The following is a 72,089-nucleotide window of genomic DNA, read 5'->3' as shown; positions in this document are numbered from 1 at the left end:
ATGGCTCTGGGCTGATTCTATACAATAGCAAGATATATATAACTTAGAGCTAATCACAGGAATAATTATGGGGTATATACAGTTGAATGGGTAATATTGGAATGGATGTTATATTAACAGATAGTGATTTATGTAATGCATTACAAATTAAAGGGAACAAATCATAGTATAATAAAAGATAAATTGATCGATCGATCTGTATTCAAGCACCTCGATTCTGAAGAAGAATATATATTTTAAAAAGGGGAAAGTAATTAACAGCAAAGGCAGACCTGGTTGCCAGATCATTACTGCTAAATCTCAAATTTCCCAGAGGAATGTGACACACATTTTTTTTTGAAAAATGATCAGCTAGTAACAAAACACAAAACTGACAACCATTCAATTTGATCATCTAATTATACAGGGTATGTCATTTAAAACCCCAAATCTGCAAGGTAAGATTTACATATGCAGAATGGTTTTGTCTCTGGGAGGATCAATTCTTTTGCAATGGCTAACACATGCCTTGGATGAGAAGGGCTGAATGAATATCTACAGAAGATTCTTGGGATTTCTAATTACTTGTTGTTTACACGGAATAACGATATTCAGGTTAAAATGGTAACACTAAACTCGAAATATGAACAGAAGAATGGATCTCATCTCTTCAATCGTTAAAAAATGTGAAGATTACTCAAGAACAACTTCTTACATTGCAAGGATTACTGTCAACTAGGATCATATCACCATCTGGATCACAAGTGACAACAACAACATTCTAATGGGGCACACTAGCCAAAACGTCTTTCTGCAGTGGCTTGTGCATCAACAGAGATGACATAACTAATTGCATAATCTTTCTTTGCAAAGCGTCCTGGGAGAACGACTACTTGAACAAGTCGGGCCCTTGCAGGGATAGTAGTCTCAGCACCCAGGGTTGTCTGAGGTTTCTCTGAAACCCAAGGTAACTTACACTATCCTGCGTGCAAGATGTTGCGACTGGATTCCAGACAGGGTGACAGTCTTACTAGTGCCTGACTGCTCGGGTATGCTAATAGTAATTCACAGATCTATAAAACATAATCTGAACTTCACATTCCGCAGTACTGTAACACGTCTCAGATACAGGCTAGCAACAAACACATTGTCTAAGAGCTAATATTGTCTCTCAGTCAGTAATGGGATATTGTGACTGTGGAGAATCATATTCCATGAGCTGGCATGATATATTAAGTGAGCAATCAAAAGTAACTGGGACATCTTCTCAGGAACTTACACAAGGACATAAGAGCAAAAGGATAAGAGAATATATGGCACAATAAACTTAAATGGGAGAAAATACTTGTATTTTGATAAGTAAAGAAAAATGACAAGTACATTGAAAGAGCAAGGAAAACTCATGGGGAAAAACCCACTCAACTGAAAAGGCAACACTGATAATCAAGAGAAATTGTACTTTACTTAGATCAAATTTTACTCAAATTTACTTTAATTTGAATTAATGGCCAGGAGTTGTCTTTACTCAATTCAATAAGAAATTCAGCAGTAAATGATGAATCAATCAAAAATATAAAATGGAATCAATAAATCTTGTGCAAAATTAAAATAGACTGAAAGCAATTCTCTAAAAAATGATGACACACAAAGAATGAAATATTATGCACGGAACACAAGAAAATTGTAAAACTGAAATCACAGAATATTACACTGAAATAAACTGTAGCATATTCAAATAACAATAACTAATCAAAAATTACTGCACAACACAACACAACACTACATAAAAAAATCTGAAAGAAAAAAAATTAATGGCAGCACAACATTGCACAAGAGTCATTGCAAAATGAATCAATACTGCAATAATAAAATAGCACACAAGAAAATGCTGTTTACAAGAAGAACAAAATTATCAGGAATAAACTAATTGAACACTGTAACTCTTAATTGCAACTTAGGAAAACACTGAAACAGAGCAAAAGAATGCTTTACTTTAAAAAAAGACGATTAAAACTGCACTAAGAGTGAATTGCTCATTGAAATATGAATAATATGAATGAAAATAAAGGACATAAAATACAAAACAGAGACAGGTTAACACTTACAATAGTGCAGGAACACAAACATCAATATGTACAATACTTAGCACACTGAGTGTACGTGGTTCTGTCCCAGTATACGTGGAAATAATAGGCATGAATCTTTACACCTACTCACTGTTCACCTAGCAGCAAGTAGGTACCTGTGTGGAGTCGCACCCTGGGGACAAGTTTGAGACCCCAATGGGTGGCTAACCTTCAGGATAAAAATCCAAGGAGGAAGCCTTCATAACTACAGGGAAAGAAAGTTAAGAGAGACTTAATGAAGCCTCAGTTGAGCACAGAACTGGACCCTCTGTGCGGAGATTCTGCAGCCAGGCTGTCGGGAATAACACGAAGTCTCTGGACCCTGAAGAGTTTTGCGGCGATCATCTCCTCGCGGTCAGTCTGTGACCAGGCTCGTGGTGAATCAGAGTCTGATCAACCGGGCTGTTGGCCTGATCAACAAGGCTGTTACTTTTGGCGCACCTATCAATCAGGCTGATACTGTTAACCGACCGCAAACCGATGTACGAACCACAGCTTGGCTGGTCAGGTACTGAAATTAGGTGTCGCCCCCGCCTTCTTGAAGACGCCGGTCTGTTTGAATCCCGATTATGTACTGGGAAGCAGTTGAAAAGTCTTGGGCCTGGCACTTCTGTTTTTTCTCAGCATTCCGTGGGGCCCCCCCATTGGGGGGGGATGTTGCATCTCCCGCCCATCTTTTGCTTTCTAGAATGATTTTCGTTTTCAAATTTGGGACTAGTCCCTCTAGTTCTCAAGTGTTTTTAGCATGTGTCTTTCTCGCCCGCTCCAGGAATACAAAGCAAAGGGGGGTTTAACCATTTTTGATAAGAATAATCTGCCTTACCCCCGGTAGACACTGGGAACATCACTCATTATTCTCCTGTTAACCTGGGTCTTGCCCCTCTATATAATCAACCCCTCCCTTTACGATTTTTTCCCAATTTCCCTTTCCAATCATAGATCCCCCGGGAATCAAGGGGAAAACAAACACCTCTTCCCCACCCCGCATCACCGGGACGCAGTTATGAATCAGGAATAACGCCCGTAATCTTCCCGGGATACAAAAAAAACCTCCCACCATCAATACGACATTTATCTTTGCATACATCGGTTAAAACTATTTAAAAGGTTACAATCTTTAATGGGCAGGTAAAAAAAGGCAACAAGGAAGGTTGGCCCGTATTTCAAAGGGGCGTTCTTTTTTGGAACTACTAAAAACTTCAAATGTGTAGTTGAAGTTTGGCGTAAGACCAAAACCAAAACCTTGTCATTGTGGATGTATATAAGCCTCCCGATGCACCAAACAATTCCATGAGCCCTTTCGTAAAAAATTTCCCCTTTTGGAAAATCTAAGCCCTGCCCCAAACATCTTGCTGCTGGTTGATTTCCTCCACTGAAAGCAAAGCTGGGCAGGAGATGCAACATCCCAGTGAAAAGCAGGGGGGCCCGGGACGCTAGAACAGCACAATAAGTGTCAGGGCCCCTCCATAAGAATATTACCGATAGACCCTGGATGTCTTGAAGCGCTGGACGGCCCCATAAAGCCAAAACCCGATCAGCCGTTGAGGTTAATAAGATAAAATTTTCTTGTTTTTAACCCAGGAGGGGTTTGCCACCCCGGATAACCCAAGAAAGTCTGCGTCATCGAGGACTGTCGCTTATTTTCCCTTGGGGGCCTCAATCTTGTCTCCCGGGATGCGACCCCAGTCGACTAACACCCAGTTACCTATTTTCTGCTAGGTGAACGCAAAGGTGTGAGAGCCCAAATGTTTCCACCCCCGGGAAACGGCCCCCGGGCCCCCGGGGGTGAAGCAGGCTTTGGCCAGGCCCCCGGGGAAATGTCCTCTGGGGGCAGCCACAGTAACAAACCCGGTAGATCAGACCCCGATAGACCAGGAGGCCCGGTCGGGGCAGGAGTTAGGGGTTTATCTGTCCCTCCTAGGGGTTTCTCCCGGTAAGTCCCGTTTACCCCCCGGGCCCCCTAAAACAACCCTGCCGTGTGACCCGTATGGGGGAAAATCTGCCCCGTGTGACCCCCGGGCCCCCACACAACATACCCTATTGGACCACCCATCCACTACACAACATACATTCTCAGTGTGACCCCGGGCACTCAACTACACGCCCAGTGTGACCACCCCTCCACCACAACATACACGCCCAGTGTACCCAGTCCCCTACCCAACATACATTAAAAATGTTACCCAGTCCTCTACACAACATACATAAAATGTGACCCATTACACACTCACGAGTTGACCACCCGTCCACCCAACATAAAGCCCGTTACCACCCCGTCCCCTACCAACAAAACCCCCCGTGTCCCCGTCCCCCCAAAAAACCCGCCCAGTGGACCATCCGGTCCACTACACAACCACGACCAGTGGACCACATCACTAAAAAAAACCGCCCAGTGTGACCCGGTCCTACACCATACCGCCCATTTTTACAATCAGGTCACCTCCCACGCCCCTGTGATCCCCGGGCACTATCAACATAAAGCCCCGTGTGACCCCCTTAAACTACCAACATACGCCCCAGTGTGACCCCAGGTCCCCTAAAAACCCAAAACCCCTGACCCCAGTCCACACAACATAAAGCCCAGGTACCGTCCACCATACAACAACACGCGGGGCCCCTCCCCCACAACATACGCCAAGGGGACCATCCCTCCCTACCTCCGCCCAGTGTGAATCCGTTACTAAAAACATACACGCGGTGTTCCCCGGGCACTAAAAACCTCCGCCGGGGTTCGGTTTCCTCACGCCCAGTGTGACCCCGTCCACACACATACACGCCCAGTGTTACCCGTCCCCTACCAAACAAAGCCAAATGATCCCCGGGCAATATACAACATAAAGCCCGTGTGACCCCCGTCCACTCCAAAACCCCGGTGAACACCCCGGGCCCCCACAACAAAACGCCCAGTGTGACCCGATCAACTACCCCAAAAGCCCGTGTGACCATCCGTCACTATACAAAGCACGCCCAGTGTGACCACCCCCACTCCACTAAACGCCCCGTGGACCCCCGGGCCTCACACAACATATACGCCAAGGTTACCATTCCTACAACATAAAGCCCGTGTAACCTCGTCCACTACACAAAACACTCCAGTGTCACCATCCGTCAACCAAACCTCCCCCAGTGGAAACGTCCTACAACATACACGCCCGGTGGGGCCACCCCCTCCCCCTACACAACATGCCCCCAGTGTGACCGCCAGGTCCCCTACAAACCTTCGCCCGGTACCATGGTCCCCAACACGCCCAGTGTGACCTCCGTCACTACACAACATAAAGCCCCGTGTGACCATCCTCACTCACAACATACCGCCCCCTGTGCTATCCATCCACTTCCAAAAATACCCCGGGTGAATCCCTCACCCACAACATAAAGCCCAATGTGACCACCCCTCCCTACACAACATACCGCCCAGTGTGACCATCAGTCCCCTACAAAACATTCACCCCCGTGGATCCGTCCACCCCATTCCCCCCGTGGCCATCGGGACTCCAACATACGCCCGTTGACCACCGGTCCTCAAAAAATTCACGCCCAGTGGGAACCCCTCCACTCCAAATCACCCCAGTGTGACCATCCGTCCACAACACAACAAAACGCCCCGTGTGACCTGGGCCCCTACACAACATTCACGCCCGGTGACCTCCCTCCCCTACCAAAGCCCAGTGAGATCACGGTCCGCTTCCATTCACGCCCCTGTAACCCCGGGCCTACTAACTCACACCCGGGGCACCCCGGCCCTCAAAATAAAGCCCAGTGTGGTCGGGCCCTTACCCCAAAATTCACGCCCATTGGACCATCAGTCCACTACACAACATACCGCCCAGTGTGACCATCGTCCCCTACCAACATTCCCCCCCAGTGTGACCATCGGGCACTAAAAAATAAACGCCCCGTGTGATCAACCGGTCCCTATACAACATACACCCCCGTGTGCCATCGTTACACAACATACACGATATGAAACCCGTCCCTACAACCCCGCCCAGTGTGACCTCCGTCCCCCTACGCACGTTTCCATCCGGTCCCCTACAACTAGCCCGTGTGACCCTCCGTCCCAAAAAACCTTTCCCCCCAGTGTGACCCCGGTCCCCCAACATTCACGCCCGGTGACCTCCCTCCACTACCCCATTCCGCTCAGTTGGGCCACCCCGGGCCACTACACAACAAAACGGTGTGACCCCCGTCCACCACCATACACCCCCCGTGTGACCACCAGGTCCCCTACACAACAAAACGCGCAGTGTGACCCCCTTCAACTACCAAAGCCCCCCCCGTGTGACCATCCCATCCCCAACCAACCACGCCCCTGTGACCTCGTCCCCTACCCCATTTAGATGTGACCTCCGGGCCACTACCAAAATACACGCCCATTACAACCGTCCCTACACACCGCCCGTGGACCACCCCCTCACTACCCAACATAAAATGCGACCCCCGGTCCTAAAATACCGCCCCTGTGGTCGGGCCCATAACATTCACGCCATTTGCCATCGTCCACTCACCAACCCCCCGTGTGACCTGTCCCCCCCTTTACGCCGTGTGAATCCGTCCCCTCACAACATAAACGCCCCGTGGTCCGGGGCCCCTATACAACATACCCGCCCCGTGTGGGCCCTCCCTCCCTACACAACATACGCCCGTTGACCATCGTCCCCTAACAACATACCCCCGTGTGTCCATCACTCCCCCGCCGATGACCTCCGGTCACTAAACCCTCCGCCGGTGTCCGTCCCTCACAACCCACGCCCAGGGGCCCCGTCCCTCAACATTTACGCCCAGTGTGACCATCCGTCCCCTACCAACATTCACGCTCAGTGTGACCACCCCTCCACTACACAACATACCGCCCCGTGTGACCACCCCTCCCCACACCATACACCCCCCGTGTGACCACCGGGTCCACTACACAACAAAACGCCAGTGGCCACCCCTTCAACTACACAACATAAAGCCCCGGGGATCATCCGGGCACTAAAACAACAAAGCCCAGTGTCCATCGTCCCCACCTCCCCCCCGTGTGACCATCGTCCCCACCAACATACACCCCTGTGGACCCGGTCCCTACCAACACGCCCAGTGTGACCACCTGGTCCCCTACACAACAACACGCCCGGTGCCCTCACCTCCCCTACACCAAAACGCCGGTGTCATCCGGGCCCCTACACAACATACCGCCCAGTGTGACCACCCGTCCCCTACACAACTTAAAGCCCCGTGTGACCACCCGATCCACACCCCCGCCCAGTATGAACCCCGGGCACCACAACATACACGCCCGTGTGACCATCCCCTCCCCTGCCCAAAAATACGCCCAGTGTGACCATCCCGGGCCCCTAAAAACATAACGCCCGGTGACCACCCGTTCCACTACACAACATACCCCAGTGTGACCCCAATCACCACAATTCCGCCCGGTTTATCATCCGTCCACTACAACATACACGCCCAGTGGACCACGTCCACTACACAACATACACGCCCCGTGTGACCACCCGTCCACTACAACATACACGCCCAGTGTGACCACCCCTCCCTAAAAATATCCGCCCGTGTGACCACCCGGGCCCCTACACAACATACCGGTGGCCATTCGGGCCCTAAACCATACACGCCCAGTGTGGCCCGTCCCCCTACACAACATACCGCCCCGGAATCCCGGGCACTACACAACAACCCCATTACCACCCCTCCCCTCAACATACACGCCCCGTGTGACCCCCCGTCCACTACAATATACGCCCAGTGGACCCCCGATCCCCCCAACATACCCCAGTGGCCTTGGTCCCCTACAAAATACCGGGGGCCCCCGTATAACCCTCGCCTTTTGGCCTCGGTCCCCTAAAAAATACACGCCCTGGGGCCCTCCGGTCACTACCCAAAATCCGCCCAGTTTGACCATCCGTCCCCTAAAAACATACCGCCAGTGTGACCACCCGGTCCCCTACCCATACCCCCCAGGGGACCATCGGGCCCCACACAACATACACGCCCGTTGACCACCCGGGCCCCTACCACTTACACGCCGGTGAAACCGGTCCCCACACCAAAACCCCCCAGTGTGATCATCCGTCCACTACACAACCCAAAAGCCCAGTGTGACCATCAGTCCCCTACACAACAACCGCCCAGTGTACCCCGGTCACTAAAAAACCCCCAGTGTGACCCGTACTACACAACATACACGCCAAGTGTGACCACCCCGGGCCCCACACCGACGCCTGGGATCATCCCTCCCCTACACAACATACACGCCCGGGGGACCATCCGGTCCCTACTCAACATACACGCCCAGTGTGGCCCCCGATCCACTACACCACGCCCAGTGTGACCACCGGGCCACTCACAACATACACGCCCCGTGTGACCACCCGGTCCACTACACAACAAAACGCCCGTGGATCATCCGGGCCCCTACACAACATACACGCCCAGTGTGACCATCGTCCCCCTCCCAAAATACACGCCCAGTGTGACCATCCCGTCCACACACAACTCCCCGCCCCGTGTGAACCCGGTCAATACACAAATACCCCCCCAGTTGATCATCGTCCACCACAACCGCCCAGTGTAATCGTCACCCCAACATACACGCCCAGTGGGCCCCATCCAGTCACTACCCAACGCCCGGTGACCATCCGTCCCCACCAACGATTTTGACCATCCGGTCCCTCCAACATACACGCCCAGTGTGACCATCCGTCCCCTACAGCATACCCCCCAGTGTGACCATCCGTCCCCTACACAACATACACGCCCAGTGTGACCTTCCGTCCACTACCAACATAAAGCCCCGTGGTCCGTCCCCTACCCAACATACACGCCCAGTGTGACCATCCCTCCACTACCACATACACGCCCAGTGTGACCTCCCTCCACTAAAAACCCTTAAAGCCCGGTGACCCCCGGGCCTCACAATACCCCCAGTGTGACCCGGTCCCCTACACAACATAAAGCCCAGTGTAACCACGGTCCCCTAAAAACATACTCGCCCAGTGTGACCCTCCCTACTACACAACATCCGCCAGTGTGACCACCCGGGCCACTCACAACATACACGCCCAATGCGGCCACCGGGTCCCTACAAACATAAAGAGTGTGACCGGTCCTAAAAACATACGCCCCGTGGACCCCGGGTCCCTCACCTTGGTGTGACCCCTCCATAAAAAACCCTACACGCCCCGTGTGACCACGTCCACAACCCGCCCAGTGTTCCCCGGTCCACTACCAAAATATCCCTGTGCCCCCGGTCCGCACAACATACACGCCCAGTGGCCATCGTCCCCCAACATACACGCCCCCTGGACCATCGTCCACTACCTCAGCCCATGGACCTCCGTCCACTACACAACATACCCCCAGTGTGACCATCCGGGCCCCTACCAAAAATACACGCCCCGGTGCCCCAGTCCCCTACCAAACATACACGCCCAGTGTGCCCGGTCCCAAAAACGCCCAGTGTACCACCGGTCCCTAAAACATACACGCCCGGGGGACCCCCGTCCACTACACAACATACCGCCCCTGTGACCCCGGGTCCCCTACCAACAAAACCCCCGTGTGACCACCGGGTCCCTCCCAAAAACCCCCCATGTTTACCTGCATCCCCACACAACATACACCCCAGTGTGACCACCGGTCCCCCACCAAAAACACGCCCAGTTGCCCCCTTATACCAAAATTTCCCCCCAGTGTGACCAAGGTCCCTACAAAATACCCCCCTGTGACCACCAGGTCCCCTACACAAAATACACGCCCAGGGAAACCGGTCACTACCAACATACACGCCCAGTGTGACCATGCGGGCACTACACAACATCCGCCCCGTGTGACCATCGTCCCCTCAACACGCCATGGACCCTCCGTCCCCTCCCAAAAACAGCCCGGGGTACATTGAATGAACTATTTCATGTTTTATCAGGTGGTTGTAAAGGTTTTTATGCGTTGGATCTGCAAATTTATCAAATGAAAATTTGGCATAGGTCTTTTACGTGTTTTTAATATTGTTTCAACTCTTTTACTGGGGGGCAGAATAAACATGGAATTTAAATTTGAAAGGGGAGTGGGTGTGGGCGGTGTTTGGGGGTTGACGGGTTTTTGCTATATAAAGATGGTTGTTGTTCTGTTTCATGGATTCCCCCCTTTGGGCCACCCCGGAAATCTCTTTCCCCTGGGACCCTTCCCCGTGTGCAGGCCCCCCCGGGCCCCCTCACCGCCTGGGAAACATTCCGGTGGGGCCCACCTTGGAAACCCCCTTTTACCGTTTTAAACATCCAGTTAAAGGAAACCCCCTGGTTATTCCCGGGATCCCCTAGTGATACTAAAAATTCTTTTTAAAAAAATCAATTAATGCATCAACAAATTTCTATTTTTAAAAAAAATTTAAATTTTGCATTTTTGTTTTAAAACTTTATAAGTGAAATCCACTTTAAAAAATAATCTTCTTCCCAGATAAAAGAATTCCCATAATGTCCCCCCGTTTTTTTACTATTTCAACCCGTTATAAAAAGTTTTATCTAATGAAATTTTTAATAAAGCTTTGTCATTATTCATCATTATGAACACATCCTCCTGATTATTTTCATTTCGGGTAATCTGACAGTGTGTCTAAATCTGAAGTGTCTTTTCCTTTCTCCTCTTAATTTTCAGCTCTAAATTTAAAATTATATATATATATATATATTTTATATATATATATATATATATATATATATATATATTTTTTATATATATATATTTTAACATTTTGTAGTGTGGAATGTGGGGACATTGTGGTATATTTAAGGGAAAAGGGTTTCAGGGAGGGGTTGTTTGGGAGAGCCCTTTTACAAGGGGGGGTGCTTTTAAAGGGAAATAGGAAGCTGAGGTGGGGATCCTTGGGTTGGGGTATCAGGCAGGGTTTCCCCTGTCTCAATTGTTTGCTTGTCCGCCATTCTATGAGCGGTGGGGTGTGTGTGGGGTGGAAAGGCATGGACAAAAACCTAAATGTCCTGACCAACCGGCTGTGGCTCGTACGTTGGATTGTCGGCGTCACCTGGTTGATCAGGCTCTGATCCCCCCATGAAGCCTGCCAGACAGGGCCGCGGGGACGTTGGCCCTTTTGGAAAATCCGGTTTTGGTTTTTCCGGAAGTTTCCCCAGCTTGAAATAAGTCACCCAGCAATGAAATAAGTCCACCCAGCAATGAAATAAGTCCACCTGCTATGAAATAAGTCCACCGCAATGAAACAAAAATCCCCCTTGAAATAATTCCCCAGCTTGAAAAAATTCACCCGAGATAAATAATCACCCGTTGAAATGTCCCTACTTAAAAAAGTCCCTAGCTATGAAATAATCCCCTGCTTAAATAATCCACTAGCTTTAAATAAGTCCACTATGAAAAATCCCCCTAGCTTAAAAAAAGTCCACTATAAAATAATTTTTTATTTAAAAAAAAGTCCACTGCTTTAAAAAAAGTATACCCAGTAATGAAATAAGTTCACTAGCTATGAAAAAGTCCACCAGCTTGAAATAAATCACATATCTTGAAATAACCCCCCCTATCTTTAAATAATTCCCCCCTAGCTATCAAAAAAAGTCCCTGCTTGAAATAATCCACCTAGCTATGAAATAAGTCCCAAACTATGAAATAATTCCACTATTTGAAATAATTTAGCTATGAAATAAGTCCCCATAGCTATGAAATAAATCCACCAGCTATGAAATAATTCCCCTAGCTATGAAATAAGTCCCCCTGCAGAAAAATACCCAGCAGGTAAATCCACCCAGCTATGAAAAAATTCCACCTTCTATGAAAAAAGTCCCATAGCTTTAAAAAATCCCTATATGAAATAAATCCCCTGCTATAAAAATTTCCCCTTAGCTTTAAATAAGTCCACCTAGCATGAAATAATCAACCCAGCAAAAAATAAGTCCACTTAGCTTAAAATAAATCCACCTAGCTATGAAATAATTCCCCCTGCAGAAATAAGTCCCCCCTAGCTTAAAAAAAGTCCCCCTAGTAGAAATAAGTCCACTAGCTTTAAAAAAATTACCCAGGGTAAAATAAGTCCTTTTAGATCTGAAATAACTTTACGTGTCCTTTGCTCGGGTTGGAGCTCCACCATCAGTGTACGTGCTCAGCTCACACCCAGCATGTGTTAGCTCACACCATCAGCTCGTGTTCAGCTCCCCCATCAGCGTACGTGTTCAGCTCCCCCATCAGCGTACGTGTTAGCTCCCCCATCAGCGTCGTGCTCATACACCATCCTTTCGTGCTCAGCTCCCCCATCAGTGCCCTGCTCGTCACACCATCAGTGTACGTGCTCAGCTCCCCCATAAGTGCGTGCTCAGCTCACACCTAGTGGTTTCCAACTAACATCATCAGTGTACGGGTCAGCCCCCATCAGTTTAAGTGTCCTCCCCCATCGTGTATGTGCTCAGCTCACACCATCATTATCGTGATCGTAAACCAACGTGTGTGTCGCTCAAACCCTCGGCGTGCTCGCTCCCCATCGTGTAGGTGCCACCCGTCATTATCGGATCAGTCCCCAAAATGTACGTGCTCAGCTCCCCCATCGTGTTCTGCTCCTCACCCGGGGACGTACCAGCTCACGCCAGGGTGTCGTGCTCGCTCCCCCATCAGGTACCTGCTGCTCCCCCATCAGTGTACGTGCTAAACTCACCCATCGAGGGCTGCTCAGCTACACCATCAGTGAAATCCAGCTAAAACCCATCATTACTGCCAGCTCCCCCATCCCGTGTGTGCTCAGCTCAAACCATCCCCGTGTACGTGTTCAGCTACACCATCAGTGTACGTACCAGCTCACACCGTGTACGTGCTCAGCTCACCATCAGTGACGTGTCAGCTCGATAAGTGTCGTGCTCGCTCACGCATCGTGTCGTGCTCAGCCCCACCAAAATCAGTGTACGTGCTCAGCTCACACCATCAGTGTACGTGCTCAGCTACACCATCAGGTACCCGGGTCCACCATCAGTGTATTTCTCGCTCACACCATCAGGGACGGCTCAGTCCCCCATCAACCCCGTGCTCAGCTCACACCATCAGTGTATGCTAAACTCACACCATCAGTGTATGCTCAGCTCACAAAATCAGTGTAAGTGCTCGCTCCCCCTTGGGGACGTGCTCAGCTCACACCTAGGAGTGCTCAGCTCCACCATCAGTGTGGTGTGCCAACGCATCAGTGGCGTGCTGGGCCCCACCTGGTGTACATGCTCAGCTCCCCAATCAGTGTACGTGCTAAACTCACACCATGAGTGCTGCTCATCCCCACCATCAGTGTACGTGCTCCCCTCACCATGAGTGTATCGCTCAGCTCCACGATCGTGTATGTGTTTAGCTCACACCATCAGTGTCGTGCTCAGCTCACAAATCCGTGTACGTCTCCCGCTCCCCATCATCACTGTCGTTAAGATCACACCATCAGTGTTCGTGCTCAGCTCACACCATCAGTGTACGTGCTCAGCTCACAAAATCAGTGTACGTGCTCAGCTCCAAGTGTAGTGCTCAGCTCCCCCATTAGTGTACGTGCTCAGCTCACACCTCGGTACGGTCAGCTCACACCATCAGTGTACGTGCTCATCACACCTTCGGGGTACGCTCAACTCACACCCTCGTGTGTCTGATCCCCATCGTGTACGTGTTCCTCACACAGTTCGTGTTCAGCTCACCTAGGTCGTGCTCAGCTCCCCATCCCGTGTCGTCTACTCAAAATCGTTCGTGCCGCTCACCAGTGTACGGCTCAGCTCCACCTCGTGTCGTGCTCGGTCACCCGTATTTTCTGCTCAGCTCACACCATCGGGTGTGCTCACTCCCCCCAGTGTACGTGCTCGCTCACACCATCGTCGTGCCACCCCCATGGTGTATGTCTCAGCTCCCCCTGGTGTGTGCTCCCCCAAAATCGGGGTACGTGCTCAGCTCACCCAGGTGTACGTGCTCCCCTCACACCATGATGCGGCTCCCCACCCTCAGTGTCGTGCTAATCTCCCATCGTGCACGGCTCCTCCCCCTAGTGCGTGCTCAATCACCCTCGGTCTCTCAGCTCACCTCGTGTGTGCCAGCTCACCCGAGTCTCGTGCTCGCTCCCCCATCCCGTGTACGTGCCAGTTCCACCAACTTTCGTCTCACCCCCTCTCACGTGCTCATCACACCATGGTGTTTTGCTCGCTCACACCATGGTGTACGTGCTCCGCTCAAACCATAGTGTCGTGCTCGCTCCCCCATCGTGCGTGCTCGCTAACACCATCACTGTACGTGCTCGCCACACAACAGTGCACGTGCTCAGCTCACACCCTGGTTACTGCCAAAATCCCCCCATCGGTGTGCGCTAACCGCATCGTGTATTCGCTCACCCCTAGTGTATTTCTCACCCACCATAAATGTGGCTCAGCTCCACCCTCGTGGACGTGCTCGGTTATCCGGGTGTGCTGATCTTACACCATCGTGTACGTGCAGCTCCCCCGGTTCCTTCTCAGCTAACAAACGGACGTGTTCGCTCCCCCATCAGTGTCCATGCTCCAGCTCCCCCATCGGGGTGCTCTGCTCCACCTGGTGTAGGGGCTCAGCTCTGATCGTGTATGTGTTCGTCACACCATCGTGGGTTTTACTCCCCAATCAGTGCGTCCTCAGCTCACACATCATGTAGGGACTAAGATCCACCATCGTTTCGTGCTCAGTTCACCGATCAGTGTACGTGCTCAGCTCCAAAAACGGTGGTGCCAAACCCCCTTGTGTCGTACTCGCTCACACCATTGTGTCGTGCCGCTCCCCACCATGGTGTCTTATACACCATCGGGGGGCGTGCTCAGCTCCCCTTTTGGGGTCGACTCGCTCACACCTTCAGTGTACGTGCCCTCCACCATCGTGTCGTGCTAAGGGCCACCATCCGTGTCGTGTTCAGCTCACGATTAGTGTTCGCTCACACCGAGTGTACGTGCTCGCTCACCATCGTGTCGTGCTCAGCTCACAATCGTGTCGGGTCGCTCACAAGTGATGCTCAGCTCACCCTCGTGCGTGCTCAGCTCCGATCGTGCTGTTCACTCACACCACCCGGGGCGTGCCAGCCACACCATCTTTCCCGGCTCCACCATCATTGTACGTGCTCAGCTCACACCATCATTGTACGTGCTCAGCTCCCCCCATCGTGACATCTCAGCTCACCATCAGTGTACGTGATCAGCTACGCAATCACGTCCTCAACTGCACCATCAGTGTACGTGCTCGCTCACGTCGTGACGTGCCAGCTCCCCCATCCGTCGTGCTCAGCTCCCGTCAGGTAGGGTCAGCTCCCCCATCAGTGTAGGTGTCTGATCACACCATCTGTGTACGTGCTCGTAACATCACCCCGTTACGTGCTCTGCTCCACCATCAATGTACGTGCTCAGCTCCACCATCTGTGTACGGGTCAGCTCACAATCGGTGAGTGCTCGCCACCCATCAGTGGACCCGCTGGGTCCCCATCGTGGACGGGTCGTTCACCCTGAGTTTATGTGCTCGCTCACACCACCAGTGTACGTGCTCAGCTACCCATCAGTGACGTGCTCAGCTCACACCACGGCACGGGTCAGCTCACACCATCGTGAACGGGCCCGCTCACCATGTGTATTTATACACCATCAGTGTACGTGCTCAGCTCCACCATCAGTGTACGTCCTCAGCTCCCACCTTCGTGTCGTGTCAACTCCACCATCGGGGTACGTGCTAAACTCACCCCCTGTGTACGGGTTTAGCTCACACCATGAGTGTACGTGCTCAGCTCCCCCAGTGTCTTCGCTCACACAATTGTGTCATGCTCGCTCACACGGCGTGCTCGCTCACACCATCGTGCGTGCTCAGCTCCACCATCAGTGTACGTGTTGCTCACCCATGAGTGAGTGCCGCCCCACCATCTGTGATTCTCGGCTCACACCATCAGTGTACGTGCTCGCTCACCCATCATTCCGTGCTCCTACACCATCAGTGTACTGCTCAGCTCACCCAAAAAGGGGTCGTGATCGCTCACACCATCGTGTACGTCCCAACTCGCACCATCGTGTACGTGCTCGCTCACACGATCAGTGTCGGCCAGCTCACACCATCAAGTAGTGCTCAGCTCACCTCATAGAGTGCTCAGCTCACACCATCAGTGTACGTGCTCCCGCTCCCCCTTTTGTGTCGTCTCGTCACACCATCTGTGTACGTGCTCAGCTCACCATCAGTGTACGGGCCCGCTCACACCAATGTACGTGCTCAGCTACACCATCTGTGTACGTGCTCGCTCTCACCATCAGTGTACGGCTCAGCTCACACCATGATACGTGCTCATCACCCATCAGTGCGTGCTCATCTCACACCATCAGTGGACGTGCTCGCTCCACCCCCTCATTACGTGCTCGCTTACACCATCAGTTTTCGTCCAGCTCACACCATCGTATACGTGCTCAGCTCACCATCAGGTCGTGCTCAACTCACACCATCAGTATGGGGCTCAGCTCACACCATCAGCGGACGTGTCATTACACCATGAGGTACGTGCTCAGCTACACCATCAGTGTACGTGTCAGCTTACACCATCAGTGTCGTGCTCAGCTCACACCATCAGTGCACGTGCTCAGCTACCCAGTGAGGGGCACTCCCCCAGTGTACGTGCTCAGCTACACCATCGTGTCGTGCTCAGCTCAAAACCCTCATGTACGTGCTCACTTCCACCATTGCTGTCAGCTCCCCCATCATGCCGTGCCAGCCCCACCATCGTGTACGTGCCAGCTCACCATGGTGTCGTGCTCCTCACCATCAGGGACGGGAAACTCACACCATCGTGTACGTGTCACTCACACCAGAGTGTACGTGCTCAGCTAACCACAGTGCGTGCTCAGCTCACACCATCAGTGCGTGCTCAGCTCACACCCTGGGTGTGCTCGCTCACACCATCAGTGACGTGCTCAGTTCACACCATGAGTGTAGTGCTCAGCTCCCCCTCATGCCCTGCTCAGCTCACACCATCAGGGCGTGCTCAGCTCACACCATAGTGTCGTGCTCAGCTCAAACCATCAGTGACGTGCTCAGCTCCCCCATCAGTGCGTGCTGAGCTAACACCATCATGTACGTGCTCGCTCACCAACCCGGACGTGCTCGCCCCACCATGGTGTACGTGCCAGCTCACACCATCGGGGTCGTGCTCAGCTCAAACCCTCGTGTACGTGCTCGCTCACACCAGTGTGTGCTCAGCTCACCATCAGTGAGTGTCACTCCCCCCAGTGTACGTGCTAGCTCCACAATCAGTGTTAGTTTAGTTTAATATGTTTTTATCCCCCTTTCCCATCCCTTTGGGGGGTAGTGTTACAGAGTACATAATTGGTCCGGGATGGACCCGTTTTGATAGCTGAGCAAAAAACAGATGTTTAACTGTAATTTACAAGGTAATGAACCCATGTATGTGTTTTTTCTTAGCAAGTTACAAAGGGATTTACAGATTACAGAGGTCTTGGGTCCAGCGACTGGGCCCAAAGTTTGATAGCTGAACTAGGTACAAAAGTAATGAACTCCCTGTTGCAAGGTAATGAATTTTGTAAGAATGGTTATTAATTTTAAACATGGGTAAATCATGAAAAAATTTCCCAGAGTAATGAGCAATTCCCCTTCCACACCGGTCACAACTGTAGGAGTTTTTGGGTGCAAATGTTGATTGTTGAGTCACACACACACACCCCACACTCACACACACACACACCCCACACACACACACACACACACACACACACACACACACACACACACACACACACATTATATAACCCCCCCACACCCCCCAAACCCCACACACACACACACACTCATACACATACACCCCACACACACAAAACACACACACACACACACACTCATAACATCCTCACACACAAAAACACACTGTCATGCCCCTATGTTAACCTTTTTTTAAATTTTAATTGCGTCTTTTCCCTTTAATAGCAAAATTTGGGAAATGAACTCCTTTTTTAAATGTTAATTCTTATTAACAATTAAAATTTTTGTAAATGGCCATGATAATTTTAAATTGGGCATAGAACCTGCCTGCCGCCCGGGGGCCGGTGTGTGAACCGTGATTTTTGATGGTTATACCCCCTTCCCCCTTTATGTTCCTACTCTACTGGTGTTGGTGAGTCACGCCCGTGACCCCTTTACCTGTAGCCAAGGTTGAGGGACGGAGCAGTAAAGGGTAGCAAACAGAACACTCCTGTGTCCTGGAAATGGCCAAGATTTAAGGGCCCCCTGGACATATTCTGTTTTATTCGCTGTTTCAATTGGGAAACAAGACTTTAATGTAAAAAGAAATTTCCCCATTTATATATATTTATATCTGGGATACCCTCCTAATCCTCTTCTTGAAAGCCTTATGATATTTGGATACTACAGAAAAAACATGTATTCTTAACTTATATACGATAACGTATTTATAACGGCTTTTGTTATATTATGAATATATTTAAATTTAAAAATTTGGGGCATTCGGAGGATCATTATTATTCCCCTACCTCTGACCAAAATTGTTATTCAAAAAGGAAATAGTTGTTCTTTTGGGAGGTAACAAGTGGGGGTTGTCCGGGATCATAACCTAAATTTTCCCTTTTAAAATGAATGTAAAAATGGCAGAGGGGTTTTGAAGATATAAAAAGGAGAAATTAAAAAATTTTAAGCTTCAATTTTGTTGGAATTAGCACGAAGCGGGTAAAATACGGGGCTTTTCCCTGCCCAGACACGATGTATGATACAAATGCCCTTTTTTCCAGATGAGCAGGATCGAGACTGAGAAGGGAAAGAGATATTCCTTTTTTGAATTCTTTTTACAGACCCCCGAGGCCAAACTACGACGCTAAAAACCCCCCTACTGGAAGCGGACATGAACTTCTGATACTGGAAAACCCTACGCTGCACAACGACCCCAATTCCATCTCCAAGGACTATAGGGGGAACAGAACCCATCAGGCTAAAAAAACGGATCCAGGAAAACCCATTTACAGATATTTTTGAAACAAACAAAAAGCCCTTTTTGGGATGATGAACACCCACCTCAAATCTCTTTGTTTTTGCTACTATTCAACCCTGGAAAATTTTAACGTCGAATTTTATTGCTTCAACCTTTTTAAAAGCCCAGAAAATTTAAAAAAGGGAGAATTTTGAACGTGAATTTTTGCTTTATGCGGAAACTAAGGAAGAAAAAGTCGTAATATGTATCAACCCCTTCTTTTTGACCAAAAAAGCAGCCTCTTTGATGCCTAAATTTCAGGAAAATTTTGATTCATTTTTAAACATTCGAAAATCAGGCAAGGTGATGCAATGGCCCCCTAAATTTTGGGGCCTTTAATACATTCATTTTTAATAAAAAAGCCCAAACCAAACTGCCAACTTCCCTTTTTGAACAAATTTTTGATTATCTGGGAAAAAATTGTCTTCTGAAACATGATTTTTATGTCAGTTATTTGAAGATGTTTAGAACTCTGAAAAATATCCTCAGCAGTCTTGGGTCTTTGCCGGGAAAACCCTCTGCTTTCGAGCGTTGGCGTAGGGCCCGGGGGACCGCCTCGTAGTCACTTTCCCCCAGTTTTTTTTTGAGGTTCTATTTTTTGACATTTCCCACTATAACTTGTTGATACTGCTGCCCACGCAATCACTTTAAAATTTTCCCCAGAACCAAGAAATGTCAAAGGCCCCCGGGAAAAAAATCACCCAAGCTTTTAGTTCAAGATTGACGGCTGGGAAACCCAGCGCGAACCCGAAGGTTATTCAGACAAAAAACAGGTGAAAAGGGTTTTCCCCCAGACACCCAAAGATAAATTCCCTTCCCTTTTTTTGAAAAAGGGGGTTTATAACAGCCCCCAGTGTTGGCAAAAACGGGGAAGAAAAAACCCAACCAAGAGGATATCCCCCAGGTAATAAATTCCCCCCGGGAAGTATGAAACTCTGATGATGAATCTCTACCTTTCGGGCCCTCCCTGGCAGACCCTAATAGATGACTTTACCACGCGTGCTTAAAGAAAGGCCCGGGAGTAGCTTGGAACCCCTACTTTTCCCGGGAAGTTCGGACCTGTAAAGGGGGGTTAGTAAATACGCCCTTTTCGGATACTGGCAGCTATCTCTTTTTTTAAAGATCAAACCGGGAAAGTTACCTTTAGTGAACGATGTATTATTAGGGCTTGGGGGCACAAAAAAAAGGTCCCATTATAAGGTTTATGTAGAACTGCCTGGATTGTAGGCGGGATCAATGTGGGTTTTCAGATAAACCTTTTTCCCATTCCCCGGGGGATCTTTCGGAACAAATTGATCATGGGAGACCCCGAGGCCTCTGGTTTTAGATAATCCTTGTGATGAAAATTATGCCGAGCCTCTGAGGCAGGGGGGGGTTATTTCCCATGTGGTCCCCAGGCCAGGCTAAGAATCAACAATTTGGATATTAAACATTTTGAAATGTCGGGGTTTTTGGTTTAAACTTCCTGTTTAGCGAAGAAATTCAGTCGAGACCCACAGGTGAAAAAATTTTTACCAGTCCTGCGGACCTGCTGAAAATGAAAAAAGAAAAAAATTTCTTTTCTCTAAAGGACGATAAAAATTTAACCAATAAGGATAAAAAGGAAGGTTACCTTTTGATGATGCGGTTTTTTTTTAAGAGAAATAATAATGATTTGAGTTCAAAAAGGGAAAATTGTTATTATCGCCCCCGTAAAAGGTATTTGAACCCATGATAATCCACTGGGAAGTCATTTAGGATCTCAAAAAACAGAAAAAAGATAAAAATATTTTTTTTGGGCCCCAGATGAGGGCTTATATTGCTGCAAACTGCGGAAATGCCACGTTTGCCAAAAGGCAAAACGGCCACAATCCCGCGTCTGCCCCCTTTTTTCCCAAAAAAATGTCCTGAAAAACCTTTTAAAAATTAGTTATTGATTTGTAGGGCCGTTGCCCCCAAAAAAGGGCCAGTATATCTTCACTATCATGATGGCAACTCAAACCCGATGCTATCCCCATGTCAAAATTAATTCCAGAAATATGTAAATTTAATACGCTTCTTTTCTCAAGTAGGATAATAAATTCAATCTGACCAAGGTTCTAATTTTTTTCGTCTAATTTTTAAAGGCTATGTCTCGATTAGGGTAAGACAGATCCTCTCTCACATATCATCCCCAGTCCAAAGTGCTAGAAAGTCCCCCCAAACCCTTAAATCTACTTTCGTGCTTTTTGAGCAATATTCTCGTGAATGGGACGAATTTGCCCCTTTCTTCTCTTCGCCCCGTGGCTGAACAAAAAAGTACTAAAAACCTCCATTTGACTTGATTTTTGGACTCAGGTGCAGGACCCCAGCCTATTACGAGATTTTGGATGGGAAGGAGGACCTCTTCATCCCGTCCTCTACTTTGGAAAGCCTCTCCCCAAAAAAAAAAGCAGCTGCCGGGAAACTGTCAAAGCTCAAGCCAAAAAAAAAATCTTTTGACCAAAAGGAAATTGATTCTCTCCGAATGAATTAGTGTTGTTAAAAAATTAATTCCCGGACATTTTAAAACCTAGATATTTGGGGGTAGAAATAGTAGACAAAAAAATGACGTGAATTATTGGTCCGGGAAACCAGGACGACGTAAGAAAATTAGGGTATCCCTAGATAACAAAGAAATACGAGTCAGCCTTCTCCCCACTATTATTACCCCTATTCAACCCATCCACTGAAATAAAAGGGAAAGACACTGTAAGGGAAATAAAGAATTTGATACATAATTTGAAATTTTAAAAGAACTAAACCATTTCGGATTCTTCCCATCCCAAAATCTCAAATCAAAGAGTTAATCACTAAAATAACTCCATCTTCAAAGATATCCCTACCCTTGTACATTGGGTTTCACGATATTGAATTGTTGAAAATAGTCCCAAAAAAGCAATCCCCCTTTCCGGGGCTCTCCTCTAACAAGAATTAATTCAACAAAAATAAATACTACAATATAATTTGATAGAACCCAGTTAATTTTTGGGGCCCCCTGTTTATTGGTCCCAAACCCCATGGCCGACGCCTTTAGGATTACCGTAAAGAAATTCAGTCACCCAAAACCCGATGGGTTTCATTCAAGGTTGATGATTTAATAGATGCTGTAGGTGCCCTTTTTACCAGATTGACTTGCGGGGGGGTATTCCCGGGGCCGTTTAAATCCAGGGCCAAAGTTTGGGGGTTGAGTTAGAACGGACTATTTACGTATAAGGTTATGCCTTTTGGCTTGTGTAACGCCGCCTCCTCTTTCCGAAATTATGAACTTTTTGTCAACCCTTAGAAGGTGTAGAATCTTAGACGACCTGGTGGTTTTTAGTATATGGCAGTCTCATTTAGAAAAATTAAAAGCCTCTGAAAAACATTGCAGAAATAAATTTTACTGTAAATTTACAAAAATTTACTTTGGTGGGGCCCGATTAAAATTCTGTTTAAAATAGGGAAGGCTAGTAGCCCCCCCCCAATTAAAGGTCCCAAATTTTTTTAAATTTCCGTCCTCGAAAAAAACCCCCCAACGATTTTGGGGGTGGTCTTTTGGAGCTTTTGCCCAAACCCGTTTCCTCCCTGACTAGTTGACCAGTCCAAATATAAATTTAATTGGGACGAAATTGTGAACAAGCTTTTAAACGTTTAAAACGTTTCCCTTTTTCTCCCCAGTTTCGTGCAATTTCCCAAAATTCCCTTTTACCCTCCCTGTTGATGCCCGTGATGCAGCTATAGGTGCTGTCTTATTCCCAAACCTTCCAAAAAGTAAAATTCTCATCAATATTTATTTTTTTCCCATAAATTAAAAAAATATCAAAAATTTATTCAACTATAAAAAAAAATGCAGTGTTGTCCTTGAACACTTTGACTATACCTCGGGTTTTACCCTCATTGATAAATATTTACTCAGACCAAAACCTCTCTCATAAATTTATAAAACAAAAAAAGTTAGAATTTACTGGGCTTTTGGTCCCAATTTCCGGATCCATTTTTTCCAAAAAGGGGTTTGAGCAAAGTGTTAGCCCATGCCTTCTCGCTCCAAAACCCAACTACGGAAATTCTTTGCACAAGCATTTCTGGACCAGTTTACTGGATGACAACCTTGGAATGATTTCCTCCATCCCTATACCAGCTGGTTGGTTTCTTCTACTCCATCAGCATCTTAAACCCGAGATATTTGCTTGTGGGGGGGGTTATGCCCCCATGGGTTTAAACCCTTCCAAATTAATTGCGGTCATTTCCTTTTAAAATAAAGGGGGAAAAGAACTCCTTTTATTATTAAGATTAAATTTTAAAAAACAATTATAATTTTGTAAATGGCCATGATAAGTTTAATTGGACATATAACCTGCCTCCCGGTGTGCCGGTTTTAGAGTAGGATGGTTATACCCCCCTTTCCCCCTTTTGTTCAACACTTCGGTGTTTGGGGAGTCCCTCACGGACCCCCCACCTGTATGCTCAAGGTTGAGGACGGAGGGAAATAGCAAAACAAACACTCCTGCTGTCTCTGGAACTAAAAATTTATTAGCGGCCTGGAAAATTCTGTTTTATTCTGACTGCTTCCAATTGAAAAAAGACTTTTTATAAGTAATCTCCCTTTATATATATTTATATCTAGGGTATCCTCCTAATCCCCTGTCTTGAAACCTTATGTATATGTTGGATCAAGAAAAACATATTCTTAACATATCGATAATTGTATATTATAACTTTCTTTTTTTATATTATAATATTTTAATTAAAAATTTGGATTCGGAGGATCAATTTTTACCCTAACCCTCTGACCAAAATTTTTATGCTCTAAAAGGAAATAGTTTTACAATCGAGTGAACACACAATACACACACAAACACACACACACACACACACTCTTACACCAACCCAAAAACAAAAAACCCACAAACACAAACACACACACACACACACACACACACACACACACCACACACACACATTACACACCCCACACACACACCCCAAAAATACACATACCTCACACACACAAACACACACACCCCTCATAAAATACACTCACACACAAACACACACACACAACACACACACACACCACACACACACACCATACACACAACATCACACACACAAACACACACACACACACACCCCCAACCACAACACACACACAAATATATAAACCCCCACACACACACCCACACACACACACACACACACTCTACAAAACCTCACACAAAAACACACACACACACACACACACACACACACACACACACACACACACACACACTCTCCCAACTCACACACACAAACACACACACACAAAAAACACATACATAAACACACCACACACACAAAAACACCACACAAAAATTACACACACACACAAACACACACACTCTCATACATACACACACAAAAAAAAAAACCACACACTAACACACACCCCCAAACCACACACACAACACACACACAAACACACACACACACACCCACAGGAGTTTGGGACTAAACCCTGCAATATCAACTAGGGAGTGCACACACATACCCCAACACCCCCAACACACACACCCCCGCACACACACACACGCACACATGTTTTTGCTTTTTTTACAGCTAGCAAAGTCGGGGTATTTCTCCAGAATGGTCTTTTCCACTGGGATAAAATACTTTCCCATTTTTGAACACTTCTGAGTGAGTTGTTTAAATTCATTAATTTTTCGCACTCCGTAAAAATGCCGGGGCAATAATCCATCTGAAAAGTTTACATTTCGTTTGGTCCATCTTTGGGGGTGATTTAACCTGCCAAATATACTTGTAACCCAGACGGAGCCGGGCAGTAGTGACATCCATGATTCTGCTTATTTTGTAGGATGCACAATATCAGTGTACGTGCTCATCACACCATCAGTGTACGTGCCCCGCTCACACCATCAGTGGACGTGCTCAGCTCACACCATGAGTGTAAGTGCTCAGCTCACACCATCAGTGTACGTGCTCAACACACCATCTGTGTACGTGTTCAGCTACACCATCACTGTACGTTCTCAACACACACCATCTGTGTACGTGTTCAGCTCACACCATCGGTGTACGTGCTCAGCTCACACCATCAGTGTTGTGCTCAGCTCCACCATCAGTGTACGTGCTCAGCTCACGCCATCAGTGTGCGTGCTCAGCTCACACCATCAGTGTACGTGCTCAACAAAACCATCTGTGTACGTGTTCAGCTCACACCATCACTGTACGTTCTCACACACACCATCTGTGTACGTGTTCAGCTCACACCATCAGTGTACTGCTCAGCTCACACCATCAGTGTAGGGCTCAGCTCACACCATCAGTGTACGTGCTCAGCTCAGCCATCTGTGTGCGTGCTCAGCTCACACCATCAATGTACGTGCTCGACCCCAAAATCTGTGTACGTGTTCAGCTCACACCATCAGTGTATGTGCTCAGCTCACACCATCAGTGTATGTGCTCAGCCACACCATCAGTGCACGTGCTCAGCTCACCATCAGTGAACGTGCTCAGATCACACCATCAGTGCATGTGCCAGCTCACACCATCAGTGTACGTGCTCAGCTCACACCATCAGTGTACGTGCTCAGCTCACACCTTCAGTGTACGTGCCCCAACTCACACCATCAGGTGTACGTGCTAAGCTCACACCATCTGTGTACGTGTTCAGCTCACACCATGAGTGTACGTGCTCAGCTCTCACCAGTGACGTGCTCAGCTCACACAATTGGTGTACATGCTCAGCTCACACTATCAGTGTACGTGCTCACCCTCACACCATCAGTGTACGTGTTCGATCACACCATGAGTGTACGTGCTCACCCAACACCATCAGTGTACGTTCTCGGCTCACACCATCAGTGTACGTGCTCAGCTCACCCCATCACCTGCACGTGCTCAGCTCACACCATCAGTGTCATGCTCAGCTCCACCAACAGTGTACGTGATCAGCTCCACCATCAGTGTACGTCCTCAACTCGCACCCATCGGGTGTACGTGCTCAGCCCCAACGATCAGTGACGTGCTGGCTACACCATCAGAGTACGTGCTCAGCTCACACCGTCGAGTACGTGCTCAGCTCACACCATCAATGTACGTCCCTCACCCTGCACTATTAGTGTACGTGCTCAGCTCACACCATCTGTGTCGTGCTCAGCCACACCATCAGTGTCGTGCTCAGCTCACACCCAATGTACGTGCTCAGCTCACACCATCTGTGACGTGCTCAGCCCCACCATCAGTGTACGTGCTCAGCTCACACCATCAGTATACGTGCTCAGCTCACACCATCAGTGCACGTGCTCTTCCACACCATCAGTGGACGTGCTCAGCTACACCATCAGTGCACGTGCTCAGCTACACCATCAGTGAACGTGCTCAAATCACACCATCAGTGTATGTGCTCAGCTCACACCATCAGTGTACGTGCTCAGCTCACACATCAGTGTACGTGCTCAGCTCACACCTTCAGTGTACGTGCTCAACTCACACCATCAGTGTACGTGCTAAGCTCACACCATCTGTGTACGTGTTCAGCTCACACCATGATGTCGTGCTCAGCTCACACCAGTGTACGTGCTCAGCTCACAAAATAGCGTACATGCTCAGCTCACACTATCAGTGTCGTGCTCAGCTCACACCATCAGTGCGTGCTCACCACACCATCAGTGTACGTGTTCAGCTCACACCATGAGTGTACGTGCTCAGCACACACCATCAGTGTCGTTCTCGGCTCACACCATCAGTGAAAGTGCTAAGCTCACACACCACTGCACGTGCTCAGCTCCACCATCAGTGTACATGCTCAGCTCACACCAACGGTGTAGTGATCAGCCACACCATCAGTGTACGTCCTCAACTCGCACCATCGGTGTACGTGCTCAGCCCACGATCAGTGTACGTGCTCCCCTCACACCATCAGAGTACGTGCTCAGCTCACACCGTCAGAGTACGTCTCAGCTCACACCATCAATGTACGTGCTCAGCTCGCACTATTAGTGTACGTGCTCAGCTCACACCATCTGTGTACGTGCTCAGCTCACACCATCAGTGTCGTGCTCGGCTCACACCAAGTACGTGCTCAGCTCACACAATCTGTGTACGTGCTTCAGCTCCACCATCAGTGTACGTGCTCAGCTCCACCACCAGTATACGTGCTCAGCTCACACCATCAGCGCACGTGCTCTTCTCACACCATCAGTGGACGTGCTCAGCTCACACCATCAGTGCGTGCTCAGCTTACACCATCGGGGGCGTGCTCAGCTCACACCATCGTATGCGTGCTCAGCTCACACCTGTAGTGTACGTGCTCAACTCTCACCATCAGTATAGTGCTCAGCTCACACCATCAGTGGACGTGCTCAGTTACACCATGAGTGTACGTGCTCAGCTCACACCATCAGTGTACGTGCTCGCAACCATCAGTGTACGTGCTCAGCTCACCCATCAGTGCACGTTCTCAGCTCACCCCAGTGTACGTTATCAGCTCACACAGTGTACGTGCTCAGCTCACACCATCAGTACGTGATCAGCCCAAACCCATCAGTGACGTGCTCACTTCACACTATCAGTGTACGTGCTCAGCTCACACCATCAGTGCCGTGCTCAGCTCACACCATCAGTGTACGTGCTCAGCTCACACCATGAGTGTACGTTCTCAGCTCAAACCATCGTGTACGTGCTCAGCTACACCATGAGTGTACGTGCTCCGCTCACTTATGAGTGTGTGTCGCTCACACCATCAGTGTACGTGCTAATCTCACACCATCAGTGTACGTGCTCTGCTCACACCATGAGTGTACGTGCCAGCTAACACCATCAGTGTACGTGCTCAGCTCACACCATCAGTGTACGTGCTCAGCTCACACCATGAGTGCTGTGTTTAGCTCACACCATCAGTGTACGTGCTCAGTTCACACCATGAGTGTACGTGCTCAGCTCACACCATCAGTGCACCTGCTCAACTCACACCATCAGTGTCCTGCTCACCCTACACCATGAGTGTACGTGCTCAGCTCAAACCATCAGTGTTCGTGCTCAGCTCACACCATCAGTGTACGTGCTCGCTAACACCATCAGTGTACGTGCTCAGCTCACACAATCAGTGCCGTGCTCAGCCACACCATCGTGTACGTGCTCAGTCCCTCCATCATGTACCTGCTCAACTCACATTATCAGTGTACGTGCTCGCTCACCATCAGGGGTACCTGTTCACTAAATTATCAGTGTCGTGCTCGCTCACACCATCAGTGTGCGTGCTCAGCTCACACCATCAGTGTACGTGCTCAGCTCACACCATCAGTGTACCTGCTCAACTACATTATCAGTGAGTGCTCAGCTCACACGTCAGTGTCGTGCTGAGCTCACACCATCAGTGAGTGCTCAGCTCACACAATCAGTGTTAGTTTAGTTTAATATGTTTATTATGACCCCATCCCATCCTGTGGGCGGTAGTCAAAAGATTACAGAGGTACATAATTGGTCCGGGGAGGGACCCCAAAGTTTTGATAGCTGAGCAAGAAACAGAGGTAATGAACTCATAATTTACAAAGGTATTGAACTCCATGTAGGTGTTTAGTCACAATTATGACAAGTTATGAAGGTATTTACAGATTACAAAGGTACTAATGGGTCCAGGGACTGGGCTCCAAAGTTTGATAGCTGAACTAGGTACAAAAGTAATGAACTCCATGTTGCAAAGGTAATGAATCTTGTAAGAATGGTTCAAGTTTTAACAGGGGTACAATTGAAAAAATTTCCCAAGTAATGAGCAATTCACACTTCCACCCCCGGTCACAACTGTTGATTAGGGGGCAAAATGTTGATTGTTGAGCCCAACACCCCAAACACTCACACACACTACACCACACCCCCCACACACACACCCCCAAACACACCCCCACACCCCACCCCACCCCAAACCCTGACACACACACACACACACACACACACACACACACACACACGCAATAACACACACACACACACACACAATCACCCCCCCACACACACACACACACACACACACCAACCCCAAAAAACCCTCACACACACAAACAAAAACACAAAAACACACTACAAAACACACACACACAAACACACAAAAAACTCTCACACACAAAACATACACACACACACTTCATCCTTACACACAAAAAAAAACTCACACACACTAACACACACACACACACACACACACACAAAAGAGGGCTCGGACTAAACCCTGAAATATCAATAGGTGGGGCCCACACATACCACACACACCCCCCACACCTCACGCACACACACACACCCCACACATGTGGTAATGTTTTTACAGCTAGCAAAGTCGGGGTTTTCTCAGAATGGTCTGTAATATACCACTGTGGATAAAATTTTTCCCATTTCGAACATTTGAGTGGTTTTTTCTAAATTCATTAATTTTATGTCCAGTACATAATGACGCAAGGTGTGACAATAATCCATCTGGCAAAGTTTACATTTCTTTTTTTTTTGGTCTACATCTGGTGGTGGTGATTTAACCTCCAAAGATCAACCCCGACGGAGCCCGGGGGGGTGAATCCCTGATTCTGCTTATTTTGTAGGATGCACAATATCGTGTTGCTCAGCTCCACCATCGTGTCGTCTCCCCTCACACCATCAGGGACGGCTCCACACCTCTGTGTCGTTTCGCTCCCCCCATCACTGGTGCTCAACACACACCATCTACACCATCAGTGTACGTGCTCAGCTCACACCATCTGTGTACATGTTCAGCTCACACCATCATTGTACGTGCTCAGCTCACACCATCAGTGTACGTGCTCAGCTCACACCATCAGTGTACCTGCTCAGCTCACACCATCTGTGTACATGTTCAGCTCACACCATCATTGTACGTGCTCAGCTCACACCATCAGTGTACGTGCTCAGCTCACACCATCTGTGTACATGTTCAGCTCACACCATCATTGTACGTGCTCAGCTCACACCATCAGTGTACGTGCTCAGCTCACACCATCTTTGTACATGTTCAGCTCACACCATCATTGTACGTGCTCAGCTCACACCATCAGTGTATGTGCTCAGCTCACACCATCTGTGTATGTGCTCAGCTCACTCCATCAGTGTACGTGCTCAGCTCACACCATCAGTGTACTTGCTCATCTCACACCATCAGTGTACGTACTCAGCTCACGCAATGAGTGTACGTGCTCAGCTCACACCATCAGTGTACGTGCTCAGCTCACACCATCAGTGTACGTGCTCAGCTCACACCATCAGTGTACGTGCTCAACTCACACCATCAGTGTACGTGCTCAGTTCACACCATCAATGTACGTGCTCAGCTCACTCCATCAGTGTACGTGCTCAGCTCACACCATCAGTGTACGTGGTTTGATCCCATGTATGGTTAGAAACATTTGGCGTGTTTCCTTGTGACACATGCTGTCCCTGTTCACGTAGCAGCAAGTAGGTACCTGGGTGTTAGCCGTCTGGTGTGGATTGCATCTTGGGGGCAAAAGTTAACCAAAGGTACCCGATATGCTCTGTATAACTTGGGGCTTTCTAAATAGCACGTCACTGTTATTAGCTAGGTTTGTATAAGTTCTAGCATTTACTTGTAGAAATAAATATTGTTATTAGTGTTATTACAGCTGTGAAATAAGTAGCTATGTGGTAACAGATTGTTATGGGTCGCATCTTTGGAGAAAACTCCATTGAAAAAGAAAGTTATATTGTGTATTGCTTTCTTGGTTTATCTTGTGTTAAAAAAAACTTTCGTCAAAACAGATAGCATAAAACTTCAAATTGAATTATTAATGCAAATGCCAAGAAGACAACTAATGAAAAAATTACATATCACTGTACAGTAATATAATCTGCTTAATAAAAACTTCACACAAATCGTCTGCAATTTTAAATAATAAAGATTAAAGTTTTTATAATTGTTCTAGTACACAAAAATACTTAGTGAAGCTTCTTGCAATCCAGTCATGCGAATGAGAGATATAAGATAATGAGATAATGTAGATACGGTATTTAATTAAGTGGTAGTCTGTAGGCTCAGATTTTACACTTGAGATAATATGCCCTCACAGTTGGAGAGTATCTTAAATACACTCAATGAAAGACAGACTGGAAGAGGATTTTGATGGTATAGGGACTATTAAGCCAATCCTCACAACATGCAATAACTCTATTTTGGACCTAGTGTTTTTAACTGTAGTTATTGGATGCTTATGCCTTGACAATAGCTCTAGAGTATTACTTTTATGATATTTAGCTATAAAATTGAAAGATAAAGTTTAAAAATCGTATGGACACAGATCAATTAACCAAGAATATAGAGCAAAGAATACTTTTGCACATACTGTAGGTTTTGTGCTTGTGATATGACTAAGTTGTAGGTTAGAAGTTCGCCTGTATTGTGTCTAGGTTGTAGATTAATTTCCTCATTGTTGCAGAATTTCCATGGCCATACTTTCACCATCGTGACTATGGATTACGCTCCTTTCACCTTCTATGAAGTTAAGAAAGGTGTGGTCCACCTGAAGGAGTGTGTGGACGATTTCTTGCTCAGAGCAATGTCTTCAGCGCTCAACTTCACGTACAGCATCAGGGAGCCCCCAGACGGCCAGTGGGGCCTACGACTCGAAAACGGTTCCCACACTGGTCTGAACATTATTACTATGGTCACCTAAAATGTTAAACCAGCGCTAGTTTGATACATGAAGTTATTCGGCCACTAACTGTCTAAAGCCATAACCATTTTATTTTCAATTTCACTTATTATAATCGCTGAGATGAGCTAAACTAATAGCAGTACAGTAAAAGTATTCCTTAGATAGGGATGTTATGTCACCATGGTTGTTTAACATATGTATAGATGGGGTTGAAGAAGAAGTTGCAAGACGTCTGAGTTCTGAGACAGTCAGCCTTGTTCCGAGGAAGACTATGATAATTCTAATTATTCAGAGTAAAAGCCCATCATCAACATAAGAGATTCCCTCCCTATCTCTCTTGAAAGTATTTTTAATTTCAATAAGTTACTATAATGGGAAACCTTTTATTTTAATTTTCAAAAGACTGCATATGGTAGGAAACCTGATACTTAAGTTTATGGTGCAATGTTTTCTATATATTGACTTAACTTTATGTAGCATCATGTATCTTTCTTCTCTGGTCTGTCCTTTTTGTTCTTCAATTACTGCATAGTTCCACTTCCCTCACATTCCTTGTCATTACTTGTGATCTCCGTTTGTAGGTGTGATAGGAGAACTGGAGAAGTACAAAGCAGATTTCTCCCTCAACATTGCTATAATAGGTGAGAGGGAGGAGGTGGTGGACTACACAGTGGGATACTTCAACGACCCTCTCACCTTCTGCACCAGTAAACCTCGACCCCTCAACCAGGCCCTCGCTCTCATCAGACCCTTCAAACCCTTGGTATAGTACTTTTCTTTTATATTCATGCTGAAGTGGGGGATTTCAACTTAAGGCACCTAAAATGGAAGAATATAGCAAATAATGTTGTTGCAGAGATAACACCACGAGGCAGCTCAGATGAAAACTCACACACACACGAACTTTTAAATCTCTGCACAAAATTCACATTAAACCAACAAATAATAGAGCCTAGTAGATTGGAGAATGGTTTAAAAAGACACTGTGACATATATATTAGAAAACGTTTCGGTCCTGGGACCTTGATCACTTCTAACATGTTAGAAGTGATCAAGGTCCCAGGACCGAAGCGTTTTCTAATAAATATATCATAGTGTTTGCTTACGTGTCTTTCTAAACCAACTTGTCGGTATTTATTACCGAGGTTTATACCAGACTGGGTTATACACTGGAGCTCATCTTCGCTAACAATGATGATCTGATACGAAATGTCACCATATCAAAAACAATATACTCAGATCACAATATAATAGAGGTTCAGACATGTATGCGCGGAGCCCCAGACTGACAAAAAGTGATCAGTCACGAGGGATCCTTCACCAAATCCAACTTCAATAAGAAGAGCATAAAGTGGGACCAAGTAAACTAAGTCCTAAATGATATAAGCTGGGAAGACAGACTAAACAACACAGACCCCAACCTATGCCTATAACAGATTAATTATGTGGCACTCGATGTATGCTCAAGGCATATTCCTTTAAGAAAAAAGAGAAGATGTAAATTAGAAAGAGAAAGGCGCTCCCTTTACAGGTAAAGGCAAAAAATAATAGAACGGCTAAAAGAGGCCATTATATCTACATTACGTAGGGAGACACTGGTCAGAGAAATAGCAAACATCGAACTAAAGCTAAAGGAATCCTACAGGAGTCAAGAATCGCGAGGAAGAACTAAAAGCCATAAATGAAATCGAAAGAAACCCAAACTATTTCTTCTCTTATGCCAAATCAAAGTCGAGAACAACATCCAGTATTGGGCCCCTACTTAAACAAGATGGGTCCTACACAGATGACAGCAAGGAAATGAGTGAGCTACTTCAAGTCCCAATATGACTCGCTTTCAGCGAGCCGCTAAACAGACTGAGAGTCGAAGATCTAAATTAATTTTTTATGAGAGAGCCACAGAATTTGGTAAGCACAAGCCTATCTGGCATTATCCTGACGCCAAATGGCTTCGAACAGGAGATAAATGACATGTCCATGCACTTTGCCCCAGGCGCAGACTCGTGGAGCTCCGTGTTCATCAAGAACTGCAAGAAGCCACTATCAGGTGCTTTGAACATCCTATGGAGAGGGAGCATGGACACTAGGGTTGTCCCACAGTTACTAAAATCAACAGACATAGCCCCACTCCACAAAGGGGGCAGTAAAGCAATAGCAAAGAACTACAGACCGATAGCGCTAACGTTTTATATCATAAAAATCCTTGAAAGGGTTCTGAGAAGCAAGATCGCCACCCAACTAGATACCCATCAGTTACACATCCCAGGGCAGCATGGATTTAGAGCAGGTCGCTCCTGTCTGTCCTAACTACAGGACCACTACGACAAGGTCCTGGATGCTCTAGAAGACGAACAGAATGCAGATGCAATATACACAGACTTTGCAAAAGTCTTCGACAAGTGTGACCATGGTGTAACAGCGCACAAAATGCGTGATAAAGGAATAACAGGAAAAGTTGATAAATGAATCTATAATTTCTTGACAAATAGAACACAAAGAGTAGTAATCAACAGAGTAAAGTCTGAGGCGGCTACGGTGAAAAGCTCTGTTCCACAAGGCACAGTACTCGCTCCCATCTTGTTCCTCATCCTCATATCGGACATAGACAGGGATATAAGCCACAGTGCCGTGTCTTCCTTTACAGATGACACCCGAATCTGCATGACGGTGTTCTCCATTGAGGATACTGCAAGGCAGACATCAACCAAATCTTTAAATGGGCTGCAGAAAACAATATGAAGTTCAATGATGAGAAATTTCAACTACTCCGATATGGTAAACGTGAAGAAATTAAAATTTCATCGGAGTATAAAACAAATTCCAACCTCACAATGGAGTGATAAACTAACGTCAAAGACCTGGGAGTGATCATGTCAGAGAAAAATGACATGATGGACAATGAGAACCTTCAAAACTAGGGATGGCAGGCCTATTATGACATTCCTCAAGTCGCTTGTTCTATCTAGGCTGGAATATTGCTGCACACTAACAGCACCTTTCAAGGCAGGTGAAACTGCTGACTTAGAAAATGTACAGAGCACCTTCACGGTACGCATAACTGAGATAAAACACCTCAGTTACTAGGAACACTTGAAGTTCCTAAACCTGTACTCTCTAGAACGCAGGCGGGAGAGATACATGATTATATACACCTGGAAAATCCTAGAAGGATTAGTACCAGACTTACACACGAAAATCTCGCCCTACGAAAGCAATAGACTCGTCAGACGATGCAACATCCCCCCCCAGTGAAAAGCAGGGGTGACTCTAGCATGTTAAGAGACAACACAATAAGTGTTAGGGCACCAAGACTGTTCAACTGCCTCCCAGCATGCATAAGGGGGATTACCGATAGACCCTTGGTTGCCTTCAAGCAGGCACTGGACAGGCACCTAAAGTCAGGACCTGACCAGCCGGGCTGTGGTTCTTATGTTGGGTTGCGTGTGGCCAGCAGTAACAGCCTGGTTGATCAGGCCCTGATCCAGCATGAGGCCTGGTCACAGACCGGGCCGCGGGGACGTTGGCCCCCGGAACTCTCTCCAGGTAAATACTTAGTAAGTTTAGTTTAATGCTAAAGAGCTTTAATAAATTTACCTTCATGAAGTTGTTAAAGCCACATGATGTAAGCACAAAGACCAGAGTGATCACATAGTACCTGGGTAATGAGAAGCTTGGAGAACCAGGATGTGAACTCAGGCTTCATCTGACGATAACTTTGCTTCCTATGACTAAGAGACTTAAAAGCATTATGCAGAACAAACAGACCAATTTTAAGGTTTCCATTTAGATTACCTAAAGAAGATTCCGAGGGTCACCACCTCTGCAGCCATCAACCTTTCTGGTAGATAGCCTGATCAACTAGTCTGTTAGAGTTAGCTGCATGCAGTTCAATATAGGCGCAGCCCATCTGATCAGGAGCTAACTTGAGTTTGTCCAGTCCCTCTTGTGATGAATGGTTTGAAAAACCGACAAGTTGAAGATTGAGACACTTATGCAGCATATGGGAATCTTTATTCAGGAAACGTTTCGCCACACAGTGGCTTCATCAGTCCAATACAAAGAGGAAGGCGTAAGGAGAGGAGGAGAATGAGGTAATCAGTCTCCAGGTTGAGGGACTGATTACCTCATTCTCCTCCTCTCCTTACGCCTTCCTCTTTGTATTGGACTGATGAAGCCACTGTGTGGCGAAACGTTTCCTGAATAAAGATTCCCATATGCTGCATAAGTGTCTCAACAAGTCCCTCTTGTAGACAATTAGAAGTCTGATGATAGTTTTCCTTATAAGAAGAACATGTGAAAGAAGGAACACTGCAACAGGCCTATTGACCCATTCGGAGCAGGTCCATTCCCTCCCCCCGGATTAGCCCAATGACCCACCTAGTCTGGTCACCTCCACTCAAGGAAGGAGCACGGCACCAGACCCAGCAGCACAAGCTAGTCAGGTCTAACTCACACCCACCCACACCCACTCGTGTATTTATCTAACCTATTTTTAAAACTACACAACGTTTTAGCCTGAATAACTGTACTCAGGAGTTTGTTCCACTCATCCACAACTCTATTACAAAACCAGTGCTTTCCTATATCCTTCCTGAATCTGAATTTTTCCAACTTGAAACCATTGCTGCGAGTCCTGTCTTGGCTGGAAATTTTCAGCACACTATTTACATCCCCTTTATTTATCCCCGTTTTCCATTTATACACCTCGATCATATCCCCCCTAATTCTATGCCTTTCGAGAGAGTGCAGATTCAGAGCCCTCAGTCTGTCCTCATAGGGAAGATTTCTGATACATGGGATCATCTTTGTCATCCTCCTCTGTACGTTTTCCAGAGCATTTGTATCCATTCTGTAATACGGTGACCAGAACTGAGCAGCATAGTCTAAATGAGGCCTAACCAAGGATATATAGAGTTGAAGAGCAACCTGAGGACTTCTATTATTTATACTTCTAGATATGAAGCCAAGAATATTGCGAACACTAATGCACTGTTGTCTTGGTTTTAAATTACTGCTAACCAGAACTTCTAAATCCTTTTCGCAATCAGTACTATTAAGATCTACATTATTTAGTTTATATGTGGCATGGTTATTTACCTGTCCAACATTTAGAACTTTGCATTTGTCAGTATTGAACTGCATCTGCCACTTCTCCGACCATTGCATCAGTCTATTCAAATCATCCTGGAGTGCTCTAGTGTCCTCATAAGAATAAGTTGGACGGCCTATTTTGGAGTCATTAGCAAATTTGCTTATGTCGCTATTTATTCCCTCATCTATGTCGTTTATGTAAATAGTGAACAAAAACGGACCCAACACTGACCCCTGAGGAACACCGCTTGTGATGTGCCCCCATTCCGATTTCTCTCCATTTATGCAAACTCTCTGCTGCCTATTTGTCAGCCATGCCTCTACCCAGGAAAAAAATTTTCCTCCTATTCTATGTGCCTTAAGTTTCTTCAATAGCCTCTGGTGTGGAACTCTATCGAAAGCCTTACTGAAGTCCATATACACAATATCATATTCATTACCATGATCTACATCCTCAAACACCTTAGTGAAAAAAGTTAATAAATTCGTAAGACAGGAACGCCCTTTTGTAAAACCGTGTTGAGATCCATTAATCAATCTGTGCCTACCAAGATGGCTACGAATTGCTTCGGCAATTATTGATTCCATAAATTTTCCCGCTATGGAGGTAAGGCTAATTGGTCTATAGTTCGAAGCCAAGGACCTGTCACCTGCCATGTAAATAGGTATTACATTTGCCATTTTCCACTTATCAGGCACTATGCCAGTTTGTAGTGATACGTTAAAAAGATTAGCCAAAGGTATGCTAAGTTCCTCTTTACATTCCTTTAACACCCTTGCAAACAGTTCATCAGGGCCTGGGGATTTGTTAGGTTTTAGTTTCTCTATTTGTCTGAGGACCATGTCACTAGTTACCGCAATCGTGCATAGTTTATTATCGTCCTGTTCTGCATAATCTATTATTTCAGGAATATTGCTAGTATTTTCCTGGGTGAAAACTGAGAGGAAGAAGATATTGAAAATTTCACACATATCCTTATCACTGTCAGTGATCTGACCAGAGTTACTCTTAAGTGGGCCAATCTTGTCCCTAATCTTACTTCTGTATATCTCAAAGAACCCTTTTGGGTTAGTCTTTGAATCCCTTGCGACCTTGGCCTCATAATCCCTTTTTGTTTTTCTTATTCCTTCTTTATTTATCTCTTTAATTGAATATATTGATTTCTTAACTGCCAATCCCGTCTTTTGATACGCGTATATATGCCTCTCTTTTGACCAATGAGATGTTTTAAACTATTGTTCATCCATTTGGGATCATTTTTGTTAGATCTAATTTCCGTACTCGGAACAAAAGTTGTCTGGGCAGCCAGAACTATGCTCTGAAAAACGTCATATTGGTAACCAAGATCACCTACCTGACCCATAGTCAGGACATGCCAATTTAGCCCACCCTGGTAATTTTTCCGTCCCATGAAGTCGGCCAAGCGAACATCTGGGACAGAGATTTGATTGCAGTTATCTGGGTAATTCCATGATATATTGAAACTAAGTGATTTGTGATCACTTTCCCCAAGCTCATCATTAACCTCAAAATTATTAATTAGTGAATCTTTGTTGGCAAGAACCAAGTCAAGCAGATTGTTTCCTCTAGTTGGTTCTGTCACAACCTGTTCTAAAAAGCAATCCTGAACCGTATCAAGAAAGTCACTAGACTCAAGATTTCCTGTCATATTGTTCCAGTCAATTTGTCTAATGTTAAAATCTCCCATTATCACAACATTTTCATATCTAGATGCCTTATGAATTTCGTCCCATAACAGCTTACTGCACTCCCTATCAAGGTTTGGAGGCCTATAAATCACACCCAAAATTAATTTCTCACGTCTCTCAGCTTATGCCTGTTTGCTTTCATCATTGTTTTTAATACCCCTGAGTAGCTTGTAAGAACCTCGGGAGAACTTCATTAATAATTATGGGATTTTTAAATGGTGCTGGTTATTTGAACTTGGTATGAGAGGATTTATTTGTAATGAGTATTTATTCGTTGCTTTTGTTGTTTGTTAATCCTGTCTTTGCTTTTGTATGCCTGGGGTATACCTTCTAGAGGGCTTCGGGGGCCAACGCCCCCACGGCCCGGTCTGAGACCAGGCCTCGTGGTGGATCAGGGTCTGATAAACCAGGCTGTTACGGCTGGCCACATGCAAAATGACGTACGAACCACAGTCCGGCTGATCAGGTACTGACTATAGGTGCAATTTTATGACTGAGCACTGAGTGACCTACGTAGTCAAAGTGTTCTGTAAATGTCACTACAACTGCTGCTACTCGCTGAATACCTGCTTTACGTCGGAGAAGTTTTGCAGTGTCTACCGAGCCTCTTGCTCGGAGTGCAGAGTTAGTGCAAAAACTACTAAAATAAAGTTAACGTGGTAACTCAAGTATGAACGTTATTGCATGTACAACAAATATTATTGTGAAAGTTAAGACACTTGTGCAACATCTGGTTATCTTTATTGTAAACGTTTCGCCATCCAGTGGCTTTATTAATACAAATTCTTGGACATAATTAGAAAACAGAAGAACTATATACAAAAGATGAGGTAATCAGTCGCTCAGCCTTGGAGGTGGTGTTTAGAGCACCACGGTGTTGTAAACACCACCTCCAAGGCTGAGGGACTGATTACCTCATTTTTTGTATATAGTTCTTCTGTTTTCTAATTATGTCCAAGAATTTGCATTGATAAAGCCACTGGATGGCGAAACGTTTACAATAAAGATAACCAGATGTTGCACAAGTGTCTTAACTTTCATCTTGTCGGTATTGTATACCTGTCTTGCACAAATATTATTGTGCTGCAGGTGTTGTGCCACACATGTTATTGTGCTACACATACTGTTCTACAAGTGTTGTTGCATGTGTGTTGCAGATGTGGGTGGGAATCACAGGAGCATTAGTGGTGATATGTGTGATGTATTACGTCGCCTGCCAGGTTACTCGCCCACACACCTCCACTTCCTTCTCTCTAGTGCTGCTCAACATCTTCGGAGCCTTCCTCTCGTACGCAGCTTTTAGTACTTTACCTGTCTCGCCAATAATACTTTTACCTGTTAACAATAATCTCCACTATAAAAAAGAAATTAGCTCTTAGTTTATGTTTAAAGTCAATTGATTTTGTACATGGGTCATTAAGCCTGCAAATCACCTGTTGTCACAAAAATATTAAAATTTTATTTATTTTTATGTAAATTAAAATACTAAACAATTCCGGTACATTCAGTCTATGTACTCTTTGTAATTGTGCTGAAATGTATATAAATTATAAGTTTGATAATTTTGTCCATGAACAGTTTAACAATAACAGTTAAGTGCTATTGTTATATTTAGTCTTAATCATTCATTATACTTCATTACTACTATATTACTATATGTTTATTACTTTCTATAATCTACTGGAACAATGTACACTTACACCATTATTGTTCAATCACCCCTTTTAACAGATATTAATATGTCTTCTTATTTACTTTCTGCAATTCTTAATCATTTAAATATTTACCAGTTAACCCTAAATGCTCAATGCTGAAATGGACCCTGAACTGAATCTATATAATCTAAATCCCAATCAATATTTAAGTGAAAGCAATTGTCTTCACTACACAGCACCGGAAGCCAGTACTGTCCTCAGCAATTCCAGAAGTATTACAGTTTTGAATTACAATGTTAGATCCCTAAGTAAACACTGTGATGACCTCCTGGCACTCCTATATTAATTAAAGACAACCTTCTCCTGCATTATTATTAATGGAACCTGGCTTAAGCAAGATACAATGCACATCTACACACTTCCCGGATACACAGCAATCCACAACAGGCCAGAACAAATTGGGGAAATATTGCCATCTATTATTCTAATGAAATATTATGTTGCAACACCATATGCTTCACTGATGAATATGGTGAATATATATTTGCAAACCTCTCTGTAAAAAGCTTAAAGGACCCTATAGCAATTGGGGCCGTATACAGTATGCTCCATACTAATATTCCAGCATTTAGTGCTAAGCTAAAAACACTGATTAAAGATACACAAATAAATAAGCACCACCTGCTACTAGCAGGAGACTTCAACATCAACCTTGACCTAACAGATGACCAACCTGTATCTGACTTTATTAACAATATGAACAATACACTACTCATACCAACAATTACAAAACCAACAAGACTAACTGAGACGAGTGCAACCATAATTGACCCCCTAAAAGCATAATCATGGACAACACTGCTGATCACTACCCAACTTCCCTTCTAATAAACATTTGTAAGCATATAATGGAATATAATAAGTTCTCTTTTCGACTCTATGATGAGGCGTCAATAAGTAACTTCACTGCAGAACTAAGCTGAATTGACTGGTATTAATGAATGGGCAGACATATTTCTAAACAATATGTATAGACTAGTTAATAAACATTGTCTATAAAAACTAAACAGATACTAATAAAAGACTAAGTTACCCATGGCTTACTAACAGCATCCTAAGATTCATCAATATGAAACATCAATATGAAAAAAATATAGAAGTTTAATAACTATAAAGATTTTATCAAACACTATATGTCGGTCCTCACCAAGTTAATCAGAAAATCCATGCAACTGTATTATTCTAATAGATTCACTGAAACGAAAGGAGATAATAAAAAGAGCTGGAAGATTCAGATCCTGTTCATCACAACCCGTACAGAACTAGTAATATTGTGTTAACTCAAACCAAACGAATCGAAATTCCAGCCTATTGATACAACTAACAAGATAAATGACTTCTTTCCAAACATTGGACCAAATCTCGCCAGTAAAATTCCAATTACCAATGCACGAGCTAATGATTATGTAGATGGAAACTTCCCAACATCCCTCTACCTTGCTTCGACAGACCCCACTGAGGTTACCATGATTATTAACTCGCAAAAAAAAAAAAAATCAGGAAATGTAACCCAAGTGCCACCACTACTGTACAAACTTGCGGCTCATATCCATTCACCCACCATTGCATTACTTTTTAATAAATCATTAGAAACCAACATTTCTCCGGCATCACTCAAAATACCAAGGATTACACCAATACACAAAGATGGTGACGCAACAGATGTAAACAACTGTAGGCAAATATCAAACTTTCCTTTACTTTCCAAAATTTTCGAGAAGCTCATTCACAAAAAGTTATTCTCCTTCATAACATCACAAAGCATTCGCAACCCCTGTCAGTTTGGCTTCAGGAGAAACAAAAGCAAAAACTGACGTAATAATAAAAATACTAGACCTATTTTACACGGCACTTGAAAAAACGAATACCCGCTTGGACTCTTTATTTATCGACCTTAAAAAAGCTTTAGATACAGTAGATCACAGCATCCTACTCCACGAGCTGGATCATTACGGTTTAAGAGGACAAGTACTTGCATATATCAAGTTGTACCTTACTAATAGAAAGTGATACGTCTCTATCAAGGACATAACTTTTTCAACAAGACCCCAGGACGCTGGTGTACCACAGGGAAGCGTTCTTGTCCTCCTCCTTTTCCTTTTATACATGAACGACCTTCCATGCTTATCACAACAACTCACGCCTGCTCTCTTTGCTGACGACACGACTTTTGTCGTCTCCCACACTAATCTAGCCTCACTTAATACTATTGTTAATGAAGAGCTCGCAAAAATGGCAACCTAGATGACTGTCAATAAACTTAAACTGAATATAGACAAAACCTTTTACAATATGTTTGGTAGTAGAGCAAATGAGGTCCGACTGAACATTATGCTTAATGCTTAATGCTTAATCCTCATTGCTGAAACATAATGAGAGAAAATTCCTGGGTGTACACCTTAACAGTAACCTGATATTCAACACCCATATCCAACACAACAACAAAAAAAAGTATCTAAAACAGTTGGCATCATCTCAAAGATACTTTACTCTGTATCACAAGTAGCACTACTTACACTATATTATTTATGCCTGGTGTTCCACAACAACAAATCATCTAAAAACAATAATAACCCAACAAAAAGCTGCAGTGAGAATGATCACCACAAACCACAACTAGACAACCCCCTCCCACCAATTTTCAAAGACATAAACATACTCACTATACAAAACATTCACTCGTCTTACTGTGCAACATACATTTACAGAACAATCAATTCTAATATAAATCCCGACCTGAAGCGCTATCTTGACACTTGCAATATGACCCACAGACAATAATAGACAAAAAAATCTGACATTCCCCCGTGTAAGACTAAATCTTCTCAATACCTGGAGTATACCTGGAGAGGATTTCGGGGGTTCAACGTCCCCGCCGCCCGGTCTGTGACCAGGCCTCATTTCGGATCAGGGCCTGATGAACCAGGCTGTTACTGTTGGCCGCACGTAAACCGACGTGCGAACCACAGCCCGGTTGGTCACGTACTGACTTTAGGTGCCTGTCCAGCGCCTTCTTGAAGACAGCCAGGGGTCTATTGGTAATCCCCTTTATGTATGCTGGGAGGCAGTTGAACAGTCTTGGGTCCCTGACACTTATTGTGTTGTCTCTTATTGTGCTAATGGCGCCCCTGCATTTCATTGGGGGGATGTTGCATCTCTTGCCCAGTCTTTTGTTTTCATAGAGAATGATTTTCGTGCACAAATTTGATGCTAATCCCTCTAGAATTTTCTAAGTGTATAGAATCATGTATCTCTCCCGCCTGCGTTCTAGGGAGCACAGGTCGAGGAACTTCAACCGTTCATAGTAAGTGAGGTGTTTTATCGTACTTATGTGTGCCATGAAGGTTCTCTCTACATTTTTTAGGTCAGCAGCTTCACCTGCCTTGATAGGTGCTGTTAGTGTGCAGCAATATTCCAGCCTATACAGAACAAGCGACCTGAAGAGTGTCATCATGGGCTTGGCATCCCTAGTTTTGAAGGGTCTCATTATCAATCCTGTCATTTTTCTAGCAGAAGCGATTGATACAATGTTGAGGTCTTTGAAAGTGAGATACTCTGATATTATCAAATCCAGATCCTTTACTTTAGTTTTTCTCTCTATTGTGCGGTTTAAATTTGTTTTTTACTCAGATAAAGTTTTAATTTCCTCACTTTTCCTCATCGGAGTAACTGAGATTTCTTATCATTGAACTTCATATTGTTTTCTGCAGCCCGTTTTAAGATTTGGTTGATGTCCAACTGGAGTCTTGCAGTGTCTTCAATGGAGGATACTGTCATGTAAATTCGGGTGTTTTCTGCAAAGGAAGAGACGGTGCTGTGGCTTACATCCTTGTCTATGTCAGATATGAGGATGAGGAACAGGATGTGGGCTAGTACTGTGCCTTGTGGAACAGAGCATTTCACAGCTGCCGCCTCATACTTTACTCTGTTTATTGTTACTCTTTGCGTTCTATTTGTTAGGAAATTTTTGATCCATCTATCAACTATTCCTGTTATTCATTTATCACGCATTTTGTGCGCTATTCCACCAAGGTCACACTTGTCAATGGCTTTTGCGAAGTCTGTGTATGTTTCATCTGCATTTTGTTTGTCTTCTAGAGCATCCTTGGTGGTCCAGTAGTTGGGATAGGCAGAAGCGACCTGCTCTAAACACATGTTGCTCTGGGTTATGTAAATGATGGGTATCTAGATGAGTGACGATCTTGCTTCTTAGAATCCTTTCAAAGATTTTTATGATGTGGGATGTTAACACTATCTGTCTGTAGTTCTTTGCTACTGCTCTACTGCCCACTTTGTGGAGGGGAGGCTATGCCTGTTGCTTTTAGTAGCTGTGGGATGAGCCCTGTGTCCATGCTCTTTCTCCATAGATTGTGAAAATCACAAGATACATAATGTACAATGTACTAAAAAGGGCCCAAAATCTGGAACTCTACTAGAAATCTCGAGAATCACAGGTTCAGCTGGCAGTTTTAAAACTACAGTTAGAATACACCATCATAAATACATATGTAAAAAGTATACGTATATTTGCTAATTATCATGAACATAGTTAAAACTTTATAATCACTATATACTTACTGTCAATATCTGAAAACCTCTCTAATGTTAATCATTCCATTGTGTCCACCTTAGGATGATAATCAAAACTGTAATTCTCCTCTACCAAACTTATTAAGTCCATTTAACATGATTTAAAAGAATATTCAAATTTCATATACGTATTCATTAAATCACCTATTACCATATGTACAATTAGTGAACTGTTATTGTTTTATTAATGTTTAGTTGTAAGTTTGCCCGAAATGCTCTTCAAATAAAGGGGCTTTTGGCATGTACACCCAATTGTTATACCTTTGTGCAAACATGTATCATACTAAAATATAATTATCATTATAAATATGTATAAGTGTATATACAACCTGCAGGAGTTAAAGCACAAACCCTGTATGTATCATTATTTACTTCTATTTTTTTCAGGCAAGGATGTCACTGGAGTGTGGGGAAACGTGCCGCGGGTGCTGGTAGCCACCTGGATCATTATGTCTCTGGTAACACTTACCTCGTATGTAGCCATGCTTATTGCCTCCTTCACTCTGCCTCAGCTCTCCCCGACTGTTAACTCCTTGGAGGATCTTGTACAGTCAGACCTTGCCTGGGGCATCCAGGTAGGAATAAAATGCCATTGTAGTGTCTTGTGTATTTACAGTATATTTAGAGGTCATCGCAGAGCTATAAGTGGCTCCTCATCTTTGTTCAATAAATGAAAATAAATATTTTGGGAACAATGTGCATGAACATATCTGAAAATCCCAGAGTATATACAACATACATTGGACAAATGATATAAACAAAATTAAAAAAAAAAAAACACCATAGCAAACTTACTGTAACATGCTAATCAGACCCTTCTCGTGCCATTCAATTATCAAGGATTTATCTGACCAGTTTTTAATTATACGTATTCACAAAAAGCACTAAACTCTTATACCAGTTTTTAAGTAAAGACAATCAGAATATTTGCTTCGGTGACATTACTTGGCATTTAGCTTCACTAACCACAGTTCATTATTAATCAGTTATCTTTAAAAGCTTTTTTTAAATTTTGGGTTTGTCCTGTATCCATTATTTTGATTTTTTTTGATTACGAAATTTTTGGGCCCTTAAAAATAAGCTTTGGGGATCACTATAAAAGGGATGATGTTTTTAATAATCATATCTTAGAAAACAAAATCTGTAATTTTACCAAAAGTTATGCCAAAGGTGAAAAGCAACTACAAAATTTTAATATATCCATAAACTACAATTTTCGGTAAAAAATTTTCCCTTTGTATTTAAAAACCCCTCAAACTGGTAACAGGTAAATCACAAGAACAAAATTTTTTTTAATAGAATAAGAAATTTGGAAAACCCCCGGGGAAAATACATCCCCGGGTTTTGGGGGAAAACATCCAGCTTCATATATAAAACTGAAAAGGTGTGTGGCTCTGTGTAAAAAAAAGGGAGCATATTTTCCTGTTTTTATGGTTAAATTCCCTTTTTTAAAGGTTTGTGTACATTGAAACCCAGCTACTTCTAGCCCTTTAAACTTTTCAAACTTTCAACGGGTTAAACCTTTATTTTATTTCCCTTTGGGTTTTTGAAGGACCCTTGGGGCTGGGATTACCAGCTGCTAAAATTTCAAACGTGCCACTTTCCAGAAGCTGTTAAAGGGGGCCAAGGGAACCCCCTTTGGATGAATGCCTCGTCAGGGCCGGGACCCCAAGTATGCTTTCATTAGCCTGGGGCTCTTCATGGAGGACAGGATCGCCTCAGGACAGTACCCTATATCATTTATATCATGGTTTATATACTGGTACTGGTGGTGGGACGGAGGGATACCACAAATGGAAAAAGACATTATACTGGGGGCCCTTGGCCATCTTTTACTTAGTGCTTGTGGTATAAACCCTTTGGGTAAATCAGTTTTTCCATTTATACGGGATAATTTGCCTCCCATTCCTCCTGTGCAGTATGACCACTGCTGGTTTCTTCCCCAAGAATATTATAATAATAATAAGGTTTTAAATAATAATAGTTTTTTTGATGCTCTGAAGGGTTTTTATTCCAAAGGGGAGCTACCCTTGTAGTTCCGGGGTTGGGATGTAGAGGGGGTTTTTTCCCTTACCCTCCAAACTTAGACTAAAAAATCTTTCATTATCCCCAAATAATACTGTCATTTCCTCCCACCTGGTGAAACTCTTTTTTTAACTAAACTATTATTTAATTAATTATATAAAATTTTTCAAGTGCAACTTAGGGAGAACAAGTCATGTCCAACTTTTAAAAGGGATACAGACCATTACCCCCACCTCATCCTCCACACCAGGCCTGTTTTCCTTGTTTTTCCCCCAAAGAAATCCTCTCTAGTCTGCCTTATTTTTTAAAGAGTTGTCCCCCCAATCGCCCCAGAAATTTCCCCCCTCAACAGACTGTCATCTAATCAGGTCCTCTAAATGGTTTTCACCCCTTTCCCCAAATTTACCCAAACCCCCCCCTCTCTTATTGACCAAACCCCAAAAATAGGCTGACCCACAAAGTGGGACCAAAATGTCTAGTATTAGCCATTCGACTGAATTTCTGCCCCAAAATTAGCCCCCTTAAGATAGAAAAAACCATCTGCCCTCTCCCCTAACGGGCCCGGAAAAATAACCCCAGTGAATTTGCCCATGTCACAAGGTTTGTTATTAAAATTTAAAAAACCAAGTGCTAAACATGTAAGGGCTTCAGCCTGCGGGGTGGGTGGGCAAAAATTTGGAAAAATGCTTGATCGAGCCCAGCGAGGAAAAAAAGTATCCGGGAGGATGAGTTGGGAAGGGGGGGAAAGGCAAAATATAATCAATGGTTATATATTAAATCTGTTGCTCCCAAAAAAGTTAGGGGAAGTTTTAAAAAAATGAAGCCCGAAGGGGGGAAGATAAAAAAAGGGATTTTAAAAAGGGACAACGACGAGAAAAATTCGCCTGTTTACTAATAGACGGGGACGGTCCAGAAATATGGAAAACCAAAAATTGGAAACCAAAATTTGCACAGAGGGAACTAGGCGCCTCCATGAGATACCCAAGAGACTTTTTTTCCCGATTCTGGATAGGAAAGTGCAGTTTTCCAACCTCGCCCGAATCAGTGTTGTTCCCGGGGTTTGGCCGGAAGGGGGCAAAAGATTACAGGAAAATAATCTGAAAAATTGGAATACCTTTTTTTAAAACAGGGAATCATGAACCGTTGACGGTGAAACCAGCCTGCCTCCCGGGCCCGAACATCAACAAAAACCAGGGACCCAGCAAAAAAAGGGGTTGGGAGACTGCCAAAACGTAAAGTAGGCATGGGTGCCCCCTATGGATAACTGCTATGAGACTTGCATATATTTCCGGTTTAAAAATGCTTTGGTGCCCTCATAAATGCCCTTATAAATAACATTCGGGGAACACTGGGAAACCCTGAGCCGCCAGAGGATTTGAGCCATCAGTGTAAACTCGAACGGCATGAGAATAAGACCGGAAGTGGGGTTAAAAAAAAGGGGCGAGAAGCCACAATGGGTATTTGTTTTCACGCATGGCGGGGGAAGAACGGACACGAATTTTAAAACCCTTTCCCAAAGGGGGAAAAAAAGAAAACAAGATGAACAAAAAAAAGGGGATTCAAGAAAATTCAAAGGAGTGAAGATGAAGAAAATGGGGACCCAAATAACGCCCTTCTATCCTGTATGTAGAAGGGACCGTCATGGGGAGGGACAAAAATTTTAGGCAATGGGCATTACGTCGATTTCAAGGAAAAGGCTTTTACGGGGAAAAAAGGGAAAAGCCCCCAGACATAAACATAATCCCGACGATGGAGGGGCAATTTTGGGAAACCCATTGGGGGAAAGGCTGAGAATATATCTGTCGCCACAGTTTAGTTTCGAAAAAAATTATGGCTGAATTCAGGCAAAAGTAGATTTGGGACGATCTGCGTCCCCCACGAAAGATGAGCAAAAGGTTTTAAGAGGTTCAGCCGGCTATGGAAGTTGTTTTCAGGGTGGTAATGGTTTTCCCGGCATTCAAACAAAAACCAAGAAATCTGACCGTATCACGTTCGGGGATACAGGAACCATACAGGAACAATGGAGTATCAGGGGAAAACCCAAAACGTCTAGCGAAAATAATCTGGGGGTTTTTAGTACTAAAAAAATTTAGACCCATGATAGTAATGGAAACAAGGGTTTATAGATTTTTGGGGAAAAAAAGGGGCGCTATTTAGGCGACAGTCAACACCTGTACAAGCTATAAAAATCCCAAACAAAAAATGAAAAAATAAAAAAATGGGACAACAGGGATCAGATCTTTTTATAGCAAGTAGAAAGAGGGTTTAAGAAAATCCAGAGGACCCCTTTCCCAGCAAGGACAAAGCCCAAAGGCAATGTCTCTCAGACAGAAATTTTTTAAGGGAAAAAGTGGCAGATTGATTCAGAGCCCCGGGAATGATTGGAAAAAGATGTTATATTCCCGAGTAGTGCAATATGCCCTTTAAAGATCAAAAAGACCTAAAAACCGAAGGGTTTACTAAAAGGCATTACAACATAGGTATCTAAGTGAAGAAAAGGCGTCAAAGAAGTGGCCCCTTAAAAGCCAAATTGATTAGGGGAGAGATTTTGTGTGTCTCAAATCCCACCAAACCCCCATTTACTAACGTTCCATAAACCCCAAAAACTGTCTGGTAAGAGCAATGGGATGATAGGGGGGGGGCATCAGGGCCAAAAGTACCTTTTTGGAAAAGGCAGAAAAACGGAGTTTTCGGGGAAAAACCCTCATGCGCCCAAATAAATTTAAAAAAAAGGAAAAAGAGGACTGCGGGGGGCTGACGGATGAAATACAAAGAAGGGAATGTGAATGCACAGGCCCAGCTGCCCCGATCGGAAAAGGGAAAAGGTGTCGGTTCTATTTCTAAAAAGTGTAAAAAACTTTATAAAACCCTTTTTCGTTAAAAAAAAATTTCCAAAGACAGTAACTTTCCCCAGACCAAAGGAAAGAAACAAGGGGCATAGATGGAGCTTAAAGAGATGTGAACAGGAAAATTTTCCCAAACGACCATAAGAAAATCGAAGGAGGTTAGAAAGATAATTTTCCCAAAAAGGGGTTAACCTTCCCCGAATGACATTGAGAACCACCTCCCCCATTTAAAAATAAAGGAGTCGTCGGGTCCTTTATGATGATATCGGCCCCATGGCACTTGTCAAACATTGTACGAAAAACAAGTGGGGAAGCCATCAAGGAACCCCCCTTTTTCTGGGGGTGCCTACCGGGAGGTTGGGGGAATTTTTGAGGTTGTGGTTAAAACCAAAAACAAAAAAAATTGCAATAGCTCAGCATTTCCCGGGAAAAAAGGGGGGTTCTCCACTAAAAAAACAGTTTGATTTGAGTAGATGCCCCCTCAAAGTGCCAACATGGGATAAAAGGAGGTCAGAATTTTGTATGAGATGGGGAAATGATCACTGTCATGTAAACCCAGGGCATAAAGGGAAAAAAATACAGAACAGTGGAAACATAAACACATATGCAGTTTAATGACCCTTTATTGACAACTTTCGCCCACACAGTGGGTTTTTTCAATCCAAACAGATCTCCTGGGGTATTTTAAAATTCTGGTTTTTTTTCCCCCCCCCCCTTTCCCAAGTGGGGGCCCCGGCACTGGCCCCCTGTCTAGGGAGTGCCCGAGCCCCGTCCCCATGGGGGGGGAACAAACCCCCTCATCTTGTAAGGTAAAAACCGGGGCTCTGGCCCCAACCATGCCCTAAAGGGTGTTTTGGGTGGGCCCCAAAGTTTCCCTGGGGGAGTCATTTTTTCATTTTGGGTTCGCGGCCCTTTTGGGGTCTTAGATGGTATTGGGTTTTGGGGGGGGTAAAAAAATAAATATTTTCCCTTTTTTGGCCTCCAGTTGGAGGATTCGTCTTCTTCTTCGTGAAAAGAAAGTGCGTCGGGCAAAAAGGCAATTACAGGGTTGTTTGGGGCCACACCCCGGCTTTGGGGGGACAGAAAAGTGCGGGTGAATGGTCATGGATAGTTGCTAAAACAAAATTGTCTTAAAAGGCCCCTTTTCCAAGCATCCTGAATTTTCTTTTTTGGGGTGTATCTGACTTCCACAAGGTGGGGGGGCAGTGAGTAGTCTGGTCATGTCTTCGTGGTGTATGAGCAGTTCGGTCGTAGGTATACTGGACTTTTTCCGCCCTGGGTGATGATGGATTTCTAAAAACAGCATTGTGTTCTTATTTTTGGTTGTGTAGAAGTATACCCCCCTTCAGATATCGGACCCGTTGTGGGCAGAAAGGTCGGGACAGTGGCACCCGTAGGTGCACCCCAGTGTCTTTTTTTTTTGCTTTTTTGGCTGGTGGCTGAATTGGGAAGGCGAGATTTGGCTGGTCAGTTGTCTAGCAGTGGATAAACCCCGGTAGGGGAACCCCATTGGTGGGTTTTCCCGACTCTCAGAGGTCTCTGTTTTGGTCCATCTTTTGTGTCTAGGGGAAGGTTGTGACAGCGGTGGGAAACGGTGATGCTGGAAATTTTGCAGTAGTTTTTGGATCTCGGTGGAAGGGGGTGATGGGGGAAGGGAGGCCGGGATATTTTTTTAGTTTGAAAAGTTCATTATTTTGTTGGGGGAAACCCAATTTCCAGCTGCATTCTGTACATGAGCATACATAATGAAAACAAAAAAATCTTGGGGGGGATTTTGGCAAAGGTGCTGGCAGGAAGTGGGGGGAATTGGGTGGCATGAAATATTTTGGGGAAAACTGTTGAAGTTTGGGGATAGCAGAATTGGGGTTTTTTTGGGTTAGGTTTTTTGGGTTTTTGTTGTTTTTTTGAGTATGTCTTTTCTGGTAGGGCCCCTGGCAGAAAGAGTATGGTGGTGGCCCAGTTAAAGCATTTAGGTGGTGAAGCAGTAGTAACTTGAAGTGTGACCCGGCCAAGGGGGAAAAAACTTTTTTTGGTAGGACAATCATTTGTTTTGTAATTATGAGTAAAAATTATAGCACGGGAGATATTTTGGGAATTTTTTCTGCTTTTTTTTAGGGTTGATGGAAGTAGTGAATAGCCGGGCCCCTCAAAGAGCTCGGGGCTTGGCCAAGTTGACGTCACTGAAGGTGCCCTTTCCCAGCATGGATAAACTTAAAAATTTTAAATGAAGTCCAATTGGGCCCCCAAGGGTTTTTTGCTTCGATAGATGACTTGTTTTCCCAGTGGCCTGAAAGTGATAAGGTTGTCAGTCCCCCAGGAACACATTTCCCTCCGGGCCCTCAGTGCGGGGGTCAAGAAAAAGAAATCCCCGGCCCTTGAAAAGGGAGTGGCAGGGGGGAAGGTATTTTCCCACCCTCTGTGTTTTGGTACGGGCGACAACGCCTTTGGGCGATAAAACCCCGATTACATTTGACTTGCAGCCTCCCCTTTAACGACAGCTGAAAGTGCTGGTTTGGGACGACTCTTTGGGTTTTCCCACTTTTTGGTTTGATTTTTACTCTTTGAGAATGCATCGTGATAAGCAGTGCAACAGAACTTGATGGGGCTCCCGGGGGTAAAAAGGTCAGCAGTATTTATAGTCAGGTTTAAAAATGTTGGGTCAGGGGGAAATCTGCACCCGATGATCTCCCGGGGGGATTATAGGTCAAAATCTTGGGTAGCGGCGGGGGTTATTAAAAGTTGTGGGGCAGCCCCTTCTGCAGTGTTCTATGTTTTTGTGGATAGCGATAAAGGGTTTTTTAAAGGGGTTTTAGCTATGTTATAAAGCCATTGTTCTGGTTGAAATTTTTATTATAGAGATGGGAATTTTCCGGATTCTTCATATTGAGTGTTGTCTTCTTTTGGGATAAGTTTTGGGTTGATTTCTGTAGTTAAATTAAATGGTTGTGGTTGCGATGTTGTACACAGGCTTTCCCTTGTATCGTCAGCCCTTTTTTTTGCTTGGTGTTCTAAAATACGTTTTGGAGGTCTTTTGAGGGTTTCCCCCACCTATAATTTGTTGCAGTATTAAAAGGGGATTCTTTTTCCCCTGCAGAGGATGGGCTTGTCCTGTCTACTCCTGGTGATGTCCTTGATGGTCGGGGGTTGTGGGGGGGAAAAATTTGGGAAATTTGATGTTTTGGGAAAAAGATTTTGGGAAACATGTTTGGCAATGGAGTTGGTGGGGGGGACTATGTATCTCTTCTCGGCAGTTTTCTTCTCTGGGTGTGTTAAAGATGTTTAATGCCCGCCGTCTGCAGTCTCTGATGAAGTGACAAATTTTGGAGTTTAGACAATAATTTTTCCCAATTTGCATTCTCCATCAAAAAACCCTATTTTGCAGATTTGGGGCCCTTTGGGAAAAAATTTAATTACAACGTTTATTTTTGGGTGTCGTGGTAGAGTAAAAGTGGAAAGATCTTTTGGTTGGTTGGTTTTTTCGATAGATTTTAAAAACCAAGTTCGTGGTCTTTTTGCAGAGAAGAACATAAAGGAAAAAATTTACTAAAAAGCCATCGATCTCCTGCGCAAAAAAATTGACGATTCACTTTATCTTCCTTTAGCCAGCGATTTCATCGCCCTCGTTGAACTAAACCATCCCCCCGGGGGGGTTAACCCCCCGGCCCAAGTTCAAAACTCCCCCCGTCCGTTAACCCCCTAGACCAGCTAAAAAAAGATTCATCCAACTAGGTATAAGTTGTTGACGGCAGAAGGATTTTGAGCTAGAGTTCGTCACGGCCACGCTGGCTGGAAAATTCGTCTGAAAAAATTGCATTTGTGGTCACAGAGGTGCCTTGCAAATTTTCCCTAGGGTTTAGAAATATACCAAAGTTGGATGAATCTTATTGGGCACTGTTTAGTGGTTAGCGCGACGGGCGGGATTTTTTGAGATTTCTATGGGGGGGGTTTAAATCCCGGGGGGGAAAGGGTTTATTTGCAATCGTGTCATTACGATTTTTTAAGTCATGTTGACGGCAGTAGGGACTTGACCCGGGAGTTGTCAGGGCCACCCCAGCTGGAGATTCGTCTGTAAAACTTGCATTTGTGGTCACAAAATTTGCCTGTCCCAATTTTTCCTAGGGTTTTAGAAATATACCTAGTTGGATGAATCTTATTGTTTTGGGTTCTAGTGGGGCGCGACGGGCGGGATTTTTGAGACCTATGACCGGGTTTCCCAACCCCGGGCCGGGGGGTATTTTTATTTGCAATCGTGTCATTACGATTTCGTCCGTTGAACTATTTTCGGTTTTTCGCGTTTTTTTTCGTCACCTTTTAAACAGACTTTTGGTCTGCCTGGCTCCCCCACTCAGTGCCGTTCGGGAACTTATACATGGAACATCTGGAACCCGGAGCTTTTTCCCCATTATTCCTTCCGGTCACCTGGTTCCTTATGTTGACGACATTCTCCTCATAACTCCCAGGCGCTTAAACTTCAAACCCCAAAGAAAAGCTCAACCAGGTCGACCCCCAGTCCAGTTCAAAATTTGAAGAAGAAGTCGACAACCTTTTCCCTTTTCCTTGATTTTTCTTTTTCCCAAAACTGACCATGAACTTTTTTAAAAAGTCTATCAAAAAACCAAACCCAACCAAAACGATTTTCCCCACTTCTACTTCACCACACCAAAACTAAACGGGTGAAATTTTTAGGCTTTTCCCCTGCCACACCCAGAATCTGCAGAAAGATTTCCCTTTGGGAGGGAGAATGCACTATAATTGAACAATTATTTTCTAAACTCCACTACCCTCGTCACTTCATCAGAGTTTGCAGACGGGGGCATTAAACACCCTTCAACACACCCAGAGAAGACACTCCCGAGAACAGATACATAGTCCCCCCCAAACCCATTGCCAAACATTTTTCCCCAAAACATCTTCCCCAATACATCATTCCAAGTATCCACCCCCACAACCACGACCATCAGGAAAATCACCAGTAGTAGACAGGCCCAACCTTCCATCCTCTGCGGGGGTATACATAACCCCTTGTAATGACTGCAAAAAATTATATGTGGGCGAAACATCAAAGACTCTCCAAACACGATTTCAGAACACAAATCCCAAGCAGGACTGACGATACAAGGAATGCCTTTTCCATCGCAATTCACACAACCATTTAATTAACAAAGGGGAAATAAGACACCCCAACAGAAGACATCCCAGTACCAAAAAAACCCGGGAATCATCGCTTATCTCTAAAAACCAACAATTTAAACCCGAAAATGGTTTTATAACATAGCTGAACCATTTGCCAAGAAACTACTTCAAAACTATCCCACATAAGAACATAGAACACTGCAGAAGGTCTGCTCACAACTTGTCCAATCCCCCTGCCAAGTTCCAAGATTTTAGACTCTAAAACCCCCCCCGGTAGATCATCAGATACAGCATTCCCACCTGACCCAACTTTTGAACCTGACTTTAATCCCTGTCCCTTTAGGCAAAGGGGCCTTAAAGGATCACATAAACTGCACATGTTTTTTTAAAATCGGGGGAGCACTTACAAGAATATTTAAATAGTTGAGGGGGAAAAAATTGAAAAATTTGAAAAAGATTTTGGGAGGGGGAGAGCCGGGAAATGGGTTTTGTTTTTAAAAACCTGGAGAGGAGAAGTGAAAGGCCTCCTAACTGATCAAAGAGTCGAGAGCCCCTCTCCATTAAAATGTAATAAGAGGAGAGGAGGAGGGAAGTAGAGAAGAAATCAGAGATGCCACATGCAGAATAGATAAGGGCCCGATGAGAAAGATTTTAAAGACGTTTTCCCCTTGCCCGGTAAATGTGGCTGGGTTTTGAAAGGAAATATGGATGGGACCAATAATGTGGTATACCTTGGAGCATGAAAATCACTTTTTTTAAAAAGCCCCATCGGGAAAAGGATCTGATGAATGTAATAAAATATACCCCAAAGATGGGACGGAAAACAGCAGATCAAAATTTTTGGTTTTTTAAAAATACCCAAACGGGAAAAAAACTGAGAGAGAAATTTTTGAGATCCGCCGATTACCCCTAAGGCCTTGAATATTTACTGTAAAAGCCATGATAAAATAATAGAGCATATCAGAAAATTTTTTGTAGATGTCCACTGACAAGGGGGGGTCAGAATGCCAACATGATGAGACATTGGGAAGCTGGTAAGGAGGAAAGTATTGGGATAATTTGAAAAAAGGGGCACAGAAGATGGGAATGTGAAGTGACGGGGGGTGGATTGCCCAAAGAAAAGGTTTTGGGTTCTCCTCGATGAACGTAAGATAACCCAATAATTTCAGATGAAAAACGTGGGGAAAAACGACGGTGGAGGAAGATGTATTTTGGGAAAAAGTGAAGAGAAAAAAGGGAAGACACCAAAAAAGGGGAAGAGTTGTTTTGACAAGCAAAAATTTTCCCAAGTGACAGGGGGAAACAACTGTACATGGTGAGGGGATGTTTTTCCCAACGGTTTTAGATGACTGAGGAAAAGGTCTAGATTCAGAGATGAGAGAAGCATTTTTGGGGAATGTCACGGGTTTTGTGGGTTAAGGAGAGGACGGGGAAAGATGCAGATTTGGGAGAAGAAGGGATATGTGGCGTCGATTTAGACTCGAGGGGACGCATAGACATTGATGCATGAGGGGAAGGAAAAGGGTAGAGACAGTAAGAGATGGGGCGGGAAACCCCGGCCCCCGGACCAAAAAGTTGGACACAGAGGTATTGCAAAAGGGACACAGAGGAAATTGTGGGAAAAAAACCACCAGGGTCTGGGGCGGTCTAGCATCCCTAGAAAAAAAAAGCCTTTGGGAGCCTGGGATAAAAAACTGCCACAGCCTAGAAAACCCTCTTTTTTTTTTGACAAAGGATCTTTTTTTCTTTTAAGAAAATCAGACAGCAGCTAAAAATAGGCAGGGCGTCCCTTTTTTGCAGTTAAAGAAAGAGGGGGGTGACTGCGGGGATGGACTGTTATGGTCAGCTGCAAAACAGGGGGATTTTCCACGGGACCTGCAGTTTTTTTGCGGCCAGTGACAGAAGCGCCGTCATTTTCTGCATTGTTGCGGGGTGGGATCACCTCCCACCCCTTGTAAACAGCCCCCATTTATAAACAGATGGGGGTTTTCCCCCGCCAAAAGTTAGCCCGTTATTTGAAAAGGATAGCCCCTTCCCCATGGGGGGGGAGTATGTAACTGTCAACTTTAATGGTCGGGAGATTCTGGATTGATTGCCCCAGAATGTCTTCATTAAGTGAAAATCAGTTTTTTTTTTATATGGGGGGAAGGACAATGGACCCACGGCAAAATTAAGCAAAGTGTTACGAATCATAACGATGTTTTTCAACAACTGGTTTAAAAAATTATGTCCCTTTTTTTCCGCATTTTGTAAGTACCCTGTTTTCCCACTTTAAGAAAGGGGGAGGAAATGGGCCCAAAGGAACCTTTTGCTGATGCTGTGGTGGGAAAAGATAGTAGAAAAAATTTTGGGAGAAAAAAAGAATTTTTGTCTGAAAAGGATTTTTGAAGGAATTGTTTAAATTGGGATGCTTTTTAGAAGGTGAGAGGAAACTGAGGTAGAATCATCGGTGACAGATCGGGGTCTTTTGGGATAAAAGTTTAAGGTGGACCCCCTGAGTTGTGTTTTATAATCCAAAGTCGACCCCCGTATGGGGAGGTCAGGGGAAAGAGCCCCGGTCAAAACAGCGGTACCCATTAGGGGAAAGGACCTTTCCCCGGAAAAAAGTACTAGGTTGGAAGAGGGTTCAAAGAATGGTCGGGAAAAGGGGCCTGCCAGGGTCGAAAGGGGTGCTTCATAAGGGCCCGGGGAGGGGGCCCAATCATGGGTAGGGGCCCCCATGAAAAATTTCCCCTCTTTTTATTTAAAAGATAGGGGAAAAAAAAGGGGAGGAATGGGGGAGGATTGTTCCCAGGGTGAAAGGGATGTATATCCCCCCTCTGGTTTTCCCAAAGGGGCCCCTCAGTGCAGCCTGGTGCAATACACCCCCTGCCTTTGCCCATAAACCAGCATCCCGGGACAGCAATCTCATCCACGGGACCCCATCTCAGGGGGACAAAAAGATTGAAATCCACCACGGCATATCTCCTTCAGCCATCACCCCCCGGAAGGGGGAAGGCTGCCCCAAAATACTTTTTCACCCGAAGGATACCCAGCCAGCGCAGGGGAATTAAAGGGGGTTTGGACATCCCAGACGATTCAGTTTCCACAGCAAACAAACAACTCCAAGGACCTCAAAAGAATGGGACAGAAAACCCCCTTTCCCCCAAACTAGGAGCTAGAATTTCAGGGGAAAAAAAGCCCCCGGGCCCCAAAAAGCAGGAAAAAGAAGGGAGGGATGGAAAAAGGGACGGGAAAAAGGGAAAGGATGGATGGAAGATGGGGTAAGGAAGGGGAGTGGGGGGTAATTAGGTTGGGGGAGAAAGATCAAAAGGTCCAAATCCCCCAGACTAAAAGTCTTTTCACTGTCCCCAAGGGGCCCCTTTTTGAAGAGGTGGAAGGGCTTGATCCCTTATTAATTTGCCTCACTTAAATACTAAATTAAAGGGGGCAGGTCTGGTATTTTTCCCCCCTTTTTAAACCCAATCTTTTCCCCTTATTCTTTAGTTGTTTTTTTGACCCTAGGGGTTTAGCACTCTCACTTGAAACTGCTTATAATACACAGAGTGAGGTTAAAGAGGATGAGCATTGTACTTGGTAGTGTTCGGGGAACTTTAAACTCATGAAGTACTAAGTTAATTTTACAGGGTGGGAAAAATGGGGGAACTGCTTTATGGGGGGTGAATCTAAAGGTTAAAATTCGTGAGGGGGAGAACGGACGCTCACATAGCCACCATTTAATTTTTTTCCCCTCGGATACCCCGGTTTTGGGCGCGGGGTGTCCGTCCCGAAGCAAGTTAACCAGCAGACCCAGCGGCTGCTGGAAGCGGGGCCTATCAGCAAGTGGACCCGCAGATTTAAAAAGACCCCAAGAGACGGGGGGAAGTAGACCCAAAAATGCAACCCGGAAGGTCCGCAGCCTATCACCCCCCCCGGCTGGCAGGAGCTTTCTACATCCTCGTTATAGGAAATTTTTGCACTTTTTTTTTGGTAAAAATTTTTCAAAACATAATGTCACTGAAAAGAAAAAGGGCTTTGTATACGAAGTTAGATTAATGGTTGTATACTAACACCTAGTAATAAGGTACTAAATACCTTTCATAACTTACGGTCTGAGCTGTTTTTAAATTTAATTTTTTTAAATAAATAAAAAAATTTAATCTTATTTTAATTTTGATTTTTTTTTAATTAAAAATTCTTAATCCATTTAAATATATTACTGAAATTAAGAAATGCACCAAATTTTTTGCTGGTGAAATTCAAGTTTAGGGAATAATTTATCTTATCCGCGACCTTTCAATCCGTCCTACACCATTGTCAAGTCTAATGAGGCGAAAAAAGTAGAAAGATAGATTTTTTGGGTCGTCGGGGACTGTATTTCTGATTTGGAGTCTTAATCCTAAGATGCCCCGGTTGACCATCTGAGGCTCTCGAAGGAGATATTTTTTTTTAATTGCTATTTTTAGCTATGGAGTCTTCACCTGTGGGGGGGGATGTGCTTTGTTTTTGGGGCCTATGGTCAGCGTTCATGATGTAATGCCTGTGTTCCACTGTAAGATTTATGTATTGCGGCTGAAGCACGATTGTCTCGGGGCTCTGTGTTGGAAAACCCGGGTACTTTTTGCAATAAACACATGGACTCAGTTTTGTCCTCATGCATTTTAAAAAGAACATTTTCCCTTGGTTTTGGTATCTTTGTATTCTAAAAGGTCTATTAGGTAGCACATGCCCCTTGTTGGGACATGGTTGCTCGACATTTTTTGATTACACTGATCTGCATGTTTTTTTTTGAAAATTTTTAAATATATATATATATATATATATATATATATATATATATATATATATATATATATATTTTATATATATATATATATATATATATATATATATATATATATATTTTTTATATATATATATATATATATATATAATATATATATATATATGGAAAAAAAGTTTCCCTGTGTTTTTTATTTATCTCTACATCAGGCTCTCAAGTTATCCCGGAAGGGTTTACTTTTCTCTTTTCGTATAACATAAGAAAAATGAAAAGGGTTTTTATAATTAAAATGTTAAAATATAAAAAACTTAAATGTTAAATAAATATTTTTTCCCCTTTTTTCCAAATTTTTAAATTATGTCTAAAAGGCTGATTCACTGGGTTTTTGTTTTCTGGGGAATTCACCCCTAAGTTTCCCCGGGAGCAACTTTCCCCCTTTTTGAACCGTTTCAAGGCGGATCAAAAAAATACCCATTTTTTTTGTTTTTTGGGAAAAATGGGGCAGACAGCCAGCACTATGAAAAAGACTGGCCCCAAGAACCAGCTTCTTACTGGAAATCACAACGTGAAAACTGTCCACTATTGGGACCCCAAAGAAAATTCTTCTCCGCCCTTTCCAAATCAAATTAGGCTTATAAAAAATTTAGTGAAGGCCTTGAACAAGAATTGAACGGGTTTAAAATACCGGGAGTCAAATTTTCCTCTTATATGGAAGGTAAGCTAAAGCGGGAATCTTTTTTGGCCCCCCGATTCAGAATTGATGAACGACAAGCATTTTGATGAAGCATTGGCAGGTGTTTGGGTGAATGCCGGGTTTTTCATTCAAGCAGTTGTCCACAATTTCCCGGGGAAATCAGGTTTCCCCCCCGAATATAAAAAAAATGACCCAAGGCCTGTTTTCCCGGGTTTTCCCAAAACAATTTGGGTCTAGAATGGGGAAGATCCCTTTTTTCCCTCACATCTTGACTATTTTCCCAACAAGGGGGGGACTACAGTGGGGAACAAGGAAAGGGGTTTCATCAGGATATTTGCACAGTGGAAACTCGATCCCGGGGGAAAATGGAATGTCAGCACGATGGGGGATTACTGCTGGTCATTAAAGTAATGGTTTTTGATGCACAGCACAAGAAAAAATCAAACCCTTCCTTTTTTTGGTTAAAATGGGGCTAAACCATTTGAAATTACTTTTTAATACAATCATTTGATTTTTATGTTGATTTAGGAAATTTCTTTTTTGAAACAAACGTTCCCCTTTTCCATGATTACTTCCCAAATTTTTTAACACATCAACAATTTTTTAAAAATTTTACGATTTTTTTTAAAATTAATTTGTATTTTATTCAAAACCCAGGTTGAGCAAAATTTTTAATTTTTGAAAAAGCACCCCAAAAAGTATGAAAGATCGAACCATGAATAAAAAAAAAATTAAAACTTTCCCCAAAATGCAGACCAGTGTTTTTTGGGGAATTACGGTATGGCTTGCAGTATTTTTTTGGGGTGGGGTGTTCTTCACAAAGGGTGTTGTGGTGTCAGGTAGACACGTTGATGGTAATCATTTTCCCTGCAGCATGGACCCGGGGTTAGCTCCCGGGGGGATGTGAGCTCGAGCAAAAGGGCCGGGAGCCCTTGAGAAAGGACACAAATTCGAATATTTTTTTTTTCAGTTTCCCCCCGTTCCCTTTTGGGGAAAAAAGGTGGCCCTGGGTTCTGTGGCCCCGCAGCCTCCTCTGGATACTGTCAGTGGTGCGTGCCTACTCTACTTGTTGGAGGCGGGAAAACCGGGGTTTTTCCAGCTGCCCTCCAGGCAGTACAGGTTCCAGGCATGGTTCTTCCCTGTGGTATGGGCATCGAGGTTCTGTGGCCCCAGACTTTTTGGTTCATCAAGTAGCCCGTAGATGGACCCCTGCAGACAGTAATTTTCCCCTAATATGACATTGGACACTGAGGTGGTTATCCCTTTGCACCTGAAGCACCTCAGATGTTCTGGATTGTATCCCAAAAATTGGAAATTTTCCTAGGAGCCGAGATCCAGGTGAGCTGGGACGGGTTCTATATGTCGAATCAGAACCCGGGGCCTCATTGGTTTTTTGCTACCCTCCTTGCCCCGGGGGCCGATGGCCCATTAGTACCCTTTGGGAGACCAAGTAGCACCCCAAAATTTTTTTTTTCTGTAAATCTATTGGAAACCACATTTCAAAGTCTGTCGCAAACCTCCCAAATTTTGGGTTTTTTCCACTCCGCCACTTGTACCACGACCCCAATACTAAATGTGGCATCATAAATAATTTTTTTCCTAAGTGTTCTTCATATCTGCAACAGTCAATTAATTTAAGAATGCGTTTTCCCTATAATCAAATTTTTCTAAACTTCACTATCCTCGCCATTTCACCAGACTGTAGGTGCCGTGCACACATCTTAAATCCCAAAATCACATCGAAAAAATTGGGGTAAAAAAGGCCTCCCCAACAACTATACTGTTAAACGAATCCCACATTTCTCTAACGCCAAATTTAAGTATACACCACTGCTTCCCCTACTACCAAAGACATCAGTAAAGGGGAATGGGTCCGGGGACAGGTATACACAATTTCCCAAAAAAGATTTGTGACCAAATATACGTTGAGGGAAAAATCAAAAAAGGGCCTCATGTATTTCCCCAAACATAAATATGCCAGCCGAATAGACCCACCTGATCATTTGGCGACAAAGGGTTTTCGAATATGAATTTTTAAAATGCAAAACCCGGAATCGTCACTATTTAATAAATTTTATCGCCAAACGACTTCATCCGAACAACAGCTTTCAATAAAAGCCTCGTGCAGGTAACTTCTTAACGAAAGGAAGAACCTGCAGGAGGCCCCGGGCCCCAAACCAGGAGTCCTTCATTTCCCGCTTCTTTCGCCATTAAATTAAATGGTATAAAATACCGACACAATGGAAACATAAACACATAAATAACAAATATGCAGTTTAATGTGATCCTTTATTGACAACGTTCGCCCACACAGTGGGCTTTTTCGAGTCACAAACAGATCTGAACATTAAAATGGTATAAAATACCGACAGGTTGTTAGGTAAGACACATATGCAACAGTTTGGTATCTTTATTTCGAAACGTTTCGCCTACACAGTAGGCTTCTTCAGTCGAGTACAGAAAAGTTGATAGAAACACAGATCTACCTGGGGTGGAAGGTACGCGAGTATTTATAGTCAGGTTCAGAATGTTGAGGTCAGGTGGAGAATGCTGCATCTGATGATGTATCTTTCTTTTTGATTATAATAATAATGATGATGTATCTCATTCCAAGTATCTACCTCCACAACCATGACCATCAAGGACAGTACCAGTGATAGACAGGACAAGCTTCCACCCTCTGCAGGGGTATACATAATCCCTTGTAATGACTGCAACAAATTATACGTGGGCGAGACATCAAGGACCTCCAAACACGTATTTCAGAGCACCAATACGCAAGCAGGTCTGACGATACAAGGAATGCCTGTGTACAACACCGTAATTCACACAAACATTTAATAAACTACAGAAACTCAAGACTTATCGCCACAGAAGACAACACTCAATACCGAAGAATCCTGGAATCATCGCTTATCTCTATAACCAACAATTTCGACCAGAACAATGGCTTCTATAACATAGCTGAACCACTTTCGAAGAAACTTCTTCATCGCTATCCCACATAAGAGCATAGGATGGAAATAAATGGTATAAAATACCGACACAATGGCAATATAAACACAAATGCAGTATAATGTGATCCTTTATTGACTACGTTTCGCCCACACAGTGGGCTTTTTCAAGTCACAAACAGAACTACCTTCGAAGAAACTTCTTCATCGCTATCCCACATAAGAGCATAGGAATGGAAGAAGGTCTGCAGAAGGTCTGCTCACAAACTTCGTTCATTCATTAGAGATTCGCCGGTACTTCCGGCCCGGGTGGCCTCACAAACTTATCCAATACACAAATAACCCGCACATAAAAGACAGAAGCTTACGACGACGTTTCGGTCCGACTTGGACCATTGACAAAGTCACACTAACAGAGGAGGAGCAGAACGGCTATATATAGGCAGGAAGAGGTGGAGGTAGTAGTAGTGGTAGAAGTAGTAGTAGTAGTAGTACAAGAATTGTATATAATACCGACAGGATGAAATGACACATGCACAACACCCAGGCATCCCCACCGTAGACGTTTCGCCATCCAGCCAGCCACTGGATGGCGAAACGTCCACAACAAAGACAACCAGACGCCGCACATGTGTCTAATTTCATCAGTAGATGTAGTAGAAGAAGAAGAGGATTACCTCCGTAAAGCTGATGTCTTGCTCTCTGACTCACGCACCTACACTCCTCTCGTTTCCAACCCTCTTGATCGCATCAAGAGAACTTTCAACAAAAAACTAAGGACTCTCTCCGACCTCTGTCCTCCTGACTTTGACCTTGTTCAACGGTTTCGTGTCATCTGTCCCTCTCTTCCCTATTTCTATGGCCTTCCCAAAACTCATAAACCTGATATTCCTCTTCGTCCTATCATATCCTCTAGAGGTTCTGTCTCTTATTCTCTTGCTTCTTGGCTGGCCAAAACCCTCACTCCCTTTCTTGGTACTTTTTCTCCTGCCCACCTCCGTCACTCTCAAGACTTCATTGAACGGGTTCGCTCTCTCCCAACCTGTAAGATGCTTAGTCTTGACGTTGAGTCCCTCTTCACCAATGTCCCTCTTGATGATGTCCTTGATTTCCTTAGAGAGAAGGCCCATGAAGGGTTTCTTCATCTCCCTATCCCCACTGATGTCTTTCTTGATCTGATCCGCCTCTGTGTGGACTCTAACTCCTTTTCCTTTCAAGGGAAATATTATTCCCAAACCTTCGGTGTCGCTATGGGCTCTCCTCTCTCTCCTGTCCTTGCTAATCTTTACATGGAATACTTCGAGACTGTTCTTCTTCCTACCCTCGATGTGCAACCTTCACTCTGGCTCCGCTATGTGGATGACATCTTTGCTCTGTGGCCTCATGACTCCAGTCTCTTCCAACCTTTACTTGAAGCTCTTAACAATCTTGCCCCTTCCATTAAGTTTAAAGCTGAATGGGAATCTAATTCCTTACTTCATTTCCTTGATGTCCATGTCCACCGCTCAGATACAGGTTTTTCCTTTTCCGTTTACCGTAAACCTATGCACAGTGGCATGTACATTCACTACTTTTCCTATCATGCTTCCCCTGTCAAGAAAAGTGTTCTTATCTCCCTCTTTCTCCGTGCCCTCCGCATCTGTGATCCTCAGTTCCTTCCAGCAGAAATTTCCACTCTTTATAATTCGTTCTCCCGTCTTGGCTACCCTTCCCATTTCATAGACTCTGCCCTCTCACGTGCTAAACGCAATTTCTTCTCTCCCAAACTCTCTACTCATGGGAACTCTTCTATCCTCTGCCTTCCCTACATTTCCGGTCTTTCTAATCTCAACAATTCTCTCCGTCCCTTAGACATCAAGCTTACCTTCCGCCAGACTAACACTCTTCGCACTAATCTCGTTCATACCTCTCCTCCCTCTACAGATGTTCCTGGTGTCTACTCTATTTCTTGCTCCTCCTGTCCTCTTCAATACTTTGGAGAAACTGGTCGATCTCTTTCTGACAGACTTAGGGAGCACAAAAGTAGTGTTAGGCTTGCCGACACTAACAATGCTCTTTTCTGTCACGTCAGAGATCATAGCCATCCTATTGACTGGTCTTCTGCTAAAACTGTCTTCCCTACTTCCAACTCGAACAGTCGCCGTTTAGTTGAATCCTCTCTTATACACAACTTTCCTTGTATGAACCTTAGCCCTGGCTTCGTCTCTGTAGATGCCTTCCTCTCCCACTACATTGTAAAATGCTCCAAACTTCAGAACACCCGTGACTTAACCTGAATCCTCATTTTTTCTTCTTCTTCTTTTTCTTCTTCCTCTTCCCCTTTCCTCTCTCCTTTTCTCCTCTGGGTTGTCTTTCTCTCTCCTGTCTCGTGTTTCTGTTCCTTCTTTATTTTATTTCACCACTTCCCCTTTCACGCACCTCGGTGCGCTTGCTCTCCCTCTGTGGGTTTCTAGCTCTCTTGCAGTGCTCCCCTTCCTTTGTATTTGACTGGCTCGTCTTCCTTATTTCCCACTTCTACCACTACCACTACTACTTCCTCTTCTTCTTCTACTACATCTACTGATGAAATTAGACACATGTGCGGCGTCTGGTTGTCTTTGTTGTGGACGTTTCGCCATCCAGTGGCTGGCTGGATGGCGAAACGTCTACGGTGGGGATGCCTGGGTGTTGTGCATGTGTCATTTCATCCTGTCGGTATTATATACAATTCTTGTACTACTACTACTACTACTTCTACCACTACTACTACCTCCACCTCTTCCTGCCTATATATAGCCGTTCTGCTCCTCCTCTGTTAGTGTGACTTTGTCAATGGTCCAAGTCGGACCGAAACGTCGTCGTAAGCTTCTGTCTTTTATGTGCGGGTTATTTGTGTATCGTTCCAGTCACGGTATTGTGCCTTTTTGTTATCTATAAACTTATCCAATCTCCCTTCCAAGCTACCTAAGATTTTAGATTCTATAACCCCACTCGGTACATCATCAGATGCATCATTCTCCACCTGACCTTATCATTCTGAACCTGACTATAAATACTCGCGTACCTTCCACCCCAGGTAGATCTGTTTGTGACTTGAAAAAGCCCACTGTGTGGGCGAAACGTTGTCAATAAAGGATCACATTATACTGCATATGTGTTTATATTTCTTCTCAGCCATATATCTGTCCAACCTGTCATCAGTCTACCCAAGAATCAGCTTCAACATGCCTCACCTGACTCTTCCCATCACTGTGCATGATAAAACCCACTGTGTGGGCGAAAGGTTGTCAGTAATGGATAGCATTATACTACATGTCTTTATCCATCATGTCGGTAATTTATCATTTCTCTCACTGTACTGTATATTATATTGTATACTATACTTATACTGTATACTATACAATATTTTTTAAAAGCATCCCGAAATAAGTTTTTTTGTATTATAAAGATCATGATTTATATTTGATAACAGAAAGCTAGCATTGAAGGTTTGGCCCTCTTAAATCTATAATAATAATAGAAAAAATGTCTAGAATTTTGAACTATCATATATGTACTGTAAAAAAAGTATTTAGAAGTTTATAAATTGAAACACTAAATATGCTACATACGAACTCAAATTAAGTTATAATAAACAACTGTTGAATAAACAGAAGGCTGGGTGAGGAGATTGAACCGTGGTCCGTAAATTGACAGTTCGACGCTACACCGTCCTTCAATCTCCTCTACTGTGGTTTGAGCCCTTTGGTTATTTTTGCTATAAACATATACAGAGCACCTACTAATCTTACTGATCAAGTAGGTGGGTCAGAGAGTGGGCATTCAAGTAGATTAATGCGTTTCAAATTTGATTTCATATTCAATTACCTATTTTTTTTATATCTATGTCACTTGAAGTTGCTAATAAATAAATGAATGTTAGTGTACAATAAATTGTATGCTTGCCATATACCAACACTGACACTTGAACAATGTTATATGGCATGCATAAAGGCACCTAATATCAAACCCTGATTATAGAAGTTTTGCTCATGACTGACCTTCATCCACTAAGTGTACTATGAAATGTCTTCTAAAATAAAAGCTTGCTATGCATCGTTTTTACAAAAACTTGTCAACTTCTTGTCTCTCGCCAACACTGGTTGGCAATGAACAGTTGGAACTCTGAATGACAGCACATGAAGTCGTCCTAGTCAGACACGCTAATATTGTCCCATAGATTAGAAGTGCAGAAGAGGCACTTGCTGGCTGGGACACTTTGATATAGATATTTACTGTAATTATTGTACTGCTTGTTTATAGCCCTTCTTGCCTGTATCAGTAAACTAAAAATTAAGTTGTTCTTGTTAAATTAAGGGGGACTTATGAGATATTTGTGTGTAGTAATGCAGTGTAAGGATTTAGGCCATGTATGCAGGTAACTTAGCAGCCTGGGTCAGTAGTCTGCTCCTGCTTCCAGTAGTCAGTGTGTAAGCTTTCTTTATCTCAGTAAATTCTGGCTAATCACATAGAGTATTTTTATGCCTGTATAACAATAATGCAATTTGTTCGTTGTTGAACACCTGCCTAGGAGAGGGGTGTTTAACACCTGTTCCTAGACTGAAGGACTAATTATTTTGTTTTCTACTGTCTTCTGTATTTAATTCTGCAAGCCTGAGGGACTGATTACCTCCACTTTTAGTTTATTTTGATAAAGCAACTGGATGGCAGAACATCTACAAAATAGATATGCAGTTGTTGAATTCATTATTTGCATATTTAAGAATCATACAATACAGTAACATTTGAAATAGAGAAGGCAGTGGCATTCAAATCTCATATTAGAAATAAGTCACATGGCCATTTTATGAGGGTTTACTATTTTTAATAATAATAATATACAGCAAACCGTCGATTAAGACGGTAGTTAAGTTCCAGAAAATGCAGTGTTAGACGAACCAGTGTTAACGGAACTGAAGAGCTTATGGGAAAAATAGGGTTATATTCCTGAAGCCCCCAAAAAAGCCAAACAATTTATTTTTAGGTCTCCAACTCTTACCCCCCCCCCCAAAAAAAAAAAAAAAAACTGATAATGCAGTTGCTGTTCATTGCTATTATGTATGTTTTTTTTTTTGTTAGTCAAGGCTACAAATACAACAGAAATAATATTTACCTTAAATTGTGGTTGCTGGTGTTTGTCGATGATTGTGAAGGAGGGACTGGAGAGGCATGCTGAGGCCCATCTGGGCAGACGGTGGATGGTAGTCCAGTCAGTAAGTCCAGTCAAGTGAGTCAGTAGGTTAGTCAACTCAATACAGTCATTCAGTTCTGTAGGTCATTCATTCAGGTCAGTCAAATCATTCAGTAAATCAGTTAAGTTGGTAAGTCATGTCAGTAAGCCATCAGCAAGTCAGTAAATCAATCAAGTCAGTAGGTCACTCAATAATTCAGTAAATCAGTTGTCATTAAATAAATCAGTACATCAGTAAGTCACATCAATAAGTACATCAGTAAGTCAGTCAGTCAAATCATTCAGTAAATCAGTCCAGTAATTCAGTAAGCCAGTCAGCCAAGACAGCAAGCCAGTCAGTCAAGGTAAGCGAGTCACTAAATCAGGTCAGTCATTCAGTAAATCAGTCAAGTTAGGTCAGTCAAGTCATTCAGTAAATCAGTCAGGTCAGTAAATGAGGTCAGTCAGTCATTCAGTAAATCAGTCAAGTCAGTAAATCAGGTCAGTCAGCAAGTCAGTAAATCAGTCAAGTTATTCAGTATATCAGTCAAGTCAGTAGGTCAGTCAAGTCAGTAAATCAGATGACAGCCCAGGTTATTCATTGTACAAGCCCGTATATTTGATTCACTCTTTTTAATCAAATGAATCAACATTTCATTAAGGTCCTAAGCTCTCGTCATGTCCACTACACCGGCACCACATTTAACATTGTCTAATATTTCGATTTTCTTCATGATTCCAAGACTTGAACTTTCTGACTGTGTCTTGCCACTTCCTGCATGCCATAGTTCCTTGGCAGATGCAATGTATGGCAATGAAAAACCCGATTCACAGACAATGCTGGGTACCACACTGGACGCGTATATAGCGAGTACTGGTAAGGAGGTAGCAGGGTAGGAAACTAGGGCCTCCCCCATAAAAGATAATGGCTTGACCCACAGGCAGACTGCCTAGCGCTCACTGTACACAGGAGAAAATTCCCACCTTCCAGCTTGTGGCGCTGAATTTTTTCCCTACCGAGAAGTAGAACTGTTGAAATTGAATTTTACGAAATATGAAAGGAAAATATGCAGAAATTAGACATCAGTGTAATGGAGAAAACGTTTTAAAAGAAATTGGTTTAAACGACGGTCTACTGTAATAAAATCTTTATTTCTACAAGCATATGTATGTACATGTTATACAGGCCTAGCTGATATCAGTGACATATTATTAAATAGAAAGCCGTTTGTTATGCAGAGCATTTCTGGCAAATTAGGTCAGTTTTTGTCCCAGGATGAGACCCATACCACTTGACCAACACCAGGTACCCATTTTACTGATGGGTGCAAGAAAACACACCTAATATTCTCACCTTTGCTGGGAATCGAACCTGGACCCTCAGCCTGTGAAGCGAGAGCTTTTATTACCGGGCCACGGGCCACCGTTTCAAACATTTAGGTAATATGTTCCATCATCAAGTACAGCTAAATATTGTAATGTGCATTTTTTACACTTTAAAAAACTTATCAGTTTTATCACAGAAGAATTTTATGACTTTGTAACTACACAGGCACTAAATAAGTACATTACAGTACTCTATATATAAAGAGCACACTTATGGAAACATAAACACATGCAGTTTAATGTGATCCTTTATTGACAACGTTTCGCCCACACAATGGGCTTTTTCAAGTCACAAACAGATCTACCTGGGGTGGAAGGTACGGGAGTATTTATAGTCAGGTTCAGAATGTTGAGGTCAGGTTTAACCCCACTGGGTGGGGTTAAAGAGTCTTGGGTAGCTTGGCAGGGGTATTGGACAAGTTGTGAGTAGACCTTCTGCAGTGTTCTATGTTCTTATGTGGGATAGCGATGAAGAAGTTTCTTGGCAAGTGGTTCAGCTATGTTATAGAAGCCATTGTTCTGGTTGAAATTGTTGGTTATAGAGATAAGCGATGATTCTAGGATTCTTCGGAATTGAGTGTTGTCTTCTGTGGCGATAAGTCTTGAGTTTCTGTAGTTAATTAAATGGTTGTGTGAATTGCGATGTTGTACACAGGCATTCCTTGTATCGTCAGTCCTGCTTGCGTACTAGTGTTCTGAAATACGTGTTTGGAGGTCTCTTGATGTTTCGCCCACGTATAATTTGTTGCAGTCATTACAAGGGATTATGTATACCCCTGCGGAGGATGGAAGCTTGTCCTGTCTACTACTGGTGATGTCCTTGATGGTCGTGGTTTTGGTGGTGGATACTTGGAATGATGTATTGGAAAAGATGTTGGAAACATGTTTGGCAATGGAGTTGGTGGGGAGGACTATGTATCTGTTCTCGGCAGTGTCTTCTCTGGGTGTGTTGAAGATGTTTAATGCCCGCCGTCTGCAGTCTCTGATGAAGTGACGAGGATAGTGGAGTTTAGAAAATAATTGTTCAATTATAGTGCATTCTTCCTCAAGGAACTCATTGCTGCAGATTCTGAGTGTGCGCAGGAAGAAGCCTATAATTACACCACGTTTAGTTTTGGTGTCGTGGTGAGAGTAGAAGTGGAGAAGATCGTTTTGGTTGGTTGGTTTTCGATAGACTTTAAAACGAAGTTCATGGTCAGTTTTGCAGAGAAGAACATCAAGGAAAGGAAGAGTGTTGTCGACTTCTTCTTCAAGTGTGAACTGGATTGAAAGCTCGACCTGGTTGAGCTTGTCTTGGAGAGCTTGAACGTTGAAGCGCCTGGGAGTTATGAGGAGAATGTCGTCAACATAACGGAGCCAGGTGACAGTCGAAGGAATAATGGTGGAGAAACGCTCGGATTCCAGATGTTCCATGTATAAGTTCGCCAGGACGGCACTGAGTGGCTAGCCCATGGGTAGACCAAAAGTCTGTTGAAAGAGGTGATTTTCGAAAGAGAAACGCGTAAAGCCGAAACATAGTTCAACGAGGTCGATGGAATCGCTGGCTGGAATAGGAAGATCAAGTGAATCGTCAATTTTTCTGCGCAGGAGATCGATGGCTTGTGTAGTAGGTACTTTGGTGAAAAGGGAAGTTACGTCAAGGCTGGAAAGTTTCTTGTTCCTGATGTTGATGTTGCGAATGCGATTGAGAAGATCACCCGAGTGTTTGAGATGTGCTGGACTGATAGTGCCCAAGAGTTTGGAGAGGTGTTTTGCGAGAATTCCTGAGAGTTGGTGGGGTGCACTGCCTATTCCCGAAGATATGGGCCTCAAAGGGATACCAGGCTTGTGAGTTTTTGGTAGGCCGTACATTCTGGCAGGTCTGGGGTTGCTGGGTATGGTGTGGAGAAGTTTCTTCCCTTGTTCTGAGTTCCTCAGAATACAGCGAGCCCTTTGAAGAAAAGTTTTAGTAATTATAGGCTTCTTCCTGCGCGCACTCAGAATCTGCAGCAATGAGTTCCTTGAGGAAGAATGCACTAAAATTGAACAAGTATTTTCTAAACTCCACTATCCTCGTCACTTCATCAGAGACTGCAGACGGCGGGCATTAAACATCTTCAACACACCCAGAGAAGACACTGCCGAGAACAGATACATAGTCCTCCCCACCAACTCCATTGCCAAACATGTTTCCAACATCTTTTCCAATACATCATTCCAAGTATCTACCTCCACAACCACGACCATCAAGGACATCACCAG

The 72,089-nt window shown here is 44.2% G+C and overlaps 1 protein-coding gene across 1 annotated transcript; it reads left to right on the top strand.

Moving 5' to 3' along the window:
• Positions 1-31,385: 31,385 nt before the first annotated feature.
• On the top strand, positions 31,386-45,430 carry LOC128688491 (glutamate receptor ionotropic, delta-1). Its single transcript, XM_070082606.1, has 4 exons — positions 31,386-31,743; positions 32,336-32,517; positions 39,713-39,843; positions 45,248-45,430. The coding sequence occupies exons 1-4, from the start codon at positions 31,569-31,571 to the stop codon at positions 45,387-45,389; spliced, it is 630 nt and encodes a 209-aa protein (XP_069938707.1). The 5' UTR covers positions 31,386-31,568; the 3' UTR covers positions 45,390-45,430.
• Positions 45,431-72,089: the final 26,659 nt, after the last annotated feature.

The sequence above is a fragment of the Cherax quadricarinatus genome, chromosome 1, assembly GCF_038502225.1.
Source record: "Cherax quadricarinatus isolate ZL_2023a chromosome 1, ASM3850222v1, whole genome shotgun sequence".
NCBI classification, from domain to species: domain Eukaryota; kingdom Metazoa; phylum Arthropoda; class Malacostraca; order Decapoda; family Parastacidae; genus Cherax; species Cherax quadricarinatus.
The sequence above is the reverse complement of the archived record's forward strand: the minus strand, read 5'-3'. Positions and strand labels throughout refer to the sequence as shown.

Excerpts from the sequence above, each read along its gene's own strand:
- LOC128688491 (XM_070082606.1), top strand. The coding sequence starts at position 31,569 with ATGGATTACGCTCCTTTCACCTTCTATGAAGTTAAGAAAGGTGTGGTC. Across the intron at positions 31,744-32,335 it reads CGAAAACGGTTCCCACACTG|GTGTGATAGGAGAACTGGAG; the intron begins GTCTGAACATTA and ends CTCCGTTTGTAG. Across the intron at positions 32,518-39,712 it reads TCAGACCCTTCAAACCCTTG|ATGTGGGTGGGAATCACAGG; the intron begins GTATAGTACTTT and ends TGTGTGTTGCAG.